Source organism: Coturnix japonica, chromosome 3 (assembly GCF_001577835.2).
Source record: "Coturnix japonica isolate 7356 chromosome 3, Coturnix japonica 2.1, whole genome shotgun sequence".
NCBI lineage: Eukaryota > Metazoa > Chordata > Aves > Galliformes > Phasianidae > Coturnix > Coturnix japonica.
Genome location: NC_029518.1, coordinates 90826834 through 90898922, shown reverse-complemented (window position 1 = coordinate 90898922; position 72089 = coordinate 90826834). Strand labels below are relative to the sequence as shown.

The 72089-nt window shown below is 37.3% G+C and overlaps 1 protein-coding gene across 5 annotated transcripts; it reads left to right on the top strand.

Annotated features, from left to right (window-relative positions):
* The first annotated feature begins 17152 nt into the window (after positions 1-17152).
* Positions 17153-70239, top strand: CYRIA (CYFIP related Rac1 interactor A). Of its 5 annotated transcripts, none has more exons than XM_015859427.2 (13): positions 17153-17282; positions 33657-33707; positions 35252-35320; positions 50036-50115; positions 59351-59472; positions 60340-60445; positions 61550-61686; positions 61769-61846; positions 62125-62241; positions 62335-62414; positions 64654-64780; positions 66769-66839; positions 68170-68680. In XM_015859427.2, exons 4-13 carry the CDS (start codon positions 50043-50045, stop codon positions 68231-68233), a joined length of 975 nt encoding a protein of 324 aa, XP_015714913.1. In that variant the 5' UTR covers positions 17153-17282; positions 33657-33707; positions 35252-35320; positions 50036-50042; the 3' UTR covers positions 68234-68680. The 5 variants fall into 5 exon arrangements, with proteins under 5 accessions (XP_015714913.1, XP_015714917.1, XP_015714916.1 ...); XM_015859430.2 differs by lacking the exons at positions 17153-17282; positions 50036-50115 and adding exons at positions 17457-17618; positions 49767-49846 and having other exon boundaries at positions 68170-70239; XM_015859431.2 differs by lacking the exon at positions 50036-50115 and having other exon boundaries at positions 17154-17282.
* The last annotated feature ends 1850 nt before the right edge of the window (positions 70240-72089 follow it).

The window sequence follows — 72089 nt, the reverse complement described above, 5'->3', positions numbered from 1 at the left end:
CAAGCTAGAGATAGGGAGATTGTTCAAAAGTTCAGATCAAACACTCTGAGACAATTTTAACATTCCTTTCAACTATTTACTATAGTCTGAAGCACATTTAAAGCCCTCAAGTTGGAGTGGACAACAGCGCTTCCAGCAGGACAAAGCAATGGCTGAATGTGCTTTTATGAAAATCTTCATTATATTTCTAGCCTATCTTCTCATCCAAGTAGTTACAAAATGTCTAAAAATCAACATCAAGCAATCTTCGCTGCAGAGCTTAATGCCAGTTTAGGACTTTTGTAACACTGAAGGGTTATTTTAAGTCAGTCTTAAGAGAACATTACTCTGTTGCTTAAAAGTCCACTCCCATAGGAAAACAGCTTTGCAGGAATTATTTCAGCAGCCTTCGTGAAAGACAAAACAGAAGAAAAGGGAGGAGAATCTGAGATTTTTGATATTTTAATCTATTTAATTCAGGTAATGAATTATGAAGGTGAATGCTGGCAAAGGTTTCCCCAGCTCAGATCTTAATGTGGTTGCTGGGAAAAAGAGCAGAGAGGGAAAGGGGAACAAAAGAGTCACAGTGTTTGAAAGCTTGGCTCGGGATCCTGAAATATGTTTGTGGTGAGTTTCTGTTCTTGGAGATAGTCGTGTCTCTAAGCAACAAGATCTATAATATGCACTTTCACCAACACAAAGTAAATGGCCTCAAATCTGAATAAATTTTAAGTCAGATCTGAATCTTTATTTAGCGATTGCTTTATTATCACAGTAAGAAGGGAAATAAATATTGTCATGGTTTTTAAATCCTCTTCAAGTTTAATAATATTCAGTATTCATATGAGAGTATCTAGGAATTACTTGCATTCAGAGTTCTGACTAATGCTCAGAATTACTGTGTAGGCAATGTCTTCACCTGTAATAATCATCTGATTCTCTTTCAGAGATCAGTGATGGCAGAATACAGAGATCCCTGAATTATGTGGCATTCAGTTTTGCTGTACTTCTATGTAAAATATCTATATTTTCAGAGTTGTGATCTGTACAACTCTGACGATTATAAATATAGTAATAATATGTGCGTGTTTCTTAAGAATAAATTCTGGTAAGTATAACTTGGGTTGAACTATGCAAGAAAAGTCTCTTGTAATTCCATCAGAAGCAGTCTTATAAATTTATGCATGCAAACATGAAATATGTTGTAGGTATTCCATTTGCTTTAAAATGGGACAAAAAATAGATTTCAATATTTCTGCTAATTCAAGATATACATTCATGACAAAATTTACAGGCTGTTTATTTTCCATACTGAGTGAACTGGTATAGTGACACTTTGGCTGAGCTACCTTGGAGGAGCCCTCCCAAATTTCTCTGGGACCAATGCAAGGCTTTTCTCCACTGCATCCTGAACTGACAGTGTTCCCTGGCTTTTCTCTGCCACTCTGCAGTACTTTACCTCTTCTCCCATCAAATCTAGTTTAAAGCTCTAGTGATGAGCCCTATCAGCTTGCTGCCCTATATATTCTCATCCCTCCTGATCAGTTGTGTCCCATCTGACACAGAAAGTGTGTTCAAGATCATAGTACTCAAAAGCCTGAGAAAGAAACTATCCACACAGCCATTAATTCAAATGGTCTGTTCTTTTACTTCTGACTGAGTAGCACAGTACCTATGTTCCCAATCCCTTCAACATCTTCCCAAGGGACGTAACATCTTTCAACATTTTCTGCTTTCCTAGTTGCAGCTTCCTGTGAACCAGTTGGAGTAGCAGGAATGGACAATAGTCCTCCTACTTTATCATACCCAGTAGCCTCTTCCCACCGTCCTAAATGCAGGCAGCAAACCTCTCTAGAGAGATTATCCAGGCAGCAAATGGGTACTTCAGTGCCTCTCAGCATGGAGTCCCCCTTTACTGAAACCCTTAGACTTTCTGGCAGCAATAGTTATGGTTTGGTTCCTTAGTTGAATCATCTTAACGTGGCTGTCACTTTCCACATCTGAACCATTATCCACACCCTCTTCTTCTTCCAAACTGAAGCAGTGCATTTATATTACTTGTTTAAGTCTCTTTTATTGACAGCTTGCTCTGAACTGAGCATCTTGTTGACTAAAGTTAAAAATAAAAATCAGTTTTACTTTAGATAATTGCTTGGATTTAATAAAGTATTATTTCTCTTTGCAGTTACAAAGGGGCACAGTATAGAAGTGGGATTCAAATCCTGATTCAGACATTTTCAGTTCAAGTCAGTCATTAACAAAAATGCCATCTATCACTATTTATGAAATGACACAGGCTTGTTGAAGACTTGTTCTGTTGCAGTGATTGTGGCAGGCTTGACATTATGCTCTGGGGTACCTCATGCATCATTAGGTGCTTATATGCAGGGCAATATACCAGACTTCTAGGTTTCTTGATTATAGCCAGAATTTTAGACACATAGGTAGAAATCTAAGTGTGGGTGTCTCCATGTGGAGCTGATACCCATCCTAGATATTCTTCTACAAGGACATTAGAGAGCCGATGTGGTTTTCCGTACCATGGCATCTAGGACTCTGGTATGTCTTAAGTGTTCAATCTGGTTTCTACCTGCCACCCCAAAATTGCCTGGATCTCCTGCATCATATTCAATTCTTTCAAATCTTCAATTCATGTTAAATTCTTTCAAATACACTCAGGCATCACAAAAAGCTCTGAACGCAAATATGTGAGCAAGTGAACAGTGAATATTTTATGTGCACAAATGCTTTCATGATACAAAATGGTTCAGCAGTCACCTGACACCCATAATTTTTCCTGGCACTAAGTAGCTTTAAGATTCAATATTCTTTTCCCGCCCCCACCCTTCATTGTTGCATGTCTTACATAGTGTGGTCTCTGCTTTCAGATAGTTTAAATGGTATTCATCTGACCTATTTTAGACATCTTCATCTGATCAGGTCGCAGTAGACTAATTTTATGGTCAAGGAGTCTAAGACACATTTCTAGACTGCAATTAAACTCATCCTAAAGTATGTGGCTGAAATAGGTCAGATGAATCACATGCCCATTTCTCTTCATTGTCTGTGAAGTATGGCTAGCTCATATGTGGACATCTAAAGTTAGGTCAGATGAATCATGTTATATGGTATCCCTCAAGGACAGAGTTGGAGGGAGGAGTTGCATTCCTTCTAGTGACTTGTTACCACGGTGTCTGGGGATGTCAGAAGTCAGAATGATTATTTTTATTCACATGTTCTTATGATTTATAAATATTAACATATGAAGAGTTTCACACTGAAACAATAGGTACAAGTTTGAATTCATGGTTTATATCAGAATAATAATCATTATCACACGCTCATGATATTTTGATCTGGTGGTAAGAATCCTAATTTCCTATATTCTCTAACTAAAAACTCAGAATCGAAGAAAGCCACGTTGGAATGAATATTTTATGAACTTCTTTGTTCAGTATAGAAGAAAACTTAAAAGAATCTCCTTCCTTTTTGCCACAATTCATCAAATAGTCAGTTGTTCAAATGCAATTAATTATGAAGCTGGATAGGAAGCATATCAGTGAAATTATCTGAAGGAGATGCAAATCACTGGAGCAATCTGAAAACACAGATAACAGGAGAAAAAGAAGTAGAAAGCAGGAATGAGTAAGTTGTGACAATTTCACTGTCAAACTGGCTTCAGTGTCAAGAAAACCGTGCAGCTAATGCACGTGGCCATGACAGTAGCACATCATGCTTCCAAAACTAATGGAGGTTAACAAACATGTAATTACAGGAAAGTCAACTCCTTCCTGGAGCAAAGGAGGAACAAGAAATTCATGCAAGAAGGAGAAGACAGGGAGCACTGAATCTGAGTATGCTTCAAAGCTAGTTCTGAGGAACTGTACCAGAATTTGGATCTTGTGCAGCCTTGGTATTTAACACTGAAGGAGGTACATATATACTATCCTTAGCCAGAGGATTGTGAAGCATTCATCAGTTGGCCAGACAAAGGAGGGAAAGCTTTAGGATCTAAATCTTGTATAAATACATGTGTTCTTATATTTATATTAAAACAGTGTTTTATAAGCTTTTATAGCAGTATTGTTTATCTTCGTTCCTATGCCTTCACAATGAGAAGACTGCTTTTTCAGCAGCTGCCAGTTGGGTGATCTGGTTCTGTTCTCCATCCCATCAGTTGGAACTTTTAACAGTTGAACGCTATAGTAATGGATCAAAATTTAATTGTGTTAACACCTTGCTGTTTCACACAAATTGAAAACAGAGACGCAGAAGACGAAGTTTCATGGAAAGGAAAGAAAGAGAGATAGAGAAGACATCTTGTGTTTAGCAGTAGTCAGGGAGGTATGGATCTGTATTAAAAGGGTTTTTTTGTTGCCTATGGCTTTTTTTTTTTTCCCTTCGCTCTACTTTTAAAGCACATTAGTGACACACTGCAATATGCCTTTTTACTATACCTCCAAGTATTCTGTACCATCTACAAGCGCTGTACCTCTGGGAAGGTTATGAATATTGCAGTGCTTTTACTGCTTTGTATTTTTCATCCTATATTTTCCAGAACAAACCAAGGGAACAAGGAAAAAGAAATAAACAAATGTATTCAAATGAAAGATGACTTCTACTAAAAAAAAAAAAAAAATCATCTTGAAATAAGCCAGTAGTCCTCCTAGGAATGTTCTTTTACAAATATTGTCACAGTTGAAATGAATACCTCTTGCAGCCTAAGCCTGCTACCATAACTGGTCTGACTTCATTATAATGCAGACCAACAGGGGAAAAAAAAACGTAGCAACATTTTAGACACACCATGACTCTTAAGGGCTATACTCGACTACAGCACAAGCATCTAATGTTCCTAGTATCACTTTCTACAGGCAGTGCTTTAGTATGTGCAGTATTATTGTTTTTTAAAGATCAGATTTCACTTCATCTTTTCTAAGAGTTTTTTAGAACTGGTTGGATGGCAGCTGCCTACATCCATGTTTGCCAATTCTTTGAACAGTTATGCCTTCTCTCAAGTGACTTCTCTGGTTGCAACTGGAAAACCAGCCCTAGGCTTTGTTACATTTTATTTATTTATTTATTTTGCATGTTTATATAAAAAAAAGCCAGCTGAAAGTATTGAATTATAGAATCAGAGAATCCTTAGAGTTGGAAGGGACCTTTAAAGGTCATCTAGTCCAGCTCCCCTGCAGTGAACAGGGACATCACACCTAGATTAGGTTGCCCAGGGCCTAATCCAGCCTTGCTTTGAAAGTCTCCAGGGACAGGACATCTACCACATCTCTGGTCAGCCTGTTCCAGTGCCTCACCACATTCAGTGTAAAAGACCTTTTCCTTACATCTAATGTAAATCCCCCCTCTTTAAAGCTTGAAAACATTTCCCCTTGTTCTGTCACGATAGACTCAGCTGAAGAGCCTGTCCCCTTCTTTTCTGAAGCTACCCTTTAGACAGTGAAAGGCTGCTTTAGGTCATCTTGGAGCCTTCTATTCTCCAGTCTGAACAGCCCCAGGTCTCTCGGCCTATGCATGCATCTGTAAAGAAGAAAATACAAGGCTTGATCAAGAAATGATGTGTGTATTTACAATTGCCTACAAACATTTTTCTTGAGGTAGATCCTGTGGTACATCTCTGTATGACCGAAGGCTACATGTGGGTCTCTGCAGCAAAAACAAACCAACAAGATAGGCAAATTGCTAGGCTGCCAGAAACACTGACTTCTGTTGATGATTCAGAACAGGTATACACTAAAGAAGATCACTGGATTTTTTGATACATGTTTAGAAAAAATATTTCCTATTTTCTGACATAGCCAACGAGAAGATAGAGGTCAGGAGATTATGCCAGCAGAACAGATGGATCTTCTACTCCAGCTGCTCCCTACACATAATTTGAAGTGCATGAATTCCCAGCCCTTTCCATGGTGACTTCTTCAGTAGTGAATAGGAAGAGCTCCATGATCCACATTCATCACATTAGGAAACAATACTGGTGAAATTTTGAAGCATCTGTAAAATAAAGAGGGAATTTTGAGAACTGCTTCCCAAATTAAGCTACCACATTCCAGCCTTAGCTCAAATTAATGCTACTTGCATTCATCTCTACAGGCATCAGATGTATGTTTTCAGACGACATTTCCTATAGAAAGGTATATTTCTATAATTATGTTACATTTTTCTCAAATATATTGTAAGATTTCTTCTTTCTTTTATAACACATACCCCTCTACACTACAGCTCTATCCATATTTCTAGCCTGTTACTTCTCATCTCAGCAGCTCTTTCAGGCCACCACAACTGCTACACCTTGCTGAACTGCACATTGCAGAGCAAAGTCCTAAATCAGCAGGTTGTGAAAGGGAAAATAGGGACGAAGAGCCTCATTTTCCTTCATGTATGCAGGTAGTGTTTCTGTAATTAAAGCTACCAGAGACTTTCTTAATAAGATTTGCCTGCAACTCCCTGAAGATACATTCCCAAAATTCATTAAAACAACCTTTGCAGTGTTTTTCATGTGTGCTGTTCCGTTCAAGGAAAGAAACACAGTCTTAGAGAACAATTATTTGTGAAACTACGTCTTTTTGCTGTTCTCTTAATAGTCCTAATAACATGGATTATGTTACAAATGCAAGCATTTCAAAAATAGTTCCTTTGATTTCATTTCAGGTATTCCAGTTTACATTAAAATGTACAGGTCCTTGACAGGATTATACAGCTACAGTGTTATTAACCGTGCAACTTCAAAAGATAATTATCACTAGTAGAGTTCATTTGGGTTCTATTACTGGCACGAGAAAAGGTATCAGTGTTAAAGGAGATCAGAATGCTCAGGCTTATTGAAGAGAATGTTATAAATATCACTGTACATTTTTAACTCTTACTTTGTAACTTCATGCTTTGTGTTTTTATACAGATCCCCCCTTGGTGTGTTTGTGACTTTTCACAAACATTGCAGTCTAGAAGTCTGGTGCCAGCTAACTTTGCCTTGTATCATTTTTTTTTTCAATGACAAGAATGTGCGCACATGTGTTTCCTGCTTGAGGTGAGGTTCATATTTACAGGATATGGAAAGTTAGCATGACATAAGTAATGAGTGTGTAGAAGGAAATCCACTTTCGTTAACAGGCATCCTATTTATTTTACTTCTTCTGCTGTCACCTTGCATGACACCCTGCATATCATTTCAGACAGACACCAAAGTAATTTTGGTGAAAGCCTCCTGCACCAAAAGAAATATAAAACAACAACAATAATAAAAAACCCAACCAACCAAAAGAAAATAAATAAATAAATATAAGCAACCACAGCCACAATAGCAAAGGAGATACATGTTGAGTTTACTCTGGGAAAAAATACATCACTTTGATCCTTTCCACATCTATCCCCATTCAGTTCCTTCTGCATCCATTGTTCACACATGGAGTTGACCCGGGCAGACGATATCAAATTATTCATTTAATTTAAAAAAAAAAAAAAAGAAAGTTTTGGTTTTTTTTACCCATTGCATTTTACACACTGAGAGATCGGTCTGTTTTCAAAAACTCCTTTCCAAAATCTCTTAAATGTGGCTGATCTTAATTCTTCTGGCAGTGGCTGAGGAAGGACTCCCAGACGGCAGAAAAACATCCAGAGAGGCAGACTAAGATTGGACAATGATCCACAGCAGCTACTGGATCACTGTGGGATGAAGGAATAAAGAAGTTTATATTTACAAATCCCCCAAAAAAGGGTCCCAGAGACCCAGTCATCATGTTAGAAATGCCACATTCAAGCCAGTGGCTGGATTCTCAGTGACAGGGAAACCACAAGACTGGCTGATACTCTAAGTGAGGAGCAAGAACAGCTCAGTTAAAGGAAATTGTTTTCTATGCATTCGACTTGACTGCAAGTGCTCTGCACATAAAAACTGAGTTCCACATGATTGCAACACAAAGCACTGAAATCAGAATGAAAATAATGAATTCTCATTAAGTGGTGCAGAGATTCTATAAAAGGTTTCTATAAAAGCAATGGGGGAAAAAATAAAGGTTTAAGCATTGCCACAAATGGTACACTTTCCATTTTTATTTTAAAATTGAAATACATTTGCTGTTGATTTCATGCAATTTTATAATCACTCGCAACTTTTGCAAAGACTATAATGCTAAAATTTAAAAGGATGGAGTTCGCTCACAGCATAAATTATATTCCAGGAAGAAAAATCAGCTCATATGACTGAATTGAGAACCATGGAATAACATTCCTCTGCTCTGTGACGCACTAATTTAATATTGCACCATGATATGGATCACTGCAAATGATCATTTCCAGAGCTGTGGAAGGACTTACTGCTGATTAGAGATCACAGCCCGCAAGTGAATTTTGGTTAAAAAAAAAAGAAAAAAAAAAAAAAAAAGAGAGAAAGAAAAAGAAAAAATAAAAGAAGAAGAAATGTTTAAAAATCTAAAATTTTGGCTTTTGATTAAAAAAATGAGAATGGTTCACTAGTTACTAAAATACACTTGAGATTTACAGCAGCAAGAATGTGTAGACTTTACTTGACTAACAAAAATATAGGTGGTAACAAATTATTTTGCTGTGAAGAACAGAGGGGGAGAGACGCCTACTGAAACCTGATGCTGCCTTTGAACTTTACAGTTTTGACTTAATAAGCTCTGTGCTGGTGCGGCTCAGCACAGAGCTGTCACTAAGGGCAGATTTGTTTCACAGCAGAGTTGCTTTATTAAAAATCCTCAGCATTTCCATAAAGTCCTGATTCAGAACCAGAAGGAGGAGTTACGCTGAACTTGACTGCTGACCTGACAGTGAGAATGGAGCTATTGTACACAGCACTGAATATGCAGATCTGTGCTGCCTCTTGCTGAGCTTCACATGGCAGTCGCCCTTGGAGAGAGAAGAACCCTTTAGAGATCTGAGAGTTGCTGACTGTTAGAGACCAAAACCCTGAACAAGACCCTGATGTCAGTAGGCTCCAGAGCCATTAAGAGGTTAAAATACAACTTTTAACCTCTCTCCATTTGCTGTACAGTAATCAATGGATTGCAAATCACATACAGCAGCTTGGCTTATGTCGTCATCTTTGTGCTATTTAGCAAATTACAAGCTAGATGTGCTCGATTAATGGTAAAGTTTGTCAGGGAAACAGAGCTGTAAATGCCATTTTGGTATTGCATGAATTGAACCTGCTTGTTTAGTTAGAGCACTAATTACTTCATTGATTCATCATTAAGCCTTCTCTCTAAACTACTTTAGTTGGTAGAAAGGAGTTAATAAAATTTCATTCAGGACAAAATCTGATACAAACTAATGCTGGGGAAGGGAAAACTAATGGTATGCCTTCTGTCGGACATTGCTTGGCATTCCCTATCACTGTGGAACTTTCAGGGTAAAGAAAACACCATTTGTAATCACTGGATGCACAAAGCAAACACACAGAAAGAAATGTCATGCCCTTGTCCTGAACCTCAGCAAAAGGCAGAACTCCTCTCTGCTCTTTGCACAGGCTCAGGAAGGCCAGTCTCCACCTAAGTCATGTGTGAGATTTTGGCTCTATTTCAAACTGTGATGAAGATAGAGCTCCTTATGATTTGATCCACTTATGATGGCAAACAGTTACCCTATTTGTTTTCTTCCCTGCCATCTGAGTCATAGAGGTTGTGTTATCCAGGAAATCTTTAAATGCTTTCTTCTGTCTTCATCGTGACAGAATTTTTTTGTCAGGCCTGTGCTGAAACACAGCTCTCAGCTCAGTCCTACGGCTCCTCTTAAAGGTGTTGCCCTCATCACTAAACCATCTCTTGTATGCAAAGAAATGTAGAAAATACACTGAAAAATTTAAAGCAATGAATATGCTTCTGTCCTATTATGAGATCTATAAACATCTGACAAAATTTTTTATGTTCCATTTGTTTTATGCAAAATTAATTGTTCTATAATTCAGTGCTCAGTTGTTTCTTCTAACAGCTGAATGAACATATTTCTTGTCATAGGAGAAATAGCTTTCTGCTGTCACCTATTAATGAGTTAGAAGACTGTTTGCATATCATCTTGTCAAATACTTGGATTGTTTTGCACCATAGTAACAAAGCTGAAACAACTGTACAAGGTAGAACTGCAGAATGTCTAACTAGGACTGCTGCAAGAAGCAATGCCAAAGCCAAGAGATACTTTCTGATTTCAAGAAACATCTGGTTGCTGCTAGAAAGTGAGGAGCTTTTCTCACTAGAATAAAAGCTCCAAGCAACATAATCTAGATAGGTTTAGTTTAGATGTTGTGTGGAAATTCTTTACTCAGGTTCGTGAGGTCCTGGCAAAGGCTGCCCAGAGAAGCTGTGGATGCCCCATCCATCTCTGGAGGCGTTCAAGGCCAGGCTGGATGGGGCCCTGGACAGCCTGATCTAGTGGGCAGCAACCCTGTCTGTGGCAGGTGAGCTGGGGCTAGATGGGCTTTAAGGTCCCTTCCAACCCCAAACCATTCTATGACTCTGTGATCCTGGACTTGAGCACATGCTTTAGGATAGATGGCATTGTGAGGCAAATGGAAGAAAGTGCAATAGAGTAAGGTATTTACTTTTCATTCACAGTAACTGTTGGGAAAAAACAGATTTCTTACTGTATATGACTATTAGGGTGGAACTAACAGCAGCTTTCCACCACCATTGAGAAAGCTATCCAGGAAGACACACATGGGCTCTTCAGAGGGATGTATGGCAGGAAAGGGAGACATAACACACTAAATTGAACAAGAGACGTTCACATTGGCTAGAAAGAAAACTTTTCAACACAAGGTCAGTCAGGCAGTAGACTGACAGAGGCTGTGCAGTTTCCAGTCTTATGGGCTTTCAGGTCTCAGCTGGATAAACATCAGAGCTATGTGGCCTGATGTTACAGCTGACACTGCTTTGAGCAGGAGGTTGGACTAGAAACTGCATGAGGTGCTTTCCTAAATGAATTATTTAATGATCCCGAGATCCTACATTGTGGAAACAGGTCTTTTTCCACCCATGTAAATAAATGTTCCATTTATTGTTTTAATTGGCTCAGTATTAACTACTGTTAATTTCAAACATTTGCTTGACTGCTACTGACTTTTCATAATTAACTGCTGCATTTTTCTTTCAGATAATCAACATTTTATTTCATTTATGTACAGATTCAATGCTCAAAAGAAGATGTGTAATGGTTATTTAGAGAACTCCAGAAAATGTGTTTATCTTTTCTTGTTCAGACGCTAGAAAAGGCCTAGGTAATTCACTATTAATAAGGCTATTTACCTTTTTAATTAATTTTGACATGATCTAGCAGAAGGATGGTATATAAGCTACAATAATTCTAACTCTAATTAGACAGCAGAAGAGTCATGTAATTCTGGGCAGTTAAGAAAGCAGTACCTCAATGTTCCTGGCACTTCTGCTGCTGTGCTGTTTACTTTATAAACTGGAGAAATGATAGACTAAGCTTGGAATGCCTAGATCGTAGAAGAATTAAATTGTTTTCATGTTGGCACGCTCTCAAATAGAGTCCTTACCAGTGACGTTACATGTAAATATTCTTTGAACATATGACTAAAAGGCAGTAGCACTTCTTTCAAAAGAGGTACCATTTTTGATTATCCAGATTTCACGGTGCTTTCAGTTAGATGACTACAATATCTAAGACTGTTTTTAAACTTATTTATCCTACTTAAATAAACTTGGAAAAGAAAACAGAGAAGCCAGTCTTCTTGTCTTCTACTGCCTTGGATCCTCTACAATTGTGAGACACGGGTGAAGAGAAGAAAACACCTGCAGAATTTACAGATTTACATTAGATTTAAACCTGAGATTTGCTTTGATGAAGCAAAGAACAGTAAATTTAAATCCCAGTAACTTTTAAAAAGGACATGCTTTAAGTTTTCTGTCGCGTCAGAAGAACCAAACAATTGTAGAAGGGAGGACTCAGTTTTGAATTCCTTAAGTTTGCTGAGTGATAAGCAAATGCACACTGCAGAAACAACCTGCATGCCTCTCTCTCCACATTGTGCTAGAAGATCTCCAATTTGCTTATGTCTTCTTTTCGGGCTGGCAGGGTAAGCATATCTTAGTGTGGTTCAGTCAAAATGACTGACCCAGCAAAGACCTACTAATGAAACAGTTTAATCAAACCTATCACATTTTTACTGTATTAGCAGGTCATCCCAGCAAATCCTAGGGATTGACCATCACAGGCAAGAAGTTGACAAGCAGTTAGGAGTGGTAATGTCCCTTACCAATGTAACAGGGGAACAAGGAGAAGACCCCACAGTCTTGGAACAGCCTGTGCCTGTGCTCCATCACTTACACGGCATAAACATGCTTCCTGGTGTTTAGACAGAACTTCCTGTGCTTCAGTTTGTGCCCAATGCTTCTTACCCTGGCACCGGGCACCACTGAAAATAGCATGACTCCATATTCATCACATTCTCCCTTCAGGCATTTATGTATTTGGACCTATACTGAAATTGTACATGTAATTAAAATCCTGGCTTTTCCTATTATAAAAGCTAAGAATCTAATTTAGCAAGCCAACTGTTACTTTGACATATTTGTGCAATTTCCTGTAACAACAGCTCATCACTTCATACTCCATCAAACTGCAGTCCTGATCTTTTAACTCACTTAAAGATTTCAGTCAAACTTAAGTTTGCCATGTAGCAATAAGGCAAAAACATATTGCTGAAATTAGTTTTCAGAAGCTACATCCTCCTTTCTTTAGATAGAGCCTTTCAGAGTGTTCAGGTTTTGTGAATTTGGTTCAGGCCAAAATCTCTTAAACAAAGGTAGGGGAAAGGAATTAATTCTTTTGATAACGTTCTGTAAGTGAGGCAGTGTTATACACCATATCTGTTAAACAAAGGTAGGGGAAAGGAATTATTTTTTTTGATAACGTTCTATACTTGGGGCAGTGTTATACACCATATATAAGCAAAGCTTTGGCCTAGCTGACCTTAAATCTTCTTAAGAGAAACACTAAAGGTTTTGATGATACCAAAATATACTGAAGATGTGCAAGTTGCTGTGAACTATTCCTATAGCAAACGCATACAAATCATTCACACATAAGCAACAAAACCATAAGACACTTCTCTTACAAGAGTCCTCTCAATGACATTTGCATGCAATAAGATAGTAACTCCATATATAGCACTTCAGCTCCGTGTTTGGTGTAGAGACTGTTTTACTTATCAAGTTAGCAAGTCAGCATGTACAGATGTCAGTGGCTGGAGTCTTTGCTCTTCCTCCTCCTCCAGCTGATTAAGCTCTGTGTGAGTTTGGAAAGCATGCAGCATTTTCAGTGTATAAAAGAACAAATTGGAAGCAGAACCATGCTGTGGGATAATTGTTACTTCACAGAACACAGCTTGGGCTGCTAATGCCTTCCATTTTGGAATAAAAGTATGTGAATCATGCAAGATAAACCTTTTAGCTGGGTAGATGTATTGAAGGAAATGTTTAATAGATTGTTAAAAAAATATATGACTCACATATCATCCTTAGTCATCTATCTATAGCTCTGAACAATGTTATCCAAGTTATCCGTCCTGAATTCTCATGATTCTTGCAGTATTGGTTATCTCATTTGCATAAAATGAATAGAATAAATTGTTACGAATCCAAAAATATATGGTTGCCAGGATACATCTCAGTAGATGCAAATGAAAATGGGTTTGTGCCGACCAGCTTAAAATAGTTTGGTACATAGACATTTTCTTATTAACATTAATAGTGATAAATACAACGTTACATATCCAGAGAGATAGTGAAATTATTGCTACTCATTTTGCATTAGGAGTATTATTACATCAAATCTGAACTGGTTTTTTTTTTGTTCCATTCCACCACCCTGCAGTTTCATTGTATATGCATACAAAATAAATAAGCATTATCAAGCTTCTTGATGAACTTCTGAATTCAAAAGGTAAGTTTTCTGTTAATTGTTTTCATGATTTCCAGTATTACAGTGTCACCAGTCCACATCTTCAGTATAAAGGAACAGTATTATCATGTTTTGTCGTGTATATTTAGATGTTCACAGTGCAGAACTACGCCCAAACGGTATCCTAGGGTCTTACCATATTCCTGTTCAATTACATAACCAAAGACCCATTATTATATATCATAGAGTTTACTCAATAAGCTTATTTAACTTGTGTAAGACTGATAATAAAACCAAGTCTACATTGAATGCCTAATGAATATAATCAACACATTAAATACATTAATCAACACATTAAATATATTTTTATTGTATACCTCTCCAAGGTGTGTACATGCATTTTAAAGGGCATTATTCTTCTGATGTATTGACTCCCAAGTAGGTAAACATATACAAGACATTTCCAGCTATATTCAGTTGGAACTCCTGTATTTTTGTGCAGAGTGTAGCTGCTCCAAGCTCCAGTGGTTGATCCTTTGCCAGACAAAGGCTGGCTGTCCATGCTTTTGTTAAGTTCCTTCATCAGCTGATGCAAGAAATAAACTGGGGATTTCCAATGAAGTCTCAGAGCATGCTGCTAAAGCAAGCTACTTGAGCAGAAGGCCAACAACTGAGATGCAGTTTTCTCTGCCCTCTTACCAATGGCTGATTCTTTGCAAGGAGAGAGAAAAAAAAAAGACAAGCATACAGCAGAATATTTATCTGGTAGGAAACAATCTCAGATGTGATTCAGACAGCTTAACTCCTCTTTTTTTTTCCCTTTTGTATGTGTGTGCTTGTGTGTTATGTCTCAAATTGGTTTTACTTCCTAATTTTGACTGGTATCACTGAGAAGAAAATTATGTCCCTAAATTGCAGATTAGTACTGAGGTTTGTCTTCATAAGTGATGAGCAGCTATAATTCCAAACAGCATCAGCAGTGCCATGAATTATGCAAGTGATGACAGGATAATACTGAATATTCATAAAATTTAGTTAATTTACTACACAGAATTCTCTTTTTTTCCTGTGTTAACCAAAAAAACCTAAAGTACTTCCAGACAGAGGAGATGATTAAGTGGCTCTGAAATTGAAGAGATTTCCCTTCGAATTTGGTGATCTCTGAAGTGAGTGCTAAACCTTTCTTCTCCGAGAACGCTGTACTAACCTTCTATGGCAGTCAACGCAGAGCTAAAACAAGCATTAAGAAAGATGTTCTTATATTCCACAGATCAACTTCTACAGATAATACTTGAGAAAATAGGTAAGTCTATTTCTTCTGCTTGGCAAGTTGAACATCACAAGCAAAAAACTCTCTTTCCCAACTGTTCTGAGGCCACTGGTTGCATCCAGATCAAAAACAAAAACAAAACTATACGGTCTTTCAAATTACAGGAGATGTTGTAAGGCCAGAATCTAAAAAACTTGTGTGATTGCTGCTATGCTACCACGTCCCAGCTGAGCCATGGCTTCCAGTTCTATACGCGTTGCCATAACTGCAATAAAACTTGTTAAATTCCGCTGAGATTTAAGTTAGCAGATTGATTTGGATGGGGTTCAGTGTGAGATTCATACTCCCAAATTGTAGCTGTCTGTATGCAGGTGTCTTCAGCTAGGTATCTAAAATTTCCACTGCAGTGAAGATAGAATCCTTTGTGCAGTAAAGTGCACGCTGTGGGGGATTAAACTTCTGCTTGACATCTAAGACAAGTGTATACGTATCTAAATTTAGAGGCATAATTCACCTGTCTAAATGTAAGCACAAACTTAAAGCAAGTTTAGGGCATTTGAGATACTGGAACAGGGATGGTATACATGTTTGTGGGAATCCTGCACTATTGCTGAGCAAAAGTTGGGTGCTATTTAACAGGTTCTGTAGAGTCCAAATGATAAGAGATGACTTTATTTAGGAATTCAAACCCTACTAAACATGTCCCAGACTGAATTTGTCTCATGTCTGCACTGGGATAGCAGTTCAACACAGACAGTTACTGTCGCATGGCTAATGTGCAAAGAGCTGATTAAACAATTAATTCCTAGCCTGTAACGTCATTGTCCTAAACTGAGAATCCGAAATCTATCACTCAGCTGCCATTCCCCCTGAAGGCAGTTCAGCTTCACTCTTATGGCAGTGTGTGACGCGAAAGCTGTGTAGAGTTCCACAGTTCATTTCATCAATATATAACATACTGTATGTTTTGAGAGGATTAAAAGTTGGAAAAATCAAATCCCTAAATACTACCAGAATCCAGAACCAAAACATTCTTCTGGCTAAACCCCATTTGCATTCAGTGCGTACATTCTGAGAGTATATGTAACACACACAAACAGAACTGGAGTATGCCCATTATACAGCGGTCAGAACATGTGCCCCAGAAAAATAAGCAAGGAAAAGGGGACACGGCGCTGTTAGCTGTGAATCCCAGGTTCTATTGTCTCCTGGTTCAAGCTGTCCACGTAAACATTCTTCCTGCTTGAAAGTGGAGCAATGCTTTTTACTGCTTTTAAAAGCTACTTTCGAGACACGTGGATAAAAAAATAATGCAAGCCAGCAATTTAGTGCTCCACTGAGCTGGATGCTGCAGGGATAGTTGTATTAAATACGTGTCACTGTAGCAGAACCTTTAAATAGACTAATTCCTAACTGGAAAATTGGGAATTTTCAGACCAAAAACGTGCAGTTCAAAATTACCTGAATGCATACTGTGTTGTGTGGAAGTATTGCTGCCCAGGACACTGCTCTGGTGCAAAAGGCATCTGAACTGGCCCAGCAGAGCATCCTACACACTGACAGCCTCCCCATAACCTGAGTCACACCTGCGGGGTGGCACAGGCCCCGGTTTTGACACATTTCTCCAGCCAGAGCACAGCTGTGAGCTCCTGGCTCCGTGGCACTGTGACACAGGCGTTGTGGTCAGCGTATGGCTTCTCACGTTTACTGAGCTCAGCAGTGTAAGCCTTAGTGTGAACAAATAACCTGCTATTTCTGCGCTGTACTCCCAGCGCTGTTACTTGCAGGCTGTTTTTGGTTTCTTTCTTCCTGTAAATGACTCAGACTGGCTTTTGGGGAAGGGGGAAACCAAGCGCAGAGCCACTCTCACAGCTTTAACCTTACTTAACCCTCCCATCAGCAAGAGGAAGTACAAAACATTTTCACGAGCTGCGAATGGGCTCAGATCTGCTTTTGACATCTTGAGGAAGTACTGTCTTCTGCGAAGCCAAAAAAAAAAAAAAAAAAAAAGACTATTTGCAGCCCTGCTGAACTCGAACATTCACACACTGAAAGAGAGCCCACAAAGGGGAAGGAGACGGCCTGGGAACAGAGCAAAGCGAGGCAGATATGGGTCACAGACAACATAGGTGACACGGCGGTGAGTGCCTGAGGCGAGGCGGGCACGCCAGCCCCTGTGTGGGGGTCTGGAACCTCTGGGTCCAGAGGTGCGGAGCTCCGCGCCTTTCCCTTCACTCAAACCGGCAGGCCCCGTCCTCCTCTCCCGCTCCTCGCCCCCCTCAGCAGCGGGAGGCGGGTCCGGGGGAGCCGCGCCCGCCCGGGGCCGACAGCTGGCGGGAGCAGCACGCAGCCACCGCGGGGCGGGCCTGAGAGTGCGGCGTTGGGCCGGGCAGGGCTGGGCCGCGCCGCGGCTGTCTCTGAAGCGCGGGGGATGGACGAGGGTCATCGCGGCGGGTACGGGCGACGAGCGGCTCAGGTAAGCCGGGTCCCTCGTCCCCTGGTGGGGCTTGAGGCGGTGTCCTCTGGTGGGAAGAAGCCCCCCCGCCCTCGCTCCCACCAAGCGGGGAGCCGCGCAGCTCCTGGGTTATTTTGATCTCCGATCGGGTGTTGCCGAAGGGCGGTAGGGGGAGGCTGCCGCCTTTGTGCCCCCTTCTCAGCCTCGCCCTGGGCCCGCGGCCGCCCCTCTCCCCCCTTCCCGTGAGGGCTGTCCGGGCGGTCCCGGGGGGCAGCGGCGATGCCGGAGGAAGCGGCCAACTGTTGCCTCGGAACGCGCCGCTTCGCTGCCAGCCCGGGTGAGGTGAGGGGTGGGCGGGCTCGGCTCGTACGAGGCGCTCCCTCCGGAGCGTATCCGCGGTTCCATTGCTGCCTACCTGGCTGCGGTTAGACGGCAGCGAGCAGGGTGCAGGGCTGTGACAGGGGCTCGAAAGGCGAACGGAACAAAAGGTCGCGGTGCTGCAGATGGGGGCAGGCGGATCGCGCGGCCAACTTGGGTTCTGCTGGAAACTTTCGGCTTTGAGCCATGCCTTGAGTGCGGCTTCCTACATGGTCCTTTTCGAAAGGCAGACGTGAGAGCAGAGGGAAATCGCGTTCTGTAATATTCATCTCATCGTATGAATCGCTGTGCTGTGTTACGCTGAGCAGATACTGTGCTTGCATTTCTTCATCCTTAATTTAATTTCAAGTCAGTTTAGCTTTAATTTTATTTCTCTGGGTTGTGTTACGCTAAGGCCCTGGTAATATATTGTGCCACTGGACAAAACCAAACATTCCCTAATTTACGAGAAATACAGAAAGAACTTCACATCCTTTCAGTGCTTCTTGTTGAGGGCAGCGATGTGCCTGGTTCCCAGCCTGTTTCTGGTAGCTCTATATTACCATACAGACGATGTTTGCACTTGGTTGTTGTTTACCAGCTCCTAAAGGCAGTGCGTGCGTGGAAAGGATAAATGGGGACAGGGGTGTTTTTTGCTTTGCTTTTCTTCTCCTCGCCATCTGCAAGGTCAGGAAAAAAAAACTGAAGATGACTTTGTGAGCTCTGCTTAGGTGGGGAGAGCTGGAATGAAATGTACTTGTGACAAGAGGTTGCCCTGTGGGTAGAAAACCCTGCACACCCAGCACTGGTGTATGAAAATACATCAGCTCACACTGTACAGAGAAGAACTAAGATGATATTTAATACGCTGTTTTTTGTATCTTTATAACGTATATATGAACAGCATACTGTTGGGTGGGTTTTTTTTTTGTTTTGTTTTGTTTTTTAAGGAATAAACTTGGCAATTGCTTGTGTTGGATTCTGCTTTCTACCTTCTTGTAAGCCACCGCCTCCTCACCAGGCCCAAAATAAAAACATACCATAAAGTGCTACAGCTCCTGAATTTCACTCTCCTAGATTAGATCTTAAAAATGTTTTATTGAAATGAAAGTACAGATGAAGAGGTTAGCATGAAAGGTTTGATTTAAATTTATTGAGAGAATAAGGTGACAGCTTATAAAATCCCTTGGCTGCACACTGAACACTATACTGTAGTGTACCTGAATGTTAAGGTTGTGCCCAGATGTGAACTATAGCAAGCATAATGGTTGGACTAGATGATCTTCTAGGTCTTTTCCAACCTTGATAATTCTGTGATAACAGAGGCTGTCTGGATTATTTGCACTGTTTCTTAATGACTGTCCAAAATGTTATTGTATTCTGCTCTGTACTTTTCACTGTCCCCATGTGCTGTTTACACAGTCACATATGCCTGTGAACTTCTTTATTGAAAACCAAAAATAAGCAAACCACAAGTCATTAAGAAGACAGTGTATGTCAGTAATTGGAATGAAAAATACTTGATTAATTCACAAAGGAATATGGTGAAGGTCTTGGATACTGCTTCATAGTTAAGTGTCAGCAGGTGCCATTTTGCTATAACAGTGAGTCTGTTAGTGTAACAGCAGGACTAGGGGAAATGGTTTTAAGTTAAAAGAGGGAAGATTTAGGTTGGATGTTAGAGGGAAGTTCTTCACTAGGAGAGTGGTTAGGCCCTGGAACAGGCTGCCCAGTGAGGTTGTGGATGCCCCGTCCTTGGAGGTGTTCAAGACCAGGTTGGACGGGGCCCTGGGCAACCTGATCTAGTAAAGGTGTATGTTTGGTGGCCCTGCCAGGCAGGGGGGTTGGAACTACATGATCCTTGAGGTCCCTTCCAACCCGGGTAATTCTGTGATTCTGTGTGAGTCTGTGTGTATTTTACAGTACTGGGAAGATAATTCATTGTTAATGTGCTTAGTTTGTCTTCCTAACCTTGTTTTTAGCAGTTTTGTCAGGTTAAAATATGTCATCCTCAGCAGCTTGGTAGTCTCATAAAGATGTCAAAGAGTTGCATGTGCTGCAGTATGTTGTAGATTTCTACAGGTTATGTGTAACACAAAATTAGTGGTTACAAATGTATATAAAAACAGACATACTTTAGATGAATTACATTTCTCATACTCTATCAGAAACCATGTTATATTGGTGTATAGGCACTTTAAATGAGACTTCTTTAATTGATTTGCTAGATATATTTCCAAATACCATCTTAATTGCAATTTTTAGGGAAACTAAAATGGCTTTGTGGAATCGCTGTCATTCTTTAGTACCAGATGCACGATGCACATTGGAGAACATGATCTTGATCGTTCAGTTCACATTTTACACAGAACAGAAAAACAATGTTTAAAATCCAGAACTTGTATGCAATCCAGACATCATTAAGTCTATTAAATCCCTGGAAGCAGACTTACTATGTCAGTATGAGCTGTAGAATCAATGGACAGAGGAATATGCACTGTACTAATACATATGAATTTGGGGAAGCCAAAACCTCGTAGTGTTTCCTGTGTAATGAATTCAGTATGCATTTGGATCTGTTTCACTATTATCAATCAATCTTTTAGCTGCGCTTTCTACTTACATTATCTATGAATGCAAAACAGGAGCATTAAATCAGAGAAAACAGTTTGAGAGGCATGAATTAAAATATTTAATATATGGGACAGCTTGAGAGTTGCAAAAACACGGTCATAAATTTGAATTTTGCTGTTTAAATTAAAACTGTAATAGAAGCTGCTAGGCATTCACGTATGAATGATGATGAGTGCAGTGCGAATGGTGTGAGATGTATAGGTCTTAATTCACGTGAAGTCCTTGATTTTACCATTCTTCTGTTTTCACAGGATTCCAATCCACGCTTGCAATTAAAATGAAAAACACACGTCTTATTTTTCTGCCGTGATATACAGTTTGATAAAGATTGATGATTTGGTAGCTGTCATTGCCTGTATGGCAAAAGTACCAGAAATAGGATGGATTGTAAGATGGGTATGAGCTGAGGGGGCACTGACACATCAATATCTAAAGAATTTGTACTTATTATTGTTATATATTTGACCTCATTGCAGCCTTTCAATACCTGAAGGGAACTTACTCCCAGGAGGGGAGTAAACTCTTGGAAAGGGCTGACAATAGCAGGACACGGGGAAATGGTTTTAAGTTAAAAGAGGGAAGATTTAGGTTGGATGTTAGGGGGAAGTTCTTCACTAGGAGAGTGGTTAGGCCCTGGAACAGGCTGNAGCAGGACACGGGGAAATGGTTTTAAGTTAAAAGAGGGAAGATTTAGGTTGGATGTTAGGGGGAAGTTCTTCACTAGGAGAGTGGTTAGGCCCTGGAACAGGCTGCCCAGGAAGGTTGTGGATGCCCCGTCCTTGGAGGTGTTCAAGGCCAGGTTGGATGGGGCTCTGGGCAACCTGATCTGGTAAATGTGGATGTTTGGTGGCCCTGCCAGGCAGGGGGGTTGGAACTACATGATCCTTGAGGTCCCTTCCAACCCGGGTCATTCTGTGATTTATGAGCATAGGTTGAATGAATGGCAGGGCAAAAACTGAGGCCCAAACCTCTCTTGAATAAATCTTTGAAGAGATTTGTGAATCTTGTAAAATGTGAGCAATTCATTTTGAAGGATCCAGCAGCAATGCAACACGTGGTGTTATTTATGCCTACCGCAAATGCCACTCTGGTTTTGTCAGTCTTGAGTTTATAAATGTAATCCGTGAGTTTACATCTGTCGAACAGCGTCAGTGTATCACTGGAGTTGTCATGTATGTACTATATGATGGAATATATTTTATGATATTGGGATCTGGTGTTTGGTCCCCTATTTATCTGTGGGGAGCTCTGAAAGATTGAGTCATATCTGGGTGCTGGAGTTTGCATGCTTTACTAATGCTGTGGAGGTGGTTTGGTGTTTGGGGATGTGTAGACCTGCACTGGTTTATTTGTTCTTATTAGGTAGCAGCAATCCTGTACTGTTCTGTAGGACTCTGGTTCACACACATTCAAGCCATTATTAGAAGCTTTTAGATACAAATATGTATATAATTTATGGCATTTTGGAGGCAAAGTCTTTCTCCTTCTTGAATTACAGCTTGAGTTCATAAATTATTTGAGCGGCCTATTTTACAATTAGATGTCCTAAAGCTAGTGATGGTGTTCTTAAAACTCATGTGTGAAAGCACTCTGCTGTCTGTATTTTTTCTGTAGAGAAAATGAGAAACATAGAGCTTCATTTGTGCATCCATTCAGAGCCATTTGTTCAACCTAAAGGAAGAAGAATTTGCAGTGACGTTTCTCTCTTCCCTCCTCTCGTTATCTTCATTGATGCATTGGGTGCATCAATTAACTATGAGGTGCGAGCTTGTTTCTGTTTTCCCCTTTTCAGCTTGAAGTAAGTTAAGCTCACATCTCTGTCTTCCTGAAAGAGTATAGCAGACAGCATCTCATAAGCTGTCCTGTAGTGTGGTAAGAAACCTTTATTTCACTTGCAGTGGTGTTAATTAGGCCGCAGGGAGGGTGACGTCCTGCGATCAAGACATTCATTTGAGGTGAGGGAAATCTGATTGCCGTGGGTATTTCATTTGTTAATCCAGGAAATACTCAATTTCATACCATCACTGGGAGTAGTCTAGAACAGTGGGCTTTTGGCTCTGCCCTGGCATGTGGAGGTGTGACTGTGAGCCAGCCTTGTGGCCCCATGACCACTTACAAGCTGGTGCTTTTACTTCCTTTGTGATTGCTTTGCTGATGTTCTTAAATTGCTCAATGGTGCTCCAGGCTGTGCTCTTGCTGTGCTCTTCTGAAACTTCAGAACTGTGTGACTCCTTCCCTCATCAGTCTATGAAAGGGATGACTCTCTGCTTCACTCCAGGGGAGACTTGAGGGTTTTCAAACCTTTTTGTTGTTGTTGTTTTTAATAACACACCTCTTGAGCTTCCAAGTGTAAACTGCAGGCTTCTCAACTTCGTTTCCTGTTAGGTTAGAGAGCTTCCTGCTTACTATCCCAGTTACTTAAAGTTCATAACTGTAATTACTGTAGCCGTGATTAGAACTGTCATGGGAGTTCATTTCTGTGCTTCTGTTCTCATATGAAATAGTAAATCTAAGAAAAGCCTAGATTTTGGAGAAGATGAAGTCCAGAATTTGGCGAGTGTGCTGTGATTACCTTCCAAAAGAAGTCTTTATTTTGGAGTTAGGACGTAATTTGAGCATAGTTTGATTCATTTGCCTGACAAAGTCATCTGGGATGCTTTATGATGTCCAATGGATCCATCAGTGGGTAGAAGATTAAAGAACTGCTGGGTGTAATGTCTGCTGGGCAGAAAGGGTGTTATAAGTTGATGCTGAGGATATTTCAGTTGGCTACACAGCTGAATTGAGCCCAATAGTGTAGAATCATAGAATGGTCTGCATTGAAAGGGATCTAAAAAAGCATCTAGTTACAAACTCTAAAGACTGCGGTGTACTAAGATTACTCTTTTGTAGGCTGAATGTGGTTACATTGGGAAGTAGTAGGAAAGGGTGTTTTTCTTGTTTTTCAAAGTCGTTTCAAAGGCATACTTTCTGTTTTCTTTATTGCCCATGTATTTGGTACACAGCCTGATCATTCTCATTTTCATTTTGCAGCAACTCCACATTAAGTCTGGGAGGTTAATGGTTGGAGATAATGGTTGGAGAAGTATGTCTTCTGGTTTCTCTTGTACATAATAATAGTGGGGAGCTGTGGGGCAAAACTTCATTACTATCAGCTGTTAGCTGATATGGAAATGCTGAGTGGTGGTGCCACTATGGAGCTGATCCATGTAATCCCCTCTCATGTCAGTTGATTCCAGAATAGTATTTGAGTAACCATCGTAAGAGATGTATGGTAATATTTAGAGTTTGGTTTATTATTTGGTACAGATGATTTGCTGTTCCTAATTTTTTTGGAGGTTTTCTGCTCTGGGAACTGGGGGAGGGGGTATATATACTATAATAATTCTCAGTTGTTTAGGTTGTAGAAGACTATATAGATGAATTTGTTGTATCTAATTTTGCATCAGTTACGCTTCCCCCCATCCACATATACGTAGTCTGACTTCTTGTACTGCATTGTTTGACAGATTTACAATGCTTTACTTGAAGGATCATCTGCTGGTGATGCCTTTAGTTAAGGATTTCATGATGAATATTGGCATATTTGGCAATTTCTGGAAGGAAGACTTTAGCCATCTTTCTAACAGGAGAAGCAGGGGAGGAAATGGGAACTGGCATTTAGCAGCAGTTTTTCCTGTATTTATATCATTAAAGCATAAATGCCCTGTAGGACTGGAGCACTTTTCTCATCCTCTCAAAATACTATAAGAAAGCAGAGCTCTCTAATATCAATTACTGTAGGGATGGTTTGTGATTCCAAATGAGAGCATGATTGGGAAGCTGGAAAATGAGTCTCTCAAAATGTGTTTCGTGTTCTGAATACATTAGAGATCTTGTTGGAGTGCAGTGCTGAGGTGTAAAGGGTTGATATTTTTAATTAGAGAAGATGTTACAAAACACTTAAGTGGTGTGTTCTTTTATCAACACCTTTTGTATTCAAGAGGAAAATAGAAAGTGTAAGTATACCGGGGATATGCTTCCTGTAGAGCAGTGTTTCTGCAACCAGTTAGGCATAGCACTATTAAATTTTGTATCCAGAAGACATGGAGAGAACATACACATGACAGGCCTTAGAAGTATGGATAATCTTTCTGCCCGTGTTTATACTGTGTGACAGAAATGATTGTGGTCTGACTACTTAGGCCTTTGTTTTTCTGTGGTTTTGATTCATTACAGCACAGACAGTATCATGTTGTCCTTTACTGAACTAAAAGTAAATCCGCCTAAAAAATCCCCTTTTGTTCTGCTGCTGAGGAACACTGTGGGCTGCCAAATCCTGGCGTCTGACTCACCACAATCGTAATAAAGTGTTTGTACTTCTGCAACTGCTGTTATTCACTGTTTTCTAATGTATTTATAAGGCAAAGGGACACCTACACGTTAAAATACTACTTTTTAAAAATATATTCTTTGTACTGAAAAAGCATTTTATCAAGAAATGACTAAGTACCTACTGGTGCCACCTTAATGCTTCCCAGGAGTAAATAATAATCATCTTTAGCAGTAAATCAAGACGTATATGCATTTTTAACAAATTTCATTTTCCACGTAATAGCAGCGATAGACTGTTTTGTCAGTGAACTTCGTAGACTTATAAATAAAGAAATAAAAGCAGGATAATTTTAAACTCCTTCCAGAACTCCTCTGTTTTGGCCATCTGATCTGACTTGATAGCGATCTGATAACTGGGAAGACTGTTTCCTTCCTTCCTTCAAAAAAAAAGCCAAAAAAAAAACCTTAAGGACAGAGACTGACCTGGCCAGTGCTTATCTGTGTTATTAATTTCGGTGCGTGGGCTGCAACCCAGCAAGAGTAACTCATGTAATTGAATTCAGTTGTTTGCAGGATGAGTTCCAAGCAAAGCAGTCAAATAAAGCTTGGAATGGTTTCTTGTCAGCTGAAGGTGGTTCTGAATCACCTTCTGAAAGGTGTGTGTGAGGCTGCCAAATGAAGTACCTGATTGCACAGTGAGTGTCTGCTACCCAGCTGGCCTGGGTGATGTGCCCAGCTGCCTGTTGGAGAGGAAATGGGAATTCTTAAAGCTTCTTGATCTCATTACCTGTGCATGGGGAGGAAATGTGCTTTTTTATATCTCGGTTCTTCAGATTTTGTAGGTAGGAGTCCTGCCTTACAATTTAGAATCTTAGCAGTGATTTCTTTCTTCCTATTGATAGAAGACCAACAAAGGTTTGGGTTTGGTTTTTTTCATGTGTTTATTTGGTTTTTTTTGCCTTTTCACTCGATAAATAAAGAGTATTGTACATCATTTACCTTTCCGGAGTTTTGTGCTAATGATATTTCAACAGTACACTTGAAAAGGCCAAACTGCAACTCACATCATTTGTACCTTTCTCCACCTCTGCCTTCTAGACCCATGTTTGAACAAAAAACGAAGTGCACAAATCTGGGAATGGGTGATGGGCACGAAGGCAATGTACAAAGCATAGAGAAAAATACGAGTAGAAAATACGATAGTTCACAGGAATGCATTTTAATTGCTGCTCTGAGTCATACTATCACTACAGCTGTTTCCAAAAGAAGACATTCATATGCTAATGGAAGGACTTTCACGCAAGGAAAGAAGACATTAGATAAGCTAATACAAATATATTACACAACCTCTCTTCCAGTTTTTAATACACTCTCTGGTTCAGTAAGCATGAACTATTTTGTGACGTAATTATGTATGCCATAAGTAAGTGGCAATTGATTCAACATACGCCTCTTTTGGGGTATATCCTCTTAATTCACTGTGGTAGGGAGGAGTGAGTAGCATTACAGCACTGAGCTTCTCGATTCACGTGGCAGTGCAGTCCTGCCTGTGGAGCTGACTTCCTTTCTCCTTTTTTTTTTTGCCCATAAAAGGAGAAAAGTGCTGCCATATGACTTGCTTCAGAGAGAGGATCACAGAAGGAGGAGTATGGGGGGAGATTATTCAGGTAGCTTTATTTCTTGCGCTGTTTGACATGCTATTGGACATGCTGCTTTCTGTGTTTAATTTCATATAACTGTCAGAGTACGTGGTGGTGTTCCCTTCAACTGACATTGGAATAAAACATTTCATTCTTCAAATTACTTTTTTGGTGTTTCTTTTCGCTTTGTTTTTGTATGCATGTGCTATGTGGATGAGAGATTCTAAAGGAAGGCTGAATATAAATGTATTTAGAATGAAGAATAAGAAAAAAAACACATTTCTCTGGGATTAGGCTGTCCTCCAAACCTGCAGAAATGTTCCCTTCCTGCTGGTGATTAAAGGAATGACTGTGTATTATTCTCCCATTTTGTGCCAGTGACTGTAGACAGGCATGCCTAAGTTTACTGCTTAATTTTGCACTGTTAAAAGTTTATTTTCCAGTTCTCTCGAAAACAATATTCAGGGGATTCTCTGAAGACTTGCCCAGAAATCAGTCTGGAAGTCTCAGTGTTTTTCCAGGGCCAGAGGTCTTGTGCCCACTTACTCTGCAGTAGGGCAAGAACTTTCAGCAACAGTCTGTTTTCTTTTTGGCACTTTCTAACAAAAACAATCGTTCTCACATTGAGGGCAACTTTATCACCACAGAGTGAAGACAGATAACTCTAAAGAGCCACCAAGCTTCTGCCTTGATTTACCAGGCAGTGTTCGGCTTTTTTATGTTTCAATATCGAAGTGTGCAGCCAGAACCGGTCTTAATCTCTCAACTCCAGCCATGCTCCCTGCTGATCTCCTGAATGTACTTTCAAAGCCATCTCCAAGTCAATCCATAGTATTGATTTAATTTGGTTCCAGTCAGTTGTACGTTCTCTTTCCTTGCCGATGCTTTGAACCAATGGAGGCATCTAAATTAGCCTCTCTTGTCAAGCTCATATTATACATATTATACATATTATATTAGAAATGACAGTAGGATTGATCTACCTGTGTAAACCACAATATTCTTTCACAGCTGTGAAAAGGAGAGCTCTTTGACCTAAACATTTACTTTTTAATGGAGCAGAACCTTTTTTCAGGGAGTCTGAAGGCAACTGGAGAAAAGAAGTTACTGGTATTGAGCGGTTATTTCATAGCTTTGTCTTTTTTTCTAGTGTCATTGTAGATACTCTGAACTGCACGTCAGAGAAAACAGAGAAAAGGGGCCATGGGGAGTTTAGAGTTAAATCCCATTTTCTGACAAGCTGGTTGAATACATTTTTTCCACATCAGAACTAGGATTTAAGCCAAAATCTGTGAGAAACAGATGCCTGCTTCATGCCAGCAATGCAATTGTCACTGAGATTTAATGAGTTTGTTACTTCACTTATGTGGTATGGCTTTCGTTGTGTTTTAGGTTTTTTGATTGTTTCTTCTGGATGATCTGGAGTCTCAATCTTTGTGTACCTGCTTTGCTCCTGTCACTGCTGGGGGTAGATGAGGCATCTCTTCTATCTCTTTGTAGGACAAAAGCACCTGTAGCTTAAGTTTCTACAGTTAAAGTACTGCCAGGTAAATGGCCATTGAGGAGTTCAGTGTCTGAACCATTAACACTGGGCAGAGGACAATAAGAATAACTTGGTATTTCAGAACTCAGTGAACAGGACTGGCATCCAGTGGTCTAATGAGTATCAACAATGGGTTATGGTTTCACAGCATAAATAGGCAGTTTTGCCAATGCCTCCACATTTTTAAGTCTATTTCAGGGTAAGCAGAGCTGAGACTGGGAGGAGCACAAATTGGGCTAATTTATAGGTACACAGTTATGAAAGATACGCACGTTTTTGCACTCGCTGTAATTTTTCATTATCTTGTGACACTGGGTAACGTTGCTTCCACCTATGCAAAGTTTAAAACACACCAATTCTTCCTCACTCACATTCACGTCCACTTTGTGCCAGAGTAGTGAACGTTCACGAGGACTTGTTGCTTGTGGTACTTTATATGCAAATCAAATGTAAATGCTTTTGATTTGCATTTGCATGAGAAGCAACACCTTCGGAGTTTCTGATTTAGAATAAATTTGTGGAGGTACCAGTGAGTCTGAATTAATGAAGAAAGCACAGCAGATTATTTCATGAAACACTAAGCTTGTGAAGTGTACAAATTGCTTCCATGCCCACCAGGCAAGGACTTGCAGGTCAAGGTTGGAGAAGCAGAGTCTGAGTTGCTGCACATCAGCTAATAGACAGCAGAGCTGTGCCTGCTTTGTGCCCGCTGACAGGCTGGACCAGTACTCTGCTGGAAAGATCCAGGCTTGCTAAAAGGAAGAAGTTACGTGCTCATCTTCAGTTTTACCTTTACTTATGTTTATAAGTAAATCCAAAACCTAGAGAGTGCTAATTATTACCTGCACTGCACATAGTCCACCTGGTAACACAAATACTCAACTATTTTACATGTATTTCTTGATTTGAAAACGGCAGCCTAGGTGAAGTTGTGATATTAGAACTAGAAGCCATCGTGCCTGGACAAGGTGACCTGTTGATTCTGAAGTACACTGGCTACTTATGGAATTAAAATCTGAAATGAAGTTCTCCAGGAACAACTGGGAACTATAATCATGATACATGTTTATAGTGGGATCTAAATAAGGAATAAATGTGACATGTGTCTCTTTGTACTGTTAGAATTTTAGTACTGTTCGTGACACACTTTTGTCCTTTGCCAACTAACACTCCCACATGGTGCCCAAGCATAGTTCTGGGGTTAGTATAGATTGTGGACCATTTCCAAAAAGCTGTTTGGATCTGACCAGGCTGTTCTGGAGGGACAGGATTTTAATTGTACAGCCACAAGCTGTACCATGCTAGCTGGTGCCAAGCTCCAAGCAGGGCTATTTGTCCTGCTTTGATTTATTTTCTGTTATATTTGCAGCCTCAGATCCTGCTTTTCAGGAAGTCAGTGTATGGGAGCTTCTTTGGGAAAGCAGTGGCAGGAGTTTCTGCAAGGAGATAAAATCAGTCAAATCTGAAGCTGAGAATCAGGCTAAAGCTGGAAAAATAATCCACAGCAACTTTTAAACTTTAGATTAATTGAGTTTCATATTGTTTGTATGAGAAAAGCCCAAGGGAATGAACAGGTAATGAGTCATTTTGGAAGTTGTATTTAGAAAAAATATATATATGAAAAATAATGACATGACATTTTAAATCAAAATGAGGAAATTAAATGTAAACAGATGGTACTTGTAGCGTCCCCTGACCAGAGGACATATATCCTGATAATAGTGTAAAACTTATCCCTTTCCTAAGCTTTGCCTTCTGTTAACCAAAGTAGCAGTAACAACTTGCTAATACTAACCTGAATTTGAATGATTTAAGTTTTCCCAGGGGAATCTGTCTGAAGAAAATGTCTCAACTCTCTTTACTTGTCTGATTGCCTCTTGTCAAAGAGGTCTAAGTCTAACTTTATATCCTGCAAAAACTAGTGGGTTGATTTCTTTATTTTTTTAAGCAGCATTAAAGCTATTAGCAACCTATTGTCTTAACAAAGTCTGGCCCCACTGATATCTTATGGGTTGAATGTAGTCTCCATCTGTCTCCCAGCTTCTTTGCTGGGAATAACTGTGAGTAGTAAAGGCTGCCTGGTGAACTCAGCACGTCTCTCCACTTGGGATGGACCACGATTAGAAATCTCAGGTCCTAGTCTGCAGGGAAACAACAGTGTGGTGGATGCTGCTTTCTGAGTTCTGAATTCCTGATATTGATGATGATGAGGTCGTGTGGAGAAAGCATCAAAACCCAGAGCAGGTACTGCTAGTGGTGTGAACTGTCCTAAGAGCCCCAACTTGCCATCCACATCTCTCCCTGCACAATATTTACATACTACTGGATTAATATTAAATGTCTTAATAAGCCTGTGTTTCTCACTGTACACATTGCTAGTTTTTTTGTTTTCCACAAAATAGATTTGTAATTTCGTTTTAGAACTTGTTCCTTCTACTTTTTGAGTAAATGAGTTCTAAAATGTGAAATAACACCATGGTTGCATTGATACAATAAGGAGTTTGACCTCTTGTAACATCTTGTCTAACTCCAGTTTTTCAGCTTGGAACTGCAATTTTTTGTAGCCCATTCTGTGATGCAGCTATGATTGAATCGGTATTTGCAAGTAGAATTAACTTGGCATCTTCACCATTAATGCTTTATTGAATCCTGATCATACAGTCTTAATTATTTCTTACACAGCAGGAAGCTTTCAAAGTGACAGCTGTGTTTTGCCTTAAGTTTGAATTGGTTGTGGACTGTTCCTGCTCAAATCCCTGAGTGTGGAATAAGCGTTAGCACCAGCGGGGCCTCCAGACTACAGCTCTGACTTCGTGCTTCATTTCCTCAGTGCCTTTTAACTAGAGATGAATTGACTTGCTACGTCTTACCAAGGACTTTTTCTTCTAAGTTAATCTGTGATTTTTTTTTCCTCCTTTTTGACCACCTTCCTTTAAACTGGCATTCAGGGTGGTCGGCTTTTTTTGTTGGGTTTCCATGAGTAAGCAGCAGTGTGGATTTGCTTCTGTGCATTTTCATTACACCGGTGTTAAGAGAAAGATAACTTTCTTTTCTTCCTGATGCAAGAATTCTCATGCTGAAAAGAACAGTTGCTCAGAAATATTTGTTCACTTCATTTGAGTCGCAGTGTTGCAGGGAATATACCGATATTCACTTATTTACATTTTTGAAGTGGTGTCATATTATTCCTCCGGAAGACTCTGACACCAACCTCTGATTGCTTATCTCCCCTTCTAAAGGAACATTGCGTTAAAGAGCAAAATCAGAAAATTGGAAGCTCTTTCAATTAGAGTAATTTGTTTTCTCTCTGCCACTCAGTGGCATCTCGATCAGCCCAAATGTTTTAGTAAACCTGCCTCGCGGGTCATTCCATGCATTTATTGCAAGCTGAACAGCATGTGCCTCCTGGCATCTACTTGTTATTTTTTACATGCTTGTTGCATACCCCTGTGTTGTGTTAGCTTTACTAAACCGGACTGGCATTGTTGTCACTAAACATTTGATTTTTTATTTATTTGATTTTTAATTTAGGATCAAAAGACATTTGGATACCCAGAAGAAGTTTTTTAAAAGCTTAAAAGGGCTTCCACAACATAGAGCATGTTTTGTTAGAAGTCTCATACAGTGCTAGCTCATAACTGCATTGTATTAGATACAACACTAAGTGTAAACAGCGTGGTTGCTGTTTCATGATTATGCTGAGCAGGATTATTGTTGCTGTGCTTTGTTTCAAAAACCTGTCTTTTCTATCTAAAAAATGTATTTGGACTTCCTAAGTAACTGTTAGTCCAGCCAGTCTGTAAGCTTCTAGTGAGTAAACTTTATGCCTGTTGTAGGAGAGCTTGCTTTTGCCCACACTATTCAAGGTTTCCAGTTCACATCACCCACACAATTAGGGATGGCTCCTGTTCTGAACATAGAGATTTTTTTAAAAACACAATCCAGTTAATTTGTTTTGCAGTACAGCAATCCTGATGTTTGTCTTATGAGTTTTACCTTCTGTTATTCTATTATAACATTCATCAGTTTTCATTTCTTACAGCAGCTCTTCATTCCACATAGACTAGGTTTTGTTTTACTTCTTCTTCCCACCAATTCATACAATTCTTTATCTTAATTAATTTGGATGAATTGTTCTATAAGTGACTAATTTCTTGTAAAACATCTCTGTTCATATGTTTTAGTAGGATTGTGAGGATCTCATCCTCCACATTTAGAAGGGACATAGTAGTTGTTGACTGTTGAATTGTGAACTTTGTAGTTCTCTTTTCATTTAATACTTTCAAAAAGAAGTGGGAATCTAGCAGCTTTTTGTCCTCACTAAGGCACTTCTCTTTTCTTTCTCGTGATAATGGATTGTGAATTCAATTAAACTGTGTTGCCTCTGGCATCAGTGGCTGAAAATTTCTGTTTTTTCAAATTGATTTCTCCCGATGATGGGTCTAATAAATACAGTTCTGCGGATGCCTACTCTGGCATGAGATTTCTAATTGATTAATTAATGTATTTGTTTAGAGTTAAGGTGCTTATATATCAAGTGCTTTCCTCTCCTTTCTTGAACTGATCTAGGATATTTTTGTTGTTGTTACCCCTCTCCAAAGCAAGTAAATACTGTGTCAGAATAGTCTGTGCTGGACCTGCCCTTTCAAAGCTAAACTCTACCTTTTCTTTCTTACTGTATTCATCCTTTCTATTCCATCAACTTCGCTTTCTCTCATTCTGTGTAGTGAATTGCTTTGTTTCTATTTAACGTAAAACTTGCCCTATCAGTGCTTGACCGCTTTTCAGTTAGTCTTAATGACATGATGTTTGGAAAGCAGCTAAATGCTTAGTAGCTGGGAGTTAACTTAAAGCTGAAAGTCAGATCCCTCTTTGAAACTTCACCATTGTTGCTCACTTAGTGCTGAAGTGACTGAATCCTTCAGACTTGTCCTCAGTGTCAGCGGGTCAAGAGGAAAGGGGTGATGATTTCATGCATCTTTAATCAGTAGAGGCTGTGGAAAATGATGGTAGCTGGTGCTGTCTGTGCCTTATAGGGCTGGAGGGTCAAAAAACTTCTGTTGCTCTATCATTGCTCCAGAGGAAATTGTAGTTTTCTGGGTTCTGTGGGGTGTTTCCAGACTCCTTTCTGTCCGTGGGTGTTCCTGTTTTGCCTGTTCACTGATTCCTCTTTCTTGGCTTCTTTCCCACGAGTCATGAAGTTAAAACAGTAGAAAGGTTTTATCAATTCCTACTATTCAGTTCCTTGTAACTCTCCATGGAGACAGTTAAAACTGCTGAGAGCCATCCAGTTTAACTCTACAGGACCTTCCTAAGCTGGGTGTGAACTATTTTTTTTTTGTATACTAACCCTGGGAACAGTAGTTCACTATCCTGGTGCGCTGTACTATGATAATTGACCTTTTATTTGGGGTAATGCACAAGAGAAGATACGTTCTCATTGTTTTTTTAAAAAAAGGAAATTATTATGTTTTAAAGGCATTAAGGTAACTTTTAAAATTTACTTTTACATAGTAATTAATTTAAACTTTCATTAATAACTACTCTTAAAACAAATTTTAAAATTCACAGATTGCTGCCTCTCTCTGAGTATCAGGAAGGCTCTGGATCATCTTCAGCAAGGTAGGAATCAGTTCAGGTACTTTCAGTCTTGCACAGAAGCTGTTGAGCAGATTCAAACATAGTAAATAATAAATGAATACACAGCCTTCTTTGAAAGGCGTCTGTTACAGAGTTTTACTGTTGCACCTAACTGCTCCTTTTAAAATGCTACACAGGCGTAATATTCCTGCTTTGTGGCTTTAATTCTTACTTTTTTCTTTTATTTTTTATGGAACAAAAAATGAGAATTTCTCTTTCTGTGTGCTTTCTTTCATTAATGCCACTGTTTGTTCTGAGTCATTTCACTGTTGCTCTTAGGTTTTCTGTTTAGACTTTGGGACAGAATTGGCCTAGAATGAAAATGTTATTTGTTCTCATCTCTCTTGTAGTGCTAATACGAGTATTATTTAGGCCTTCTCCTGCTAATTTTTTTTCAGCTCTTGGCCACATTCTCATCAAACTGACTCAAAAATAAATTCTATGTACCCTCCATTGCTACAGAACTAGAGAGAATTTGCAGCCAGCAGCAAAATAAAGCAATGCTGAAAATACATTTTTTTTTCCCTAGAGAAGGGGAGTTCCCTGACTTGACCAGCTACTAATTGGTATAAGGGATTGTTTACTCAAAGGAGTTACTCGTAATTAGTTCTCTGTGTGGGTGCTGTACTTGAGAAATTAGTGTTTCATTCTGATTTAATTTAATCTGTCTTCATAATGAATTATAGTACTTTGTAATGAGGTATTTAGTTTTAGGGAAAAAAAAGTGCTATGTCACTCCCTGAGCTTCAACAGAATATTCTTCTTTAGGAAGTGTTGAAACACTCATGTTTTGAAATGAACAAAAATCCGTAGTTAGATGAGATACATTTGTAATCATATCTTTATAAATACAGCAACAGAAGGACATGGAGATACTGGAGCAGGTTGTACAGGGAATAGTTGTCCCTATAGTTCCTTATGAGGTACCTGGTCCCCATGTGTTTTTCTCAGCTTCCCTCCCACTACAAAAGAAAATGATCACTGCTGATCATTTATATTTCATTCTTTATTTTGGAAATTTCAAAAGACTGGGAACTTCATAAATGAATTTAAATCACTTTAGGTAAATATTGCTCTAAATAAATATAGCCACAAGTAAGTAAGCTGCCATTAAGCTGTACACTGATTAGCTGTTATAGTGTCCTGGAAATGTGCTATTTTCATTATTTCATTATTATATCTTTAAATTCTTAATGTAATGCATAACAGTGCAAGCAAGCAAGTGGCTGTGCAGTCTTGATAACTGCACGTTATAAAATCCAAATTAAGTTGAGTTTGTTCTGAAGAATTAAATGGCATAAAAATTAAGTTAAATATCTGACCATTTCAACCCAGCAGGATTTTTTAATGGAATAACTTTATAGAGATGTGGATTTTTCATATTTCATTTTTAAAATAATAACTTCAGTTTCCAATTGATGGTATCTGGCATATTTACTTATAAAAAAGTTTTTGTTTTTTTTTCCGAAGAGAGAGGGAAAAGTAGAGTTTTTTCATGTTTAATCTTGAAATTTTTTTCATGACAGACAGACGTTGAATGTTTTGCATCAACACTTTGGATTTTCGAATGTGAATTGGAACTACTTTATTTCCAGGTAAGGTATAAGAAAGTGTTTGTGTAAAGTATCTCTTTTATGCTGATTATAAGAATACAATAAGCTAAACCTTACTGTGTATGAAGTGTTTGTCTTGGTAGAATGAGTCTACTTTTACTTGAGATTGAATAAGAGAACATTTCTGATTAATTTTTATTTTCCTGTGACCAATTTTTCATGGTCTAATCATATATAGGACTTAATTTTCTGTTGAAGTAAGTGCTTGCTTGGTAGGCTGGTTGCCATTAAATGTGGTGGTTCAGTTCTGTCTGCCCCTTCTGTAGTATTATCACCTGTCTCCATCTGTGACGTTTGGCTTTAGGGAATTTGCTGCTGAAAATGTGTGATTTTCAAAGACTTCTAGAAGGATTCACTGAATCACAGCATTGCAAGGGTTAGAAGAGACCCCCAGATATCGTGTCCAACCTCCTTGCTAAAGCATGTTTCCTACAGCAGGTCGCACAAGTAGCTGTCCAGACAGACAGGTCTTGAATGTCTTCAGAGAAGGAGACTCCACAACCCTTCTGGGCAGCCATCCTGTTCCAGCGCTCCGTCACTCTGATAGTAAAGAAGTTCTTCCTTTCTCTACTGTGGAACTCCTGTGTTCCACTTTCCGCATATTGCCCATTGTTATATTATTTCATGCTGCTAAAAAGAGTCTGCGCTAATCAACTTGACTCCTGCGCTATAGGTTTTTACGAACAGTTATTAGATCAGCTCTCAAGCCTTCTCTTTTCTAGACTGAACAGTCCCAGGTCTCTCAGCCTTTCCTCACACAGGAGGTGCTACAGGCAATGGGCTCTTCCTAGAATATTTCTGGTTTGGGTTGTTTTTGAACTGAGGAGGTGCCCAGATTAGTTTTCTGACAGCTTAGACTCTGAATCATCTCACGATAGGAAGTACTGGTGTCGACACAGGGAAATTAGTGCTAGTATTTGTGGCGTCAAGTTGTTTTATTGGCTTTAATGTATCCTTCTTGCTTATGCTCTGCTTAAAGAAGTTTAGTGCATGAGAAATAAGGTGAAGAAGTTGTGAACAACTGCAGTAACTCAGGAGGAAGTAGAGGTTGATAGAGTAGAACTAAAAGGTTTTAATAGGCAGATGTAATCATGACAGTTATCACAGAAAATTTTCTTCTTCATACTCAAATATTGCAAGTCATGCCAGTTTCGCTTATAAAGATCAGAACGGAAAGCTGAATGTAATGCTTCATATATGGCCAAGTCTGTATCAGTCACGGTTCCTGCACTCAAAGGCTACACATTGCTGGAATCAGTTCTGTCAATTCTGACCCAGCACTCAGCTGTTTGCCAGCCTGTTCTACGCTGTTGGGAAATATGAAGCAAACATGATATTTGTGCTGGGCTGCTGCAGTATGTAGCGCTTAAAAACTTAGACTAATATGTCAAGTTATTGAAGAAAGTAAGGTCTCTAGAAGTATTACCATTCATCCAGTGGTTTTGAAGAGAAGGAAATTTTGAAGTATGGAGAGGAGTCTTTAAGCTGGCTGTGCTCTAGTGCATACTGTCATTAATTCAGAAAGGGCTGCTGTGGGCAGATAACCACAAAGACTTCAATTTGTGGTAGGTTAAAACAAGCCCAACCTGGCAGCAGTCTGACTGGCTTTTTATCAAAGCAGGTATGCAGTACCCAAGTGACCCCAGGGAATCAGTGGCAGTCTATCAAATTAAAGGTATTCACTAATTATGTGGATGATTATTCAAAAGCAGCAAAGCACCTGCAGAAGAGCTTCGAAGGTTTAAAGACTCATTAATTTAAGGACCACAGAGGTTTCTGTTGAAAGTAGAAGCAATGTAGTTGACAAACCGTATTCCAGTTTCATTTCACTGGGTGGTTGGACAATCCCAGGTCCATGGTGGAAATGGATATGAGATTGAATGAAGTAAGCCTTCTGTACTGTAGGAAATTAATCATATCTACCTTGCAAATTAATTATATGATTCTTGAAAAGAACATATTCTAACTTAATGAAGTTGCTGCATTTCATTTTCACCCTTTATTTTTTTCCTTAAAGGGCCTTCCAGGCTTCTGTCCTGTTACAGTCCTGTAGAATTCAAAATTGAAATGATGCAAATGTCCTACCTGTTAAATGTTACAAATATAATATTTCAAATATAACTTAGGGCCCATTGAGCTCCTTAAGTGAAGGATGATCTTGCTGTGCTGGTGAGGAGAGAGTCTCAAAAATGACTGTTCTTCATTGGCTTATCCATCCACCTAGAGAGGGACTGAGATAAGCTGGAGTATAGGGCAAGGAGATCTTAAAGGCAGGAAAAGTGGAATGGAAGAACAAAGGGAGAAATTGTAGGAATGCCATGAGAATACTGTAAAATAAAAAGAAATAATGCGAAAGAAGAAAGGTGAAATGAGGAAGACTTACTAGATTATGGATTTTTATTTATTTATTTATTCAAATTCAGTCTATAGAAAGTTAACAATACAGTTCATCATTCTTTTGGCAGGAACTACCACTGGTAGGAAAATATATATATATTTCTATCTATCTATCTATATATCTTTTTAAGCGAATAATTTTTGAGGTCCTAATTTTTGGGGTATTTTAAATTGTTTACAGACATTGAGACAATTTCTTTTTTCAAAGTTAACCCATTTAATATTCCTTTAATGACCTGAAAGATTGATTGTCAGCAGAGATAACGACAAAATGCAGACTGTAGAAGCGTCTAAACACATTTCCCCAAAATAAATTTCTGAGAATGAAATATTAATATAACAACAACAAGCCCAAAAGCATTTCTAAATGTTACTGCAGCAGAAGCAGTTCTTTGTGGTCATAGCTGCAAGCTGTTTGAGCTGTGTTGAAAGTCTTGCATGATAACATTTTCCCCTTCTCTTAGTGCAGAGTCTTGTAGGTTTTTTAATATGAGCTCTATCTCTTACAACTCTTTATAAGATTCTGTTAAACTGCTCTCAGAAATGTTTTTGTGTGTATATATCCATGTGTATCTATTAACATTTTTGAAATGACCTTGGGGGTCGAGAGAATGTGGAGTGGGAAGAGAAAAAACTGTATTTCAATTTCCTGTGTTCTAAGAACTGACAGAAGAGATTCTTAATTGAATAGTAACATAATAAATGTAAGTTGATTATACTTTTCAGGTCTTTGGATGGTAGGAAAATTCCTCATAACCAGCTGACAAAATTTACACATGATCATTTTCTACCAAAACTGTTGTGAGTTGTAAAGATGAAAATAGTACAGGGAGAACGCCTTCATAAATTTAATCAAATTCAGACAATTGATTTCAATGCCTGTAGTGCATTTTGAAGCCATTTAAGGTGTCAGGAGTGATTCATATGTGCCAAAGTAACCATCTAAACTCAATCTCTGGCATGAATTATTCACAAGAACCATGCTTTTAGTACCTCAAATATTGTAACTTTTTTGCTGACTTTTCAGGTACCCTGATAGAAGGAGGACCTGAGCAGCAGGACTTTAAAATACCTTTTAGACATGTTCTAGAAAATAATTCAAAGTTTGGAAGCAAGATGATAAAGTTTCATGTTGGTGTGATGATTTGACTATACTTTATTATCCTTGTGGGCTGTCCTGTTGCATCAGGTGGAACTATGTAAGAAATAGTTTTCAGCTCAGATTATTTTCGTTCATTATTGAATATTTACAAATATAATGCATAAATGTGTTTCATGGTGATCTGTAAAGAAATGTACTGTAAAAAATATAGTTCATTCTTGTGTATTTTGCCAGGTATGTTTTACAGAGTTGAGTGCACCCACCTCTTTCTCAGTTTGAAGCAGCCTTAGATTGGATTTCTGTCTGCTGTAACAGAGTGTGATTCAGTCAGAATCCAAAACTCAAATGGCTTCCCCTGAATTCTGCATCCATACAGGAGAACATTGTGCTGAGTGGTGTTAGTGATGAGGTGTTCACTAACTTACAGTGATGAAACTTTGTGTTGATCTTGAAAAAAAAGGGCAGAATTTTTCAAACAGAACAAAGGCTGCACTTTCTATTGACTTTTCCAGAAACAAAGGTTCTAGCTTTTCACCACCAACAAGAAGAAAGGCCATAATTCATTTAATAAAAACTGCTTCAAAGGGATTTTTCTGATATTAAAAAAGGATTGCAAACATCTTTTTTTGCAGCGTTCACCTTCATTAACACAAGTTGCTGACTTCCTTCCTCAGCTACAGTTCTTCCTACACTCGGAGGTCAGAAAAGAGCAAGATCAACAAGCCACACATCTGGCTGTTTCTCTTTCCAACTGGAACAAAGAAACAATTTTTTTTAAATGACTTTTTGAGTTAATTGTAAACAATTTGGTTTTGGAGTCACTGACTTGCAGCAAATGTTTGTTGTAGGCGGTTGTAGGGAAAAAGGACTGTCCTAATGCAATTCCTTTGTGACCAGTGAGAAAAAAATCACTTTAAAAAAAATAAGTCTCCTAGTGATTAATTATGCTCAGAATTTTGAGTGCATGTATAGGACTTTTGTCAAGCTTGAAATGCATGCCTTTTAGTTACAAAGAGAGATGAAAGTAGTTGCTTATTTCAGTTCCCTATATTCTTTTATACAGCGATACTGATATATATTTTTTCATTTTATTTTCAGCAGTTCCATGTGCATGTGCAAACTGACAGTGATACAAGTATGGAGGGCAAATAGTAGAATAAACCTATTTTAAAATGAGAGTTCTGATCTAATACGTTTTCCCAGTATTTATATTTCTAAATGCTTTTGCTCTAATAAACTCTTACAAAAATATCTTTATTTACTCTCATCTATCATTAAGAAACAGTTTGAAAACTAACCCTTAAATAATTATTAAAGCATAAGAACCACTGGAAAATAAGAACTGTATTTATTATTTTTCACTTGCCTTTTAGTATCAGTTAACATCAGCTTACCTTGTCTATAAGATTTACTTTTTTTATATATAAATGTTTTATCTAAAAGTGAGGTAAACACCTAATATGACTTCTGGTGTTGTTAGATTTTACAAGTGGAAATACTAAACCATTGGTGTACATTGGTATTGAAATCCCATGTACTTCTTAAATACCTTATTATACCTTTATCAATCTAATTTGTGCTTGTATTACTCCAATATTTTGGTTTATTTAATATTCCTTTCTAATATGATAGTTTTATATCTAACCTGACCGTTCTGCTAAATACTTGCACATGTCTAGGCATGAACAATAAACTGTTAATGCTGATTCATTAATAAACTGGACTGTTTGGAATTATCCCTAAATTTCTGACAAACATAACTAAAATCACCCAAAGAAAATGTTTCTATCAATTTGTTTCTAGGAGGAAAAAATGAGCTGTATTATGATTATTTTTTTTATGATTTTTTTTTTTTTTGTCAAATCTATGTGTTTGAGTTGATAATGCCACTTAGTGGATAAAGACCTTAACTACAGCCTCTGCTAAAACAAGTATTAGAAAGTTATCATTCTATATGTTGTAGTCTTTTTCCTGGCTAGAATCTGCTGATTGTTGCATGTTTTCAATGAACCTTCTATTCTCCCCATTTTATGAAGTCCGTGATAATCAATTCAGGTTCTAAATGAAATGTATTAAAAAGTGAGAGTCATTTATTACAGAATATTAAAGTCAGAAGAAAAGGTCTTATTTGTCTATTTCATTTAATTTAAAATATTAAATACTCTTGGTTCTCTTGTGTTCATCCTTTAGTGAGTGAAATATAGTTGGTAGCAAGCTGATTAAATTGGTGTTTTAAGAAATTTTTTACTTTTAGCATTTGTGGTTGGAAGATTGGGTGGCTGGGCAAGCCATGACCTTGAAGAAGCATTTTTTTACTTCATATCTCATGTTTTTCTGAAGTTTTGAATTGCATTGCTTTCCTTAATAAGTAAATTGAATTATGTACAGTAAAATACTGATCTAATCAAAGGAGAAGGAAGAAAACAGCATTAAATTTCCTGTCATGTTCCACTGCTTTATTATAGATTGACTTAAATTTTCATTGACTTAAATGACAATGTTTGTCTATCATGAAATTGAGAATAACTGGGTGTCTTTTTTCTGCCTCACCTCATCCTCCAAAGAACTCACAGTCGGAGCTGGCACAAACCTAAGTTTTATGGCTCTGAGCTGAATGAAATCACAGACTTGCTCCTGTGGCCAGAGCAGAAAGAGCATGGCATGTAGGTGAAGGGAGGTGATCCTCCCCATCTCCTCTGCCTGGTGAGGCCACATAGGGAGTACTGTGTCCAGTTCTAGTCACCTCAGTTCAGAAAAGACAGGGAACTTCTAGAGAGAGTCCACAGAGGTGATGAAGCCCTGGAGCATCTCCCATATGAGGAAAGGATGAGAGACCCGGGACTGTTCAGCCTAGTGATGGGAAATCTTATCAATGCTTTTATCAATATCTAAAGAGCGAGTGTCAAGTCAATGGGGCCAGGCTCCTTTCAGCAGTGCTCAGTGACACAACGAGAGGCAGTGTGCACAAACTGAACATGGGAAGTTCCATAAGAACATGAGAAAGGACTTTTCTGTGAGGATGACAGAGCTCTGGAAGAACTGAACCAGAGAGGTTGTGGGTTCTTTTCCTCTGTGGAAATTCAAAACTTGCCTAGACATCTTCCTGTGCGACCTGCTTTAGCAGGGGGTTGGACTTGATCATCTTCAGAGGTCCCTTCCAACCCCTACAATTCATTGGTTCTATGATTTCTTTATCTCAATTCTATCCAGGTGTGAATGGAAAGTTAGTTACAGTTGAAAATTAAGTGAATTTCTTGGGTCCTTATTAAGTAAAACTTACAACATTTTACTCTAAATCTACTTTTAGTGTGTTTTTTTTTCCATAGTTCCTAGTTGTAAAGGCACAAATAGCCTATCAAACAATACAACTCAGAAAAGGCAGTAAAAACTGTTGGATATAACTAACTTCCTACATTTTGATTGTCGGTAATGGGCATTTTTATGTCTCCCATCCCATGCATCTAATTTTGAGTCAGTACCAAAGGAAAACCAGATTTCAAATGTCAATTTACGCTTGTTTTTAAACTAAATTATGAGGTAAAGAAAGAGGGAATGGGAAACCAACATAATGGGTTTTAATAATGATACTTATTCTGAAATTTGGTTATTAAAGTACTATTTTGATTAGTTTGGCTTTAGTTAGAAGATGAAGTTAAGACAGCGGATAAGTTCATCGAGTATTACTGCAGCTCTGGTCCCTACAGAAATTCAGTTCCGTGTGTGCATCTTCTGAAGAAGTAGGTTAGTACTGATAGTTCAGTGCAAAAATCAATTAGTAATTACATCTAGACTAATTGTGGCACCTTACTTAAGCATAAAGATCACAAGCATTTCATATAAAACATTAAATGACTTGTTTTTATCTAGAGCAAACTTTTCCATGAGCTTTGTGTAAAACTTCTTGTTCTTTCATAGTTCAGTACTAAACAGCGTGATGCAGATTAAAAACACTCAGGTGTGTCTCTGGTTTAGATTTCCATTCAGTCAGTAGAGGGCACCTCATCACCAACAAAAGCTTCCTGGGTTTGTGTTATCTTTATTTGAGTGAAGCCATATTGAATGAGCAAACGTCTGTAGTCTGGTCTGTGAGTTTTAAATGTCTCCTTCACAGGAAATCCACTGAGTAGCATTGTAGGGTTGTCAAAACAACTGTACAATGTTCACTTTTGTCCATATGTCTAACTTTGCTCACATCACTGAACAATGCTCTGTTTTCTTTGTATAATACGCCTCTATAGGCATGTGCATCTTGTAATGTGAAGGGAATAAGCTGTTATGAATGAGCTTGTGATTAATCATCATGAAAATCTGTCAGCTAAGTAAAAATAGGTTTTATAGGGAAGTAGAATAAAGTCACTACTGCGTATCAATTTTATTGTCTCGACAAAAAGATACCTTGCAGATTTCATTGCTAAATTAAGAGTAGCTTCTAGTAGTTATTTAAATTAATTATGGTGAAGCCTGTCACGGTCAGTCAGTATGTTGTTTCAATTTTCATTTGCCCTATCTAATGGAATTTTTAATTGAAAGGAAGGAATTTTAATTCAGCATCATTCACAGCACTCTTCCCTTACTTGGCACCATATGCAAATAACAGATTTGTTAATATACCACAAAAACTTTCAGCTCAAAAATGTTTTTGGCATTCTTTGCGTATAAAGCATATTACTTGGAAATGGATTTACTAGAGGATGTACTCCTTAAAGCATTAGGCACAGTGCTAAAGTATCACACACAATACAAGTGCCTAATGAAACAAGACTTATATTTTGTATTTCCATAATTAAGAGGGCTAATATACTTGCCTAGTAACTGAATATAACTTTTAAGGCAGGATATTTTGTAGAAATGCCACAGTCTTGAGTTTTCCCTGGAAGTTTTAATTAACTGGGAGTCTAATGTGGAAGAATGAAAGTTAATAAAATAATATCAGAAGGAATAAAAAGATGGCACAAAGCTAATTAAGCAAAAGGGAAGAATTACTGGAATTCATGCATTTCTATAGCTCCTGTCTAATTACAGATTACAGTTTCATTGGAGAAGATACATTCTGCAGTATATTTAACATAGCCCCTATTCCTGGGCCCTGACTGTATGATCAATCATTGAAAAAAACTGGAGTTCAGTACTTTTCTACTCTGCTTTATGTTTAATTTATTGCCCAGCATAACAATGAAGTAATTTTTCCTCAGCCTCTGTGATTACCAGACCATCTGCGCTTCTAAGTTTTTATTTCAGACACTTGCACTGCATTTTGTGTGACCATATGAAATATTCTGTTTGGTGTAGTTATAAGGCTGAAAAATTGGAAGACATTAAAAGGTAGAAAGAGCAACAATGTCTGTTTTTTTCTGTTTCTGATTTTTCATCTGAGTTCGTATTTTGGTTACGATTTTTTGTGAGAGAAGGCAAGAAGGAAATTCTGACAAGAACTGGATGATGTGGCTGTGACTTATCTTAGGATATTTGTGAAACAGAAGTTCAGTTCCTTCTGGAAAAGGATGAAATGGTTTTGCTTTGAAGGAAGTAACTCTAAATGCTAGCTAAACCTGTTCTGCTTCTGTTAAGGGCATCTCTTTTCCATGCATCTATTTGGTACTCATTCCTGCTTTGCTTACCTTAAATTATCAACTGATAGAGGCTCTATGTATAGAGCATGGGGAAATTGATCCCCTTTCTGGTGTTTTAAGCATCAGTGGAAGTGATTCAATGAATTGGATTACGATTACTGTACTTTGTATGTTCAGGTGAAGGTATCAAGTACAACAGTAATTTTTTTATTTCAAGCGTAATTTTTATTCCAGTTATTTCATTGGCTTACATTCTTTTTATTGGTCTGCGAATCAGAATCCATATATTTTGGAATCCTGGTTTCCATTCTTTCATGATGGCTCTTTTTGACATAGCACACTTTGAAAATGCATGGGTGTTCTCTTCAAAGTATATTCAGAGGCAAGGCTGGCACATTGAAAAATCCCTTTATAAAGCTGCAGGTTCATCTGAGGTAACCCTTTTTTTCACTTTTGATTTTAGGGAGACCACAAGCCAAGCTCTTAATCCTTGGGGCTATAAATACTCGTATTCTTGGCCATCTCTTCTAACATTCTGTGATTATTTAAAAATCCATTTGTCATTACAAACCATTTATTATCTTCTTCTGACTTGCCTCACCTTTCTCGTAGTTTTTAATTGTGTCCTGCAAGCTACCTATTAGTTGACAGTAAAAGCTCTTGGCTCAAAGCCTTATTTATCTAGGAACTATTATAAAATAACTGTTCAAAGCAGAATCTTTTTATCTTCATTTACTTTCACCTTGAGCAACATTCTTCTCTTATTCCACTTTGCATTTTTTTGCATCAGTTTTGGGGGATGGAGTTTAGTTGGATTTTTTCTGTGTATATCCATGACCAGAATAAGAAAGGTGAGGCACTGTTATTTCTTTGCTTATTTGTACTAAAGTCTCTCTGTATGCTCTCAGTCTGTGGATGCTCTCAGACTGTGTGTTTCCATTCTCTAGGAGCTGGTCTTCCACAAGTGCTTTAGGAGAGTAAGTGTTTTTAATCTTCATTGCAAAGGGTAAGAAGCAAAATCAAAAGTGTTAGTAATAGAGTTGGCAAATGTGAGAAACGATTTTTTAAATCTTCCTTCTTCTCCCAGATAAAAAATGACTGATACGAGTTTTCTTCAGAAAACAAAATATGTTATCATTACCAAGAAACTTTGATGATATTTAGTCAGGATTTCTTTTTTTTTTTTTTAATTATCATTTCATTCTGTAACTCAGTAAACTATTTTCTAAGTTGTGCAGTTCTGCGTTGTTCCCTTAGAAGCATCTCAGCAAACTACATGACAACTTGAAATTGGGCTTTTGATCTAAGAGATCTTGAGTTCAGATGGTACTATGTTTTATTATGGTTTTTATATCACAGTTAATTATTCATGCGGTAAGGTCAGTTACACTGCTTTAACGATACTAATAAGCTTAGTACACTACAGTTCCCTCAGACTGTGGCTGTATGCATATATCAGTGAAGCTATTCCATTAGAAGTCATCGTTCCTAATTACTGATTGCTGCTCCTGAGCTTGGGAGTCTCTGTTTCTCCTGAAACTCCCAGTGGAGCTTCTCATGAGAACCCTCCCAGCCCCATTTAGTTAGGGTAATTTAAATGAATTTAAGCAGTAGGTATTTGCTGAACCAGCTTATTGTGACAAAAGCCTTTTAGACCATGTTTATGTATGTGGGCAGATTTAGGAAATTATATATGGCAAAGAAGCACTGATGAACAGGAAAGGGTTGAGCTGATGAATGTCTCTTTTCCACTAATACAGTGTTTAGACACTTCATAGGTCTGCATGTAGCTATCATGATACTGCTGGTTTTGAGTTTGTACTGATGTAAATTAGTCCTGTAAAGTCAGATGAAACAACTTTATTAAAACTTACAACGTGCATAATATTGTAGCTATCAATGAAAAATAGTGCAGGACTTCACAGTTTAAAATTATGCGATGACTTAAAGCAGTAAATCAGCAAATATATTAAAGATCTTTAAAAACTAGTCTAGCGTTTGACATACAAAACTGAGTTGATAATACCCAGTTTGTGAACATCGATTACATTTTCAAAACAGGATTTCAGTATATCTGAGAATGTAGATAATATCCATGTCAGATTTGAAGGATTGATTGGTGGGCCATGGAGCTGCATTTTATTTTCCGCAATGCAAAAATAAAATGATTTTTACTGTAGGAGAAGGAATTTGTAGCAATACCTCTAAAATGTCTAAACTAAATCACTGAAATTTTGGGAGCAAAGTGATGCAATAGAAAACCATCCTGTGGTATTTTAGTTTTGAAGCTCAACACTTTAAAAAATGCTAGTGAATAATGATGTGAAACACAACAGATTTCTTACACTTTGCTTGTATCTGTGTGCAACTAATTAAATGTTGAGCATTGAATAAGGACTAACGAGCTTTCAGCTGTCACCAGTACTTTAGAGAAGTATTTTCAGTGTTCATAATTCATATATATATTAGGGTAAGCTTTGATCATTTGCAAAGGTAGAAAATTGAGAATGCAAACACCGTTGTGTCTGCATATCATCTTTTTTAAAACACACTGATAAAAGGTTATGTTTGGAGGGATATGGGCACTAAAGAGAAGCTGCTATCGTTTAGGAGTATTGTGACAGCAATATTTTTATGCATGCATTGAGTCTTATTTCGGCATTTGAACAGATTTTGCAGCAACTAAAGGAAAATGCAGTTTAGTGAAATGGAATTTTGAATTCTCAGGATTAAGCCTTTCTAATTTCCTACTGTGCTTTAGCTGTATGTCTGCATTTTTGTCACAACTGTAGTATATATACTGACTCCCTCAGAATTTATGCCATTAATTACTTTAAAATCTCATTGGAAGTTATCATGAAAGGTTTTTTGTGGTTCCTGAGGTTTGAAAAACATTATTTCCAGGGAAGGACAGTTTGAAAGATCTAAGTTGTGGAAGCAGCAAGCTATGAAGAATAAAATGATGTGTCTTGGGGCAGGGGAATATGGTTATTAACGTTTCTATGAAGATGAAGACTACTCTTCTGTTACACACTTAAAAACATACTTTTGAATGATTAATTGTAGTTGAAACCAAATGTTACTTGGAACTAGAGTTGCTTTTGGTTTTGCTTTTAGAAAGCCGATAAAGAACTATTTTGAATCATAAAAAAATGAAGCATATTTATTAGATGTTTGAACCGTAACTTCTAGATGTTGGTCTTCAGTATCGCTCATTGTTCAGTTTTGTGTATACTGAAGGTAATGCCAAGCCACTGCCTTTAAGATCATTGGAAAATGTAGTTTAACCCAGAAAAAACGATGTAAATTTTGTGCCTGGGTTTTTGTTTAGTACTTTTAACAGCTGAATTCATTTACTGAATGCGGATTATAGGAAAGGATAAGAAAAATGAACAGCTGAAAAATTTAGTAGAAGTTCAGGACAAATATATTAGAAATCTCCACAGCTATGATGTTATATAGTCTCTGTGAAGGAACTGAAACCAAAGACTGGGCACATGACCTAAAGCTATTCAATGCAAATAAGAGTGCTTAGCTTCAGTTTTTGGCAAAGGGAACAGCTTTCTTGCTGTTCAAACTATGCTATCAGCTAAACCAGTCTCTGGATGCAGAGCTAACTTCGACAGCAGAAGAAATGGTTGGATTCTCTCTGAAGACTGAAGGCAATGAGGTAAGATACAGCTTAAAATGAGTTGAAAGTGAAGAATCCAAACGGAGTCAGTAATTTAGATTGTGGTAGCATTTCTTAGTAATATAAGTTGTTTATTTCAGGGTTATGTAAATGAAACTAAGTATATGCATATTATTTTCCCTGTTCTAAATGATGTTATAAAATGTAATACAGAAGTGTGATGAGATGTTAAATCACTTAGTATACAAGGTTTGGTGCTGTATAAAATTGCTTGCCCTGTTCTCATGTTTTTCCCCTTTTTAAGCTGATCGTGAAGATGGGCTCAGTTCATAAAATGTACATCCTGTGAAAGTGAAACTGCATTTCATTTTTTCTTTTTGGTTATGAATATATGTAACTTTATGAATAACAGATAATGTATCTTCATGTTTCGATATTGTTTATGTAAGATGATGCTAACTGTGAAGGACTTGACAGTCTGCTCACTGGATTTGTTCTGGTGAGAAATGTCTGAAGAGGTATTTCATGCAAAGCAAAGCTATTTCTATAGCAAAAAAAAAAAAAAAAGGGTTTACATGAACCTGTATGTTCTGAACACATTATGGAATGACTGTGACTGCTTTTAAATCTCCAAACCTCAGATTGTCTTCCTAGGAGATGTATCATTTATATACATATAAAAATGAGAGCTCATGATACTTTTTCTGCTGTAGTGCTTGAGGGAGAATTGGAAAACCTTTGCCTCCTCTGATGGAGTTTTGACCATATTCAAGCTTAGAATAACGTTGTTGTTGTTTATATTCTGATCTCTCAAACTGCAAAAATAGATGTGCATGAGATGTGAGCCTTGACAGTGATGGTTCAGAGTACTGACAGTGATTTATCACTGAGGCAAAAAACAGATTTTCATCTCATTTTTAAACTTAAAATCACATTTTTATACATGCCTCCAGGGAGACTGTTTATTTTAGCATGTGATTTTCATAGTTTCATTGCTTACTTCTGAGGAAAAGTTTAATTCCCCAAAATCTGTACTTTCACATACTTTTAGAATAATATATTGTTTTAAGGGCTGGTATAAAAAACAAACAAACAAAAAACATCTTTTTCTTCAGTTCTACTTCTGTTTTTACTTCCAGAGAGACCTGGTTTTTGAGAATTGGTCACTTCTCCTTCTTGTTAAATAAATATTTTCAAATATTTTCACTGTGATACAAGATAAGAGTAGCAAATTAAAAAAAACCTGCAGTTTCAACTTCTAAAATTAAAAGTTTAAAAAAAAAAAAAAAAAGATATTTTAGTTTTCTAATACATTTTTCTTGTAATATTGTTTCAAATTGAGTAATTTTAATGAAATATTGCAAGTTTATGCTAAGGATCTAACTCAGCAGCTATGATATTTTTGGCTCTGGAATGGTATTTGGTCATCTGAGTCAAGCAATTTAGAGGCTTTACAAATACAAATACAGTTTTCACTTAGTTTCTTCTAAGTAAATAAGCTCATAAATATCCGTACTTAATAATGTTGTACTGATGTTTCAATTCCAATTTGATAGACAGAATTATTTCTGTATCAGTCCAAGGTTTTACTCTGCACAAAACTGACCATCAAAATATTTCTTGTGGTCCAGAACGTGTCATAATGTTTAATGAATGATGTTTCAAACCTTAGTGGTAGTATTCTAACTTCACGTGTGTAACTGTTTATGATTTTGTTGCATTTGCTAGGTTTGCTGGGATGGGTAATCTTCTTAAGGTCCTTACCAGGGAAATTGAAAACTATCCACATTTTTTCCTGGATTTTGAAAGTAAGTTCAAACAATTATGAGATTATGAGAGAATCTTTTCCCTGACTTAACAGCGAACTAAGGAAAAAAATCTTAAGATCCAATTGTTTGCAGTGTATATTTTCCAGCACAACCAGTCTATCCAAGTCCTTGTCTCTAAAACCATTTGTTCACTCAGAACTCCTTTTCTCTTCCTTTTCTATTTTTCAGGAACCAAATGGGAAATCTTTTAAAAGTTCTCACTTGCACAGAGCTTGATCAGGGGCCAAATTTTTTCCTTGACTTTGAAAGTGAGCAAAGCTTCTTGCCTGGCTTGCCTTCTTTGCTTATTACTTCCTAATAAACTGCATGTGCTTACGTGTCATGAAGCAATTCAAAAGGGATTTGCAAGCAAATTAAATTACACTTAGGTTGAGTATTGAGCTTTTTGGGGAACTATAAGACTATGTAAAACTGCCTCATGAGAAGATGGTGGGATGATAGATATGCAAATAAAATATAACTGATTTAATTTCAGAACATTTATAAGCCATTATTAAATTTATATGTGAATGAACTTACTTCAGCTTACTCTTACAAATCAGGGTTAATAATATACGTCCTTTGTGTTTCTTCACTGAATGGAAATATATTTACAGTGGAAATAAATATGAAGAGCTTAAAAAATACCAACAGTGTAGGTGGCTGGTTCAGTGGTGATTTAACTGGATTATCATAGATTTTAAAAAGTAATGAAGTGGTATAAGTGTAAGTACTTGATTGCATCTCTCTTAATTGCATGTTTATTGGTTTGCAAACAGTGTTTCACATACTAATTTCCTTGTCACATTTGTTTCTGAATCAGAGCTATTTCCCTTCAGCTGGTTGTGCTTTTCCTGCATGTACTTCTGAGCATTTTCTTGAAAACTGGTCATCAAATCCTTGAATATGGGTTAATCTTAACTTCACTAATCGTGTGAAATGCTTTTTATTGGAAATGCTAACAGCATGTGATTTTTTATTTTTTATTTTTTGTCTCTTAAAACCTTTAATGTAAACAACAAAAAGAGTTTTGAAAGAAGCTACTTATTGTATAATTTGATTTTGAAGCATGGTTGAAGAGCAGATTTGGGATGTACTCTGGCACAAATATTATCAACTTGAGTTCTTTAATTTATTCCTACATTATTCTTCCAAAAATATTATATATTTATATATATAAAGATATATATATATATATATATACATAAAATTGACATGAAATAAGAAATTATGTATATAGGTGCTCAGAAGCACTGGTTCTAAAAGTCATTTAAGCACATTTAAATCTTAAGAAATTGTTCAAACTTGCCTTTTTGGATTAGAACTGGAGTGTACGAATGTAACATTGTACATACTTTAATCTTCTAATCTAAATCTCATTTACCACAGTATAAAGAAGCAGTTTTAAATTATGAAGATAGTTAATTGATTATTTTGGGTTTGGAATAAGGTACTGCAGGCCTTCGATCCGTTTTTTACTTCTGTCTGTATGATTTGAGACCTTTATTCTAAAACTTGGATGTTAAACCTTTCTACAAATCATCATGTAGTTTTTTTCTGTCAAACTTCAGGGCGCTTTAGTAGAGTGCTATGCCAAACTCTTGCAAAGCTTTTCAGCTGCTTTGAACTTCCAGACTTTTATCAGTCCCATCATGTCCTATATTGTAAGGGAGGTCCTATTAGTTGGGACTGCAGACTTAGCAGGAAACAGTTGGCCAGGCTGTGGGAGGCCTTGTAGAAGTGCGAGGGGAAAATACATATTTGATTGTCTTGGCAGATAAAGTTGTTGGTTTTTTGTTGTTTTTTCCAAAAATTGCTCTGCCAACTGGAACAGAAGTGAGGTGAAGCTCCTTCTCACAAGGAAATGCAAACAATTGGTGTAAACACTTGTACACTTGTCAGGCACAACTACCTAGAGTTTGAAATAGTCTTGGAGATTTTTGTGGAATAATAAAATCCATGTTCTGTGGAAGGAATGTAACTGCAGGGGCATACGTTGTCTTGGTGCAGTTTTTGTATTTCGCTTTTCTCACTGAAACACTGAATGGTATAAAAACACACTCGCATAGTGATAGGACAAGAGGAAATGGTTTTAAACTAAAAGGAGGGAGATTTAGGTTAGATGTTTGAAGGAAATTCTTTACTCAGAGGGTGGTGAGGCACTGATGCAGGCTGCACAGAGATGCTGTAGATGCTCCATCCCTGGAGGTGTTCAAGACCAGGTTGGAGATGGGATCGTGAGCAGCCTGATTTGGTGAGTGGCAACACTGCCCACAGTGATCAGGGTTAGGATTGGATGGCCTTTAAGATCCCTTGTAACTGAAGCCATTTTATCAGTCAATTATTATAAATTGAAAAATAATAAAAAGCCTTTTAAAAGTTTGAAAAGTGTTTTGTTTAATGAAAAGTTGGATTTTGATGGTTTCACGATAGAGAATCAGAATGGCAAGAGGGAAGTCAGAAGACTTAGAGCAACAATTTTTCTGTGCTGCTGAAAACATTCAGCAAATGCAGTTCCAACTGTACTTGTATTATGCTCACAATTAGTATAAAATTATCATAGATTTCCTACATTCATTTTCAAATACACTGCATGAAAAAGGTTAGCTGCCAGTCTCTTTAAATATTTACTGATCTTTCTGCTATCTTCCAGCTTGATTCCTGTGACAGATCTTAGATGAGGATCTTGAAGGGAGAATTAGGTTGATAGTAGAAATGTAGCATTCCTACCTGTGCACAAGGATTTGTTCAACTGCGCAATACCTGTTTGTATACTTGCTGAGGAAAAAATCATGCTTGTGTTCACCTCTGCTTTAGACTGTGCACAATTACTAAAAGAACATTAAGCATTTTCAAGTGTTAGTGAAGTAATTGTTGGTCAGAAACTGTCTTGAAAACACTGCTTTGCAATTTTACATATCCCAAGGAGATTTCGGCTCAGTTCAACTGAAAGAATTAATACTGAAGGTTATAAAAGCACAGGAAATACTCTGGAGATTGTTCTATGTCGATTTGATGTGTTGACTGTGTTTTGTTTTTTGCATCAGGATATTGCTTTTTAGTTTTTATCCACTTTTTCATTAGCTATAAGCTGAAACCTCAACATGTCTGGCAGCATTACTTCTGAAATTTTTTGCAAGGTTTTGGAATATTTCTGCCCTGGTATTTTTAGTTTTTCATCATTTGGAATTTGTTGTACCAGAAAAGAATGTGTGTGACATACTTTTTCCTCCTGTGCATAAAATGTGCCATGCAAATATTTTCCTTTAGTTTTTTGTGTGTATTTTTTTAAAAATAAAAATGAATAAATCCATTTATTTATTTTTTAAATAAAAAACCCCACAGAAATAACATTTTTCCTTCTATGGAGGAGTAAATCTATGGATCTAGATAACCTCTATCTCCATACCTCAAAAATCCGTGGCTTTACGTGCTGATATTGATCAAAAGTAATGAGTGTTTGTATATGAGAAGAATAAAAAGAATGCGAGGGTGTTAAATTCCCTGGACAATTGATTTAAGGGGATCTAAGTTTGTGCTTTTCCAAAGGCATGATCCTATGGCTAGTACTATGTCACACAGATGCATATAAACGTACTAGAATTAACATGTCCAGCAAACCTTTTTGCACAAGTCATGTGTGACCACTGTGGGGGAAAATGAACTTGCTGAGAACTAGCTGTTTAAATATATATATTAAATATATATGTTAAAATAAAATAAATTTAAAAGCCTACCACCTTCTTTCCTCAACCTACTGAACACTCAGATCAGTCTGGAAGACTGTATGGTTGGAAGAACCGTAGCTCTTAGTACACACAAATGAGAACAGAAATGCAGAATAACAGTAGCAGAACAAATCTGGATAACTTAGTTAAGAAACTATACAATAAGTTCAACATAGTAGACTTCAGTTTTACTTTTTTTCCCTTACAGCCCTCAGTTAACATACATCTCTCAGATAATCACAGAATCATAGAATGGTTGAGGAGCACAATGATAATTTAGTTTCAACCCCTCTGCCAAGCACAGGGTCACCAACCACCAGACCAGGCTGCCCAGAGCCACATCCAGCCTGGCCTTCAATGTCTCCAGTAATGTCTTGTAAGGATGAGCTTATGAGTTCTCCTATGCCACGCAAATATTTATTCTTGAAAAGCTGCTGTTCTCCAGGACAGAATTTTGCTTTGATGAAAAATTTGAGGGGGGCATCTTACATGGCATCTTTTGAATTTCTTTTTGTTTAGTAATGTTAAAATATAAACTCACTTTTCTCTTTAATATTTTTACCAACCTGTTTTTTTCATATTTAGCCTTAATTCATCCAATAAATCTCCTATGCAGTTCTTGATAAGTGCGCAGGTAGAAAGAGGAACATCTAGAAAAATAAGTTCTCTCACTAAATTGATAGTTATGTTCTTTTCTTTAATTTTATTTATTTATTTATTTTTCCAAATTCTACCTTGTGCTGTATTTGAAATAAGGAAGAGTCGTGAAACAAGAATGAGTGTTTTAAAGTTTCACCTTCACAACATTTTTAATGGCTATCTTAATTTTCTCCGTTCAATGCTACCACGTGTTATTTAGAGTATCATGGTACTCCTCTTTTCTGCAGCTATATGTATGATAAGCTGCATTCCTTACAACATGATTTACTGATGTCACTGAATCCATTTCTTGATTCCAAAGTAGGAACCAAGTTTTCTAACTGCGATTATATTTTTTGAAAGATTTAATCTCTTATTAATTTCAAACAATGTTGTATGGCAAGAGCAGTTCTGTGTGCTCTCTCATTCTTGAACTGTAGTATAGGTGTTAATCTGTACAAGTAGAAACAATTTGAAGGTTTGTCCAATCCAACTTTGAACCTAAGTAATGCTGAACTTCAGAGGTTAGTGTAGAGAAGAGTGTTCTCCTATGTGGGAGAAAAAAAAAAAAAGCCTTTTGAAGTCAAATTCAAACTGTATGCACTCACAGAATCACAGAATCACAAAATGACCTGGGTTGGAAGGGACCTCAAGGATCATGTAGTTCCAACCCACCAAATTAATGTTGGAAGATCTGTTGAAATACTTAAATAAAGAAAAAAAATTTAATTTCCAGAAGGCAAACTGTTCTGCTGTTCTGCTATATTTGATGTTTTTATATTCGAAGTGACACTTACTTGAATTTACCATGTACTTGTTTGCCCACCTTTGCTCATAACTTGAATAAAATCTTGTTAGGAGGGGTGATTGCATGGCAAGTCACAAGTTTGTGGTCTTCACAACTACATAAGGTTTCATTGTTACCCCATAGGGTGATTCTCTTGAAATGTTTTTTTCCCCATTCAACAACTGTTTTGTTAATTAGATCTTGACTTTGATTAAATTTAGTAAAAGGTAAATGAATTCTGGGCAATTAAAGCTCTTTCTGTAGCATGTTATGGGTACTCATTTTTGCAGAACTCTGTTGTCAAACTGCTGCTGCCGAGTTTTCAGGTAAATAAGTATTCAAACGTGATTTCTTGGGAATAACTTGAAGGTTTGTACCAACAGTTTGTTTTGAATAATCTAAAAGGATAAAGCTTTATAACATGCTTCAGAAAGCTTGTAAGCTTTTGGCTTTCTGTAAGTGGCATCTTCATCCCATTCTCTCCCCAGAAACATATATCTTTTATAAGACCAAACTCTCTGAATGCATAACCCGAACAGGTTCCCCTTTTTCCTAAATGTTAACCAGGTGTGCTTGTTATCTGATCCTTCTCCAAAGAATCAAGGATACTTATATTCCAGTATTCCAGACCACCATCCCCAGAAAGATTTATGAAATGATGAGTTATAGTTGCTCGTCTGTGATTAAAAGTATCTATTAATGGAACATGTCTAGCAGCAGAGCAACTGCCCATTTTTTGCAGGATGTTAATTAGTGCCCTTGCTCCACAGGCAGGAAGGCTGGAAGTGTAATCTGTATCCAGCCAGAGTAAGATTAAACTCATCTCTTGAACTTCAGAAAGTGCCCTAAGCAAGAAGTGGTGGTTTAGACTAAGGGCATCCTCTTCAAGATGTCCACTCCACATGCATCATGAGGCTGAAAGCAGCAAACCAATGACCCTCACGCTAGTTTCCATGGCATAGCCTCATGCTTCATTTTCTGGCTGATTCTGGAAATCTGGCTTATGTGGTAGGCAGGGTTTTTTTCCATTAGCATCATTCCTTTTAATGTACAAGATATAGCAGCTTCTCATACTCTCTGAAATGCATTATTCATTGTAGTTGAAAGTAATATTTTTTTCTTTGTCAAGGACTTAAGCTTAGCCTGTTTTCTAATCATGTGCCAGATTGGAAGGTGAAAAAGCATTGTAATGGTGTCAGATCTGAAATAGATGTATGTACATGCTGTGCTCTAATTTGCTGAGAAGCTGAAAGAAGAGCCTGTAAGACACCTTGTTTAACTCACTGTTCTCTTACATGGCTGTCAAAACCAGGTGGCCATGATATTATCTGACAAATATGATTGCACATTTAATGCACATGAAATGTAAGCACTATCCAGCCTCAGTGGAAATCCCCTTAACTTCCAATTGCATTGGCTGAGAGTGGAATAAAGTTCTGTGCTTTTTGGGCTGCATTTCACTTGTGGAAAGGGTGCATGCACTGGAAATACTTCATTTACAAGTAACTTGTTATGTCTCAATTGTTGGGATGTTCTTACACTCGACTTTTTGTAAGTGCTTCATATCCGTTCTTTTGTATTTAATCTTGTCCTGTTAGTACTGATGTCTAACATGTGTTGCATTTTCTGTTATTTTCTCAAAAGCATATTAGGTGATGGATGAGATAGGATTTTATTTTTTTTTCTTAAACAAATGTATTTTAAGAAAAAAAGAAAACAGTTCTCTCTACCTTCCAACCCCATTAAGTACCTGAAATATGTAATGCATGTACAAATGGACTGCAGTTGTTCCAGAGAATTTTTTTAGTTATCAGAGAGAGGTGGAATGGTTTCCTGTTTTGTCTTGCTAAAGAAAGAGTATTCTGATAGATAATCATGAGTACTATAAAGACTGTTAGAATTGAGGGTACACTGAAGTCTACAAGGCTTGAAATGCAGTACAGTCATTGGTAGTGGGACCGTGCTATCGAGAGGGCTTACACTACATGTGGATTAGCTAGTGACTATGGTTTTATTTATAAATGTGTTCAAGTTGTTTAAGCATGTGCTGATTCTCCGATGTTAGGATTGCAAGGGCTGATTCAGGAATAGTATTTTATTTATTTATTATTCAGAGCTGGGAAATGAGCTTCGGTATTGTTGGAATAGAAAAACAATTGTAAAATCCACAATCTCCGTCATGAAGAATTCTTAGTTTCTTTTAATTTTTTTTTTGTTGTTGTTGTTATAATTCAAAGCAAGACGAAGTCCTTTAAAAAAGGCGATCAATCACAGATGTGTTAGCTAATCATGTTTGTCAAAACCATAATGTAAAATCCCTTTTGAAACATGACCATAATTTTATCAGAGCACCTATTTGCATAACATATAGTTCACACATAAGATGCATGTATTTAAAAAATAAAATAAAATAAAATAAAATAGCCTGAACCATCCTCCCTGCTTTTATTTTTAAGCTAAACAGTTTCTGCATACATATAAACCGCTTCTGCAAGTGCAAGCTAAGCCTATTGCTCTGTAGCTTTTGCAGCCTTTTCCTTGTCCCTTCCCTTTTCCAGCCATCTACCATTCTATTTCTCCTTCCCTGTATGCTGGAATAGCACAGAAAGCTCGATTGGTTTCAAGTACTCACCCTTCCACCTGCTTCCAAAAGATGAATTGGGAAAATCTGAAAAATATTGACTACAGTAGATGTTACTGAAGACCATTTGTAAATCCCAATGTGATGAGCAGACCAGAGTGTTTAAATTTTTATTAGGGGGCAATACTTTTTAAAGAATGAACTGTAAAAATAGCATAAAAGTTCTTTGTTAACCAACTCATGCTTCTGGTGATGTGATTGTGCAGATTTTACACTTGTGATTTGTACTAATCAACAGCTTGCTCTCTTTTATGCCTTAATATTTGCTGGAAACATTATTTTAATTAACTTCTATTAAAAATATGAGAATATGGATGTCGACTTATAGATGACTCCTTCCTTCCCCCTACTCAGTTGTGGATGGTATGGAAGTATTAAGCAAAAGTAGCTACTTCCTTGTGAAACTTAGAAATGTTTACTGTTTTGTTTCCTTCTTTTTCACAAGTTCAAAGAACTACTAAGGTGTAATTACCCAGGATTTCTTGCAGCTTGGGGAAAGCAACAGTTAATATCACTGCAAACCTGATACTAACAGTTGAGTTCAACAGTCATGTCTAAGCTATGATTTTCATCTTTTGAGGTAGTTTTCTCCTTGTTTCTACTTTTCTTCTGAGGTATAACATAGTACTGCTTCAAGCCTCCCTCTGTCTTTATAATAAGCCCCTTTTAAGCACTGAAAGGGCTCTAAGGTCTCCTTGGAACCTTCTCTTCAGTAAGTTGTACAACCCCAACTCTCTCAGGTCATCTCCACAGCAGAGGTACTCCAGCCCTCTGGTCATCTTTGTGACCTCCACTGGGCCTGCTCTAACAGATTCATATCCTTCTTGTGCTGGAGCTGAACCCTGCACCACAGATGCATATGATGAGAGTGGAGTAGAGGGCTGACTGGCCATGCTTTTCTTTTGATGTGGACTAGGTTAAAACTGGCAGTCTGGGACACATATATGTATGCACTGCTTCCCTTATGTCCAGTTTCTGTCCACCAGCATCCCATATCGTTCTTCTCAGGGCTGCTCTCAGTCTGTCCTGCAGTCTGTACTGATGTTTGAGATTGCCCCAAGCCAGTTGCAGGACCTGATATACATGTGGGCATTTTGGTTTCCTTCAAAATGTCATTGCTCTGAATGTAGAAGATCTGTGTATCTCTCCCACCCTGAAAACAAAGTGATGATTGATAGAACTGGGTTAAACAGAACTTCTGTTCAAGTAGTAGAAATGGTCTCTGCCATTCAAAAGGAAAACAATTAATTTACATAGTATTGTACCTATGTTGTATAGAAGGAGAAAAATACTTAGGGAAGCCTGGAGTAGGGGTGATGTGATATTATATTGTACAGCACCATCCACTGAAAGGCTTCATTTTATGGCTTCATTTTATCCCCAAGCTGCAAGGAAAGTAAACAATCCTTTGTAATTGATCTTTGGAGCTTGTGTGCAAGGTGCCTTTTTACTAAAGGACCAAGGCACTAACCTCTTTTCTAATTGCACCACCTTGTGATGATGAAAAGAGACTTCTGAGCCAGAGCTTACCAAAGCAATGGAAAAACGTTAATGTTAGCCAAATGGCAGTGCAGAATAACTCTATCTTCAAAAAACAACAACAGAATGCAAGTCAAGTTGGTTCTAATACTATTAAGTTTAACTGAATAATCTTGCTGTTAGTGTTGCAGCAACGTTTTGTCTTATGCATTTTATTTTTATGTTTTTAGATGCCCAGCCCACAGATGGAGAAAGAGAAGTATGGAATCAAATCAGTGCAGTTTTACAGGACTCAGAAAGTATGCTTGCAGATCTTCAGGCTTACAAAGGAGCTGGACAAGAAATTAGAGATGTATGTTTGTTCAAGCTAATGGGAGTTCTCTGGAAGAAAAATTGAAAAAAGAGCATTGTGTTCCTTGGTTCTATTCTGTATCCAGGCACATTCTATGGAACTATATGAGAATCTTTATGATTCTGTATTGAAAAGTTACAGATTAAGTGCAACATGATAAGTTGTAATGTTAAATGATTAAATGATGACTTTTGGAACTTCTTTTGGGTCTGCTATTAGCAATCAATATTTATTTTTCTCTTTGAGACAGTTTCATGTACCTCATTTCATATATCTTATGACTAAAGTTACAGTTAAGAACTAATACTTAAGAAATAATACTCAAATGTGAGAAATACATAGGAAAAAATACCGGAAATGCCTATTCTAAGTAAGTGAGATAATGAAATACAGTAAATTAGATTTTTACATCAATTTTGCAGGTATCTTACTCTGTGAAACTAGTCCTGAGGTGCAATTCTGAACTGTAACTTATGGTTTGTCTCTGCTGACCAAACCTTTCTGAGTCAGTCTTGAACTTACTTTAGGTGTGAGCTGTTAGCTACAGAAGTTTAAAATAATAACACTAAAGGCTGTTTATTTCTTCATGGAGTATTTATACTCTTGATGCTTTTGCAGTATGTTTTTATTCAAAGAATGTGTTAAAAGATTCCTGCATGTCAGTGTTGGATTTTTAAGTTGATGAAGGGAAGAAGGAAAAGAATGGTATTTTTTAGACTTAATAACTTTCCCACATGATGTTAATTCTTATTATTGTTCTATGTTTTACAATACTTACTTTCTGAAATACTGTACTGGACAGCTTCCAAACCACCTTTACTTGCTGTTCGTAATTCACAGTTCTTTATAGTGGAATTTTCATTCCAGGCAATACAAAACCCCAATGATATCCAGTTGCAAGAAAAAGCGTGGAATTCGGTGTGTCCTCTGGTTGTGAGGCTGAAGCGCTTCTATGAGTTTTCACTGAGATTAGGTGAGCTCTGGTTTAGTACATCTGTTTTATTAGATTACCTTAAAGAAATATGAAATTTCTTTTTCCACTAATTTTTAAAGTGTTTTTGTTGTGTCTCTTTGATCTTAACCAGACATTTGCTTTTGGTCACACTTCCCAGTGCAGTTTTGTGGTTTTTTTAATCTTCTTTTGATTTCAAAATTATTTAAAGCTTGTTGGCTTGCCACTTAAACATTATATTATCTAAACAGAGCACAGAGAATGCAGTTGTAATTATGTAAAGTTTTTCTGATGCCTCCCACTGCTCAAAGCTTCATTTATGTTTGTTGTACTGATGCAGTTTACTTTTTGTAATTGGAATTCTTGTAGAGATCAGAGTTTTAAAAGGAATGAAGACAAAAATATTTTGAGATTTGCTTTTAAATAAAGAGAAGGGGGATAACACGGGGAGGAGGATATCAATACTCTCTTGCAAGGTGAAAATCCAAGGCTGGTCATGTTTTAAAGTGACTTTACCATCCGTGCTGCCCTCAAAAAATGATGTAATTAAGCCTTGAGTTAAGACTCTGGATGGCAGTCCTTATGCAAAAAAATGTCTTTATGCAATGGGAAAGTTCCCAGTATGGGGAATTCTTCTATAAAGTCCTGCTATGCCTATCAATTTTTGAGTAATGTTAGTAATTATAGCCACGGGAGCTGAACTACATTGCTATCAGTGCCTAAGAGTACACTTCCAATAACTGGCATGCCAAAACAATCTCTGTACTGTGCTGATGGCTAATTCAGGAAGATGAAAGAGAGGGCAGAATATTTGGACACAGGAGAAATGCCTTCTCCATGGAATTTTTGGTAGGGTTCTGAGATAAAGGGTGTTAGATGGAGAAAAGGGATGTAATGAAAAATAGTTCATTGATACAAAATGGAGAGAAAATGACAGAAATCTTAATGAAACTTAGCAAGAGGTGCCTTTGACTAATGCTTCTCACTTTAGAATAGAAACAAAGAGGATTCTTGTTAGGGCTGTGCATTATTCTAAGCCTTTCTTCTCTTCTAATAAAGCATATTTAAATACTTACATAAAATCTTACCTTAATATGGACTGAAAAAGTAATATTTTATTTTTAGAAAAGGCCCTGCAGAGCTTACTGGAATCTTTGACATGCCCACCTTATACTCCAACTCAGCATCTGGAACGGGAACAGGCTTTGGCTAAAGAGTTTGCAGAAATCTTACATTTTACTCTTCGTTTTGATGAACTTAAGGTTAAAATCTTTCACTATATTCTATTTTTTTTTTCATATATTTTGAATCAAAACTGATTAATTCCTGTTTCCTTTCCCTAAGATGAGAAACCCAGCAATTCAGAATGACTTCAGTTATTATAGGCGGACAATAAGTCGCAACAGGATAAACAACATGCATGTAAGTAAATAAGGTCTGATCTGCTCTTCATGCTGAAATATTTATTGATTTGTGTATACTTACACCATTTGCAGAAGTGTTTTTTTTTCTTTTGATTCGCTATCTGTCATGTTCTCACCTTCACAGTGGGAGTTATGCAGCAGTCTGGATAAAGTGATTATGCTGGAGCTATTCATTCAGCAATCTGCTTGCTGGCATGAATGCGTGCTGTATCTTTTTCTTGCTGCTGTCAAGATTTTAAGAGTTTAACTAACTATTTTTTTCATGTTTTTTCTCAGCTAGACATCGAGAATGAAGTCAACAATGAAATGGCCAATAGGATGTCCCTGTTTTATGCAGAAGCAACACCAATGCTGAAAACACTCAGTAATGCAACTACACATTTTGTATCAGAAGTAGGTAATGGGAGAGAAAAGGGCACAACACACAGACAATCTTAATTTTACAAGGCGATGTACTCAGTAATGATTCTTTTTTAACCCTTCTAGAACAAGACATTGCCAATCGAAAATACAACAGACTGCTTGAGTACTATGGCTAGTGTATGCAAAGTCATGTTGGAAACACCGTAAGTTTTATCTTAAATCTTGTTTTTCTGGTATATGACAGTTTTTACCATGTTTATTTATCTCCATCTGGAATAAACAGGTGTTTTTTTCCAGATGATTTCCTGCATGCCTTAAGTTGCAGTCACACTGATGTACAAAGTACAATCTTTCCCTAGAAAGTTTTGCCTCCTATTTCAACCACCTGATATATTTTTTCATAAATCAGTGCTGCATTTTATTAGGGAGGGTCTGTATTTCAACAAAGCTTAACATACAAGTATAATCTTTCATAGGCTTTGGTATCTGTATGGTCTAACCACAACTATCGGGCAACTACTGTCTCTTGCTCATCCTGCAAAACTATTACTCTGCTTACGAGCCAGATTTTGGCTCTTCGAATAGCTCTTCTCCAGATAATGCAAAGACTATTTTGAGGATCGAATCATAAAATGGCTTGGGTTGGAAGGGACTTCTAAGATCATGTAGTTCCAGCCCCCTTGTTACAGGCAGGGACACCTCCGTCTAGACCAGGTTGCTCACAGCCCCATCCTGCCTGGCCTTGAACTCCTCGAGGAGGGGTGGGGGGGGGACATTCACAACCTTACTGGGTAGCCTGTTCCAGTCTCTCACCACCCTCACAGTAAAGAATTTCTTCCTAATATCTACCCTAAATCTACCCTCGTCCAGTTTGAAGCCATTTCCCTTTGTCCTGTCACCATCTGCCCTTACAAAAATTTCCTCTCTCAGCTTTCCTTTAGACCCCATTCAGGACCATTTGAGTAGATCTTTTTCAGATACATCCATCTTATTCCGGCTATGAAAAAATTCAGCTGTATGGAAACTATATATTCATTTATTTAATCAATTGAATTATAGCTGATAAAGTTATTACTGTTTATCTGCACTTTAGTCATTTTTTTTAAGTTAGATGTCTCTTCTGAGTGAAAAACAGGTTAAAAGATTCAGGATAGTCTTCCTGTCTTTGAACGGTTTGCTCATAGCTATGTAGAGAGTAGAGTTCCTGAGCTTACTATGAACGTTCATGAAAATTCAGATGTGCACACAGTGGATGGGAATTATCTCAAAATCCTGTGGCATCTTAGAATGAGTCACTGAAAATACCTCATATGTGTAAGCTCTAAATTGTGAGTTGCCTACCAGTAGATAAAATTGAGTTTATTATCCATTATTATTTTTAATTGTCCGATAATCAGACATTTTCACATCTAAATTTCTATAGCCTTTAAACCCGGTCATGTTACAATGCTGGTATATATAGCTCTAAATCAGAGGCTGAAATCTGAAGTCACTGTAAGCTGAGAGACAGTACAGCTCTTAGAAATTTTAATTTTATGTTTAAATAAAATTTTATATTGAAAACTAGTGAATAGCAGTAGACAAGTCTACGTGCTATCTACTTAAATAATATTTGTTCCAAGAATCATAGAATCACCAAGGTTGGAAATGACCTAAAAGATCATCCAGTCCAACCGTTTACCTATTACCAATATCTCCCACTAAACCATGTCCCTCAACACAACATCCAGTTTTTAAGAAGAATGGTGCTTGCCATTTTTCAGGCATTCTGCTTTTCTGTTATATTTACTTCTCTGTGATAGTTTTAGGTGATAGAGCTGTGGTAGGGACTGTCTTAACTGTATCATCCATATTCTTATTTTGCAGTTGAAAAGTCAAATAGAAACTCTTTGGAATGAGTTCAGTCAGTTGCCATATAATATACCTCTACTTTTTAGATGCCTGGTGAACCCGGGTTGTTGAATTTGCCTATATACTTCCAAGAGCGATGTCAGTAATTATGAACCCAGGTGAAAGCTTGTATTTAAAAGCTGCTGAAATTAGATTTTGCCTAAATGTTGCTTGTTTCAAAGTAGGAATTTAAGCATAAAGAGTAGTTTTCATTTGAGGTCCCATATGTTGTGTTTCTAAGAAAAAACAGAAGTATGATGAATCTCCATATTTTATCAACTATGGAACACTTCAGCAAAAGTTGCTGGCCTCACAGAAACAAGGATATGAACTGGGAAGGTTTGGTAAAACAAGATTTAAATATCTATTTGTTTTCTAACCTTTGTAAACTGACAGAGACTTGTGCAATGTAAAAATCTTCAAAATTTTGCAAAGATTCTTCTTGTACTACATTTAAGTACAGTGTTTAGGTTTTGTTCCTTCATAGTCTGGTTTGCAAAACTGTCCAGTTAAAAACAGTCAAGACGTTTTTTTCCTCCCGTTGTTTTGCAGAGAGTACAGGAGTAGATTCACCAGTGAAGAGACTCTTATGTTCTGCATGAGAGTAATGGTGGGAGTTATCATACTGTATGATCATGTTCATCCCGTGGGAGCTTTCTCAAAGACATCAAAGATTGATGTAAGAATGACTTTTCTTAATATCACATAGGTTTGAGAACACCAGACTGTGGATTTTTTCCAGCACAGACTTATTACTTTTTATAAATCATTTTAATAACTTTTGAGTGGCAAAACTTAGAATTTATCTTCACCTGTTTCCTTTCTTATATCAGCTTGTTTGAAATTAAAATAGGTATTTGTATTTTCTCTCAGACACGGATACTCATTTGTCTTTGTTATCACTGCTTTTCTGCCAGCTGTATGGTTACACTCAAATAATTCTGCGTTACAGCTACCTTTGAATAAGTTCGGTAGTCATAAGCTTTTATTAATCATGTAATCTTTATGCTGAGATTTTTGGTTCTAGCTCTGTTGTAAATAAGCAGCTATTCTATATTGTCTCCGCTTAGCCTGAGATCTAAAGTAACAGGACTGAAATCCTACTGTTGTAATGCTAATAATGAGCCTTCAGTTTTAGTTTTGGCATGACCAGTCACAGTAGAAGCAACCTTATATTTTCATCTGAGATATTGCAAGCACGCACAAAAAAAGTATTCTTTTTGTGCTGCATGATTTTACTAACCTAAATCTCATAAAGCATGTCTTTCACAGAAATGAGCTGTATTTCATGGTTAGTACTTCCCTTTACAAAATAGCCTACTTCTAAAGAAAGTATATAAATATATGTATATATAATATTATTGTGCTTCACGGCACTGGGTCTTTGTTAGCATTTTTTATCTGCAGATACCACTATTTTACCACATCCCTTTTTTGACTCCGCTTAACAGAGGGAAAGATATGTCAGAAAGAGGTGAATTGATTTGCTCAAGGTCATGCAGCAGATAGAGCCTGGGAATTGAATGCAGACTTCCTGACTACTAATGCAGTCTCTTGCCTACAGAGACAGCACAAGTAAAAGTTTTCACAGGACTGTGTATACAGTGTGTGTACTTCTCGAATTTACCCTAAAACCTTGTAAGCTTTCAATATATTTAATGTAAATGGAACACAGAAAATTAATAACTTTTTTTTTTTTAAATTGAATGCATGGTCCCAAATCTTAATTTGTTTAATTAGTGCATTATTCTCTTTAAAATAAATTCAACTATTTGTTTTACTATGATGAACAGTTCTGTTTTCCAAGCCATTACTTCTTATTAGTTTTACCTGGACCGGCTTCTGGATAGCTCCTAGATGTATACATAGCAATGGAAGAAATAGATACTTCCAGAGCATGATTAACTACAACTGAAATTACATACTGAATAGTTTGGAGGAATTTATTATTCCTCTCTATGAACTACATAGGGATTCTGTAGACTGGATCAGATGAGTTCTGTGTCTGCTTTCTCTGCTTCATTTTTTCTGTTGTAACTTTGGACAGTGTTTTCAGCCTGATTTTTGTACTCTCTCAAGCAGATGTTCTTTCACTGTGGGGCTTTAAATCAGCATCAGGGTCTTCTCATCTCAGATGAAGTTAGAAACTACTAGTTATGAAACAAACTGTAAGCTATGACAATTTACAACTAGAGACCGAATACTGAAAATGTATTCATTGTGTACAAGTATAAGAGTAGAAGTTGAAACATTTCTTACAGTTCCTAAGAGCTGTGACAGTGAACTGTTATTAAAATCCTGGTGATTCTTTATGTTCATATCAGGTGTTCTTGGATTTATTTTTTTTTAAGTTTCAGTTGAGTAAATTACATGTGAGTATATATACATATGCATATATTTACATATGAAATACATATGAAATGTACATATATACATTTCATTTATAATTTAGTATCTACACATATTTTTTAAAGGAGATTATATTTTAATTATATTTTAATTTTTTAATTGAACATCATTTTGAGTAAGATGCCCATTAATTCATATAAAGCAATATTAACATTCAGTAGGAAAATAAGGCTGCCTATCTTTGGTGAAAGTTTTCCTTGTTTTCAGCCAGTGCAATTCATGTATTATTGTTCAGTAGTGGCTTGCTTCTGTTCCCAGATGAAGGGCTGCATAAAAGTTTTAAAGGAACAACCACCTGACACTGTGGAAGGACTTCTGAATGCTCTCAGGTATGTATGGAATCATTGTTTGATTCAGCCTTAATTTTTGTACCTCCTAATTTTTAAAAAATTTAAGACTTTTTAACCTTATAATCTTCTTCAACTAAGAAAAATGTCATTTGGGGTTTGGCTGTATCACCTGGGGTTCTCTTAAGTTATATTCTTCCTCTCAATTCCATTTCACTTTTATAAGCAATGATTATTGATACTGGAAGTCATAATCTCTATCAATGATACTTAAGTAAATGTTCATCGAATTACCTAATTTCTCGTACTATTTATACTCCCCTTTTTTCTTTCATTGGGATCAAGTAAACCATTTTATTTTAATTTTGCTTAATGATATAACTTGAAGAAGACAGCTACCCAAATCCCAGTCCTGTAGCTGAGAGTTAAAAGTGCTGTCTTGGAAAACAAGACACAGTGATTGTGACTCCTCTGAAACTCAGAAAGGGGTACCAAATTTTTTACAGCTGTGTTGAATTCTTTAGCTGTTGAGTGCTTGGATAGACCAAGAACTACTGCCTTAACCACCTCTGCTTTTGCTTATCATATCTTTTGAATTAAAATTGATGTGGAGTTAAATCCTACAGCTATCAGATGTCTTTTGAGCTTGCATGATGATTGATTTCCCTACCTATATACACAGTAGAGAATATGTTTGGGTTTAAATGGAAGAAACATGCTAAAAGCTCTTTATTCCTCCTAGGATATTCCTAAATGTGCAGCTCAGCACCAAATAGAGTTCTGGTTTAAAAAACAAACAAACAAACAGAAAATTCTCTATTTCATAAGGTACGAGGGTACTGGACCTTTAAGACAGATTCTTAAAATGAAGCTTTTAGGTTCAGTCAAATTTCAGTCCAGATTCCTAAATCTGTTCAGTAGGGTTTTTTAACCTTATTTCTTATGTCATCCCATGAATTGTATTTCTTTTGAGGATTTAAGGGAAAGAAAGAGAATTCTACAGAATCAAGTGCTGTTCTTGAAATAAGATGATTTGACTTCAATTTCCTGCTGTATCACAGACACTGTATTAGGCCGCAGACCTATCTTTTAAATTGACACTCTTGCTGCACTGACATCGCTACAGTTGTTGGCTCAAGGCCAGGATTTAGCCTCAATTCTCCACCTGTTAACAAAGAATAATTTCTTGTAAGGCATATTTAGAAGATAAAGAGCAGCAGACGATAAGTAATTAAATTCCAGTGATCAGTGAGTAAAGGAATATAAATGCATCTTTGTGTAAATGAACTCTATTGATTTCAGCCAATGATTTTTTTAGACTTCTAAAATCCATGCTTGTTTTATTAATACTGTTTTAATTTGTAATTTTTAGGTTCACTACAAAACACCTGAATGATGAATCTACTTCCAAACAAATCCGAGCTATGCTGCAGTAGTGTCTTGAGACGAGTTAGATGTTTGTATTGACCACAGAAGATGTGTATGTTTACATAATTTAATACAGTTTGATGTTAATACTTGTGTGCATTTACATAACCATTTTCTTCACATTGCTAAAATATATAAACCTGTAGTCATAACCCAACTGACTATATATAATACAGGCTATGTTTATATGCTAGCCTTTATCTTTTGACCTTTAGAATACCTTTTTTACTTATATAGTTTAGCTGAAACAGTTTATCTGTGCATTTTAATTCTTAAATGCCTTCTCTGGAAGATAAAATGGAAATCAGATAAACTGAAATGTCAAAGCTGCCATAGGAGACAAACTTTAAAGAAGGAGAAAGTTAATAAAAGAGAAAGTAAAATCATAGGTATAGGATAATACCTGAATGTTCATCAGCCTCATTAAATATGTTGTTTTTCTTGTAATTAGTGGAGATCTATCTAATTTTAAGGGTTATGTGCTGGCTAACATCCAAAAACGTATTGCAGAAGAGGTCATTTTGCCTCTTTTAATATGTATAGCCTGTTCTTTTCCACCACTGGGAAAATTAATACTCTTTTTCAGAAATTATATAAATAAATATAAAATGTGTTTCAAGACCATTGCTGGATTTTGAAAATTCTGATTAATTTTATTAGATTTAGAAAGGTGAGGGAAAATGCTTGTCTTGACTTTTAAGGAATGGATTTTTGCAGTGTAAATACATCATGGTAAACATCTGTTAGGGACAGCTCTACCTGCTAAAGAATTATTTTATTTTATTTTTGCTAATACAAAATTGAATAAAGCAGAACACTCTTCTGTAGCAGCAGACTTCCCTTCTGTCAAATTGGCCTCATTAGACTAGGGATGATATAAAGTTTCAAGACCTGAGCTGTTCCTAGGCACTCCAATTTCCTTGATAGTAATATTCATCAGCTGATTCACAATCAGCACGGGTATGTTTCAGCTCACTGCTTTTCACTGTTTTTCTAGATGTGATTGATGCTTCAAGGAGTTGATTTCCTTCCTCAGTTGTTCTTACTTTCTAGAAATTTCTCCAGTAAATGGAATAGAAATATTTTGCCAAAAGCAGCAAAGTGTTTGTGCTCTGTTAAATGTCTTCTCTGAGTGATCTGCAATTGCTGTACATATTCTTGCAGAGGTCACATTCTGAAAATATGTTCATTTGTGTACTTTGCATATATGCATGAAAACTCCAGTGCTTGTGCACAGGTTCAGATTTGTTTATTCTACTGTAAATCAGAGGTTGTGTGCTGTCACTGGAATTTTCATGCTTTTCATTTCTGAAAATATTAACCGTAAGAGTTTGAAGATGCATTTGGTCTGTTGAAACTCAGCTGCACTGTTACAAACTTAGTCAGTGAACTCTGTCCTTAAACAGTATTACTATCATAAGTTTAGGATTGCCTTAGAGTTTATTCGTGAGCAGAATAACCACTATGAGGTTTCTCAGATGTCATGAGAACTCACAGACATCAGCATTATACATATAATGATGCAGGAAAGCACAGCAACTGTAGAGTTCATTTTGTAGATCTGCAGTTTTAGCAGATCACTATGTTATCATCAAGAACAGAATTAGAAATTGCTCATTGTTTTTCTGGAAGCAGTGATCACACTTCTATTTTATAGCAGTAAAGCCCCTGTGCAAACTCCATTTTTAATGGGGAGACATTTACAAATATATATTAAAGGAAATCCTGTTTTGTTCATTGTTACTTTCAGTTAGGTAAATCAAGATGAACTACAGATCATTCTATTGACTTTTGGTATATAACGTTAATACATGCATACCTGCAGTCATTTGTCAAACAATGAAGTCTTTAAGTCGCCCAGAAGAAAGTTATTCATCACTTGTGTAATAAAAATGTAAAATTTAAAGCATTCTACAAGTTGTCATGTGCTGTTTGCTGAAACCACTGAATTTCTTTGCCTGCTGTGATGTTTTTGTACAGAAGTTTGTTGGAAATAATAAAAAGTTTGGTACAGTAAACATTGGCACTGTCTGTATTTAGACAACATTAAAAAAGTTGAGAAGGATTTCATTTGTTTTGGATCTGACTTATAGTAGGCTCACTTTTATATATCCAGTGTATAGTTTCTTTAAACATTGTTTGAAATATTTCACTTGCATTCCACACTGATACAACTTCAAGTTTGTTAAACGGTTCCTGATTTTTTGACAGCTAGTGTCAGCTGTCTGTCATTGTGACCAGGGGAAGTTGTTGATAATGCTTTACGTAGCGGAGGAGATAAGCCATAGAATCATAGAATCACCAAGGTTGGAAAAGACCTCCAAGATCATCCAGTCCAACCATCCACCTATCACCAGTATTTTCCACTAAACCACATCCCTCAGTGCAACATGTAAACTTTTCTTGAACACACCCAGGGTCGGTGACTCTCCACCACTTCCTTGGGCAGCCCATTCCACTGCCTGACCACTCTCTGGGAGAAGTACTTGCTAACATCCAACCTGAATCTCCCCTGGCATAACTTGAAGCCATCCATGAAATGTGTATCTGCACATTAGTCATCCCTAGGCTGTGGTGGATATTTCAGACTGCCTTTATAATCAGTAAGATCACCAGAGGATGGTTCATTTCATCTTAAGTGCAAACGAATTCCTCTTAGAAGAGAGGCGTTGTAAGCTAGTGGTCAGAGTTATTTATCTTCATTTTGGCAATGCTTCTTCTGTGACTCATCATTACATAAGAATACATAAGATCATATCTTAATGAGAGATCATATCATAATGAGAGCATTTTGAAATTGGCATAAATAAGTATGACTAGTTTGCTCTGTGGCAGAAAAAGGGGCTATTTTGGGTTGATGTGAATTAGAAAGAATAGAATAGCTGCAAAAAAAAAAAAAAAAAGAAAGAAAAGAAAATGATGGATTTAATCTTTATTCAGAAGCATAGTTCATAACCTCAAAGCTTTCTGCTGCTACTGAGCAGCTGTCAAAAAGCACAGTCACTAGGAGTTTATTTACTGCTATGCAACGAGTAACATCACTCATATAAACTATCTAATGTTTTCCATGTACTTACAGAGCAACAAAACATCATCTCTGTTGCTTTCTCTGTTGTATTTCTGCTGAACTTAGACTGGTATTTAGATGCAAGTAGTATATAAGATGACACAAGTCATCTTATGTTTTACATATACACTGATTTAAATAAAGTAAGTCATAAATTCGTCATATAAAATGATTTCTTTCCCCTTTCCATTTCCTTCTTGAGAAGCTCGATGGAATCAATATATTCCTACAGAAATACAGCACCAGTACAGGTATGCAAGTGTTCGGAAATACGGCATCTTTTATTCATCCCATACCTAAGTTTTGAAACATCTCTACAGGCCGTAAAGAAAACCTGTCTGAATATCGTCTAGTCCAACAGTCTTCCCTTTGCCATACCTACAGAAAACTACTAAACTGTATCTCCTAGCTCCCTATGCAGACACTTCTTGAACACTGCCATTGATGGCGACTCCATCACCTCCCTGGGCAGCCATTCCAGTGCCTGACCACTCTCTGAGAGAAAAAGTTCCTTCTTATGTCCAGTCTAACCCTCATCTGATACAACTTGTGGCCATTTCTATGGGTCCTGTTTGTTGCCTGGCAGAAGAGGCCAAGCCCTTCCTCATCACAACCTCCCTTCAGGAAGTTGTAGAGTGCAATAAGGTCTCCCCTGAGCCTCCTCTTCTCCAGGCTAAACAATCCCAGCTCCCTGAGCCGCTCCTCATAAGACTTGTGCTCCTGTACACGTGGAGGAGGTTATTCTTCTGTAGATGTAGGACTTGATGGCTTCCATTGTTAAACTTCATAATTCACTA

What these genes read in the sequence shown, in the direction of transcription:
- CYRIA (XM_015859427.2), top strand. Translation starts at nt 50,043, where the DNA reads ATGGGAAATCTTTTAAAAGTTCTCACTTGCACAGAGCTTGATCAGGGG. An exon ending in CTGGACAAGAAATTAGAGAT is followed by an intron (nt 59,473 to 60,339) that starts GTATGTTTGTTC and finishes TTTTCATTCCAG; the next exon opens with GCAATACAAAACCCCAATGA. An exon ending in TGAGTTTTCACTGAGATTAG is followed by an intron (nt 60,446 to 61,549) that starts GTGAGCTCTGGT and finishes TTTTATTTTTAG; the next exon opens with AAAAGGCCCTGCAGAGCTTA.